The following is a 72,089-nucleotide window of genomic DNA, read 5'->3' on the forward strand; positions in this document are numbered from 1 at the left end:
GGTATGTGCGCTGTATTACCCTGTATGTAAGAGGTATGAGGCGCTGTATTACCCTGTATGTAAGAGGTATGTGCGCTGTATTACCCTGGATGTAAGAGGTATGAGGCGCTGTATGACCCTGGATGTAAGAGGTATGAGGCGCTGTATTACCCTGTATGTAAGCGGTATGAGGCGCTGTATTACCCTGTATGTAAGCGGTATGAGGCGCTGTATGACCCTGGATGTAAGAGGTATGAGGCGCTGTATGACCCTGGATGTAAGAGGTATGAGGCGCTGTATTACCCTGGATGTAAGAGGTATGAGGCGCTGTATGACCCTGGATGTAAGAGGTATGAGGCGCTGTATGACCCTGGATGTAAGAGGTATGGGGCTGTATTACCCTGGATGTAAGCGGTATGAGGTGCTGTATTACCCTGTATGTAAGAGGTATGGGGCGCTGTATGACCCTGGATGTAAGAGGTATGGGGCGCTGTATTACCCTGGATGTAAGAGGTATGAGGCGCTGTATGACCCTGGATGTAAGAGGTATGGGGCGCTGTATTACCCTGGATAGAAGAGGTATGAGGCGCTGTATGACCCTGGATGTAAGAGGTATGGGGCGCTGTATTACCCTGGATAGAAGAGGTATGAGGCGCTGTATTACCCTGGATAGAAGAGGTATGAGGCGCTGTATTACCCTGGATGTAAGAGGTATGAGGCGCTGTATTACCCTGGATGTAAGAGGTATGGGGCGCTGTATTACCCTGGATAGAAGAGGTATGGGGCGCTGTATTACCCTGGATAGAAGAGGTATGGGGTGCTGTATTACCCTGGATAGAAGAGGTATGGGGTGCTGTATTACCCTGGATAGAAGAGGTATGGGGTGCTGTATTACCCTGGATAGAAGAGGTATGGGGCGCTGTATTACCCTGGATAGAAGAGGTATGGGGCGCTGTATTACCCTGGATAGAAGAGGTATGGGGCGCTGTATTACCCTGGATAGAAGAGGTATGGGGCGCTGTATGACCCTGTATGTGAGAGGTATGGGGTGCTGTATTACCCTAGATGTAAGAGGTATGAGGCGCTGTATTACCCTGTATGTAAGAGGTATGAGGCGCTGTATTACCCTGGATGTAAGAGGTATGAGGCGCTGTATTACCCTGGATGTAAGAGGTATGAGGCGCTGTATGACCCTGGATGTAAGAGGTATGGGGCGCTGTATTACCCTGGATGTAAGAGGTATGGGGCGCTGTATTACCCTGGATGTAAGAGGTATGAGGCGCTGTATTACCCTGTATGTAAGAGATATGAGGCGCTGTATGACCCTGGATGTAAGAGATATGAGGCGCTGTATTACCCTGTATGTATGAGGTATGGGGCGCTGTATTACCCTGGATGTAAGAGGTATGAGGCGCTGTATGACCCTGGATGTAAGAGATATGAGGCGCTGTATTACCCTGTATGTATGAGGTATGGGGCGCTGTATTACCCTGTATGTAAGAGGTATGTGCGCTGTATTACCCTGTATGTAAGAGGTATGAGGCGCTGTATTACCCTGTATGTAAGAGGTATGTGCGCTGTATTACCCTGGATGTAAGAGGTATGAGGCGCTGTATGACCCTGGATGTAAGAGGTATGAGGCGCTGTATTACCCTGTATGTAAGCGGTATGAGGCGCTGTATTACCCTGTATGTAAGCGGTATGAGGCGCTGTATGACCCTGGATGTAAGAGGTATGAGGCGCTGTATGACCCTGGATGTAAGAGGTATGAGGCGCTGTATTACCCTGGATGTAAGAGGTATGAGGCGCTGTATGACCCTGGATGTAAGAGGTATGAGGCGCTGTATGACCCTGGATGTAAGCGGTATGAGGTGCTGTATTACCCTGTATGTAAGAGGTATGGGGCGCTGTATGACCCTGGATGTAAGAGGTATGGGGCGCTGTATTACCCTGGATGTAAGAGGTATGAGGCGCTGTATGACCCTGGATGTAAGAGGTATGGGGCGCTGTATTACCCTGGATAGAAGAGGTATGAGGCGCTGTATGACCCTGGATGTAAGAGGTATGGGGCGCTGTATTACCCTGGATAGAAGAGGTATGAGGCGCTGTATTACCCTGGATAGAAGAGGTATGAGGCGCTGTATTACCCTGGATGTAAGAGGTATGAGGCGCTGTATTACCCTGGATGTAAGAGGTATGGGGCGCTGTATTACCCTGGATAGAAGAGGTATGGGGCGCTGTATTACCCTGGATAGAAGAGGTATGGGGTGCTGTATTACCCTGGATAGAAGAGGTATGGGGTGCTGTATTACCCTGGATAGAAGAGGTATGGGGTGCTGTATTACCCTGGATAGAAGAGGTATGGGGCGCTGTATTACCCTGGATAGAAGAGGTATGGGGCGCTGTATTACCCTGGATAGAAGAGGTATGGGGCGCTGTATTACCCTGGATAGAAGAGGTATGGGGCGCTGTATGACCCTGTATGTGAGAGGTATGGGGCGCTGTATGAGGCTCCATCTGCGTCAGTGATCCTGGCGGCTGCTCCAGCTGAGAAGTCCCTGGATCCGGCCCTGCTGGGTGCAGACAGAACGCCCGCCGCCCCAATAACTATAATGGGGTGCGGCAGAGATCCGGGACATAAACCGCTGCACGCTGGGCTTTGTGTCCAGTCCATTCCTTGCATTTTCTGCCGGATCGTACTAAGACCCTTAATGTCACCTGGGGACCCCTATAGAAGCTTGTGTGTTGGCTGAAGCCTTCCCATCTTACTGGTGGCTGGCCCTGCCCCTCAATTGTGCTCCGCCCCTAGACTGCAAGGGGGTGGGGCCTGTTGGGGGTCGTGTGATTGGGCTGATCAGTCAAAAACGCCCGGGCCTATTTTTTGTCCCAGTCCGGCCCTGGAAGTAGCTGCATTCTGTATGTCACCGGGGACACGTGTGGTTCTGGGGAAGGGGCTGTTGCGATAGGTCAGTGACGGGTGGGAAGCGAGGGGAGGTCACCCACCGCGGGTGTCACACCAGTCACCAATCTCACATATGACAAAGTATAAGGTAAAAGATAAAAATATTCACAAAATTGTTGTGGATAGCTCACCACCTTCCTCTGTGTGGCAAAGGTGCTCTAGCCAAAAAACTGATCACCCAATCAGTCAAAGGCAAGATAAAATGAATAAAAAAGTGGCTGGCACTCGCTATATGGTTCACATCAACAGCAATTTATTTGTCTCCCACTCAGTAATGGAGTGTGGACAGCATGGATAAAACAATATAAAATCAACACAATACAATTGAAATAGTAAAAATATAAAATATACAGTACACTGATAAAGAAGTTGTCCTCGAGCCACCTGATAATCAATCTGATACTTGGATATAGTGGCCAGAGTTTAAATCAAGTAATATAGGTATCTCCAACCCAACAGATGTAAATCCAGATCTCTGATTAGAAAATGCTGGCTCTTTATATCAAGCTGAATGTAAGCGTAGGAACCTCCAAATTTCCACGGTGAATGCACGGTGGACTATATGCTTATTCCTGATGGTAAATGATGTAGGTATCCTAACAATACAGCATGTAAGTCCAGATATGTTGTTGGAAGTACTGGCTCTTTAAATGACAATCAGTGTTGTCATAGGGGCCTCTAGCTGCCCATAGATATGAACGCTGGGACTTTTGCTTATGCTGGAAAGTCTCCGGTCCCTCCGGTATTCAGTGCTGTGGGGAATGGGTGTGCTTACCGGTAAAGTTGAAAGTCCCCGGCAGTCCCTTCTCACAGCTTACCGCACCGCTCCGAAATACTTCCGGCGTCCGCGCTGCTTGGTATCTATCACGTGTTTGATCCAAGATATCGCGGGACTTGATTACTTAGTTCCGGGTTCCTGTGAGAGGTACTCACGTTAAGTTAGAAGAAATGGAGCGCTCCAATTTTTGAAAACTTCTTACAAGGTCTTGATCATGTCAATGTCCTTATGGTAACCATAAGGACATTGACATGATCAAGACCTTGTAAGAAGTTTTCAAAAATTGGAGCGCTCCATTTCTTCTAACTTAACGTGAGTACCTCTCACAGGAACCCGGAACTAAGTAATCAAGTCCCGCGATATCTTGGATCAAACACGTGATAGATACCAAGCAGCGCGGACGCCGGAAGTATTTCGGAGCGGTGCGGTAAGCTGTGAGAAGGGACTGCCGGGGACTTTCAACTTTACCGGTAAGCACACCCATTCCCCACAGCACTGAATACCGGAGGGACCGGAGACTTTCCAGCATAAGCAAAAGTCCCAGCGTTCATATCTATGGGCAGCTAGAGGCCCCTATGACAACACTGATTGTCATTTAAAGAGCCAGTACTTCCAACAACATATCTGGACTTACATGCTGTATTGTTAGGATACCTACATCATTTACCATCAGGAATAAGCATATAGTCCACCGTGCATTCACCGTGGAAATTTGGAGGTTCCTACGCTTACATTCAGCTTGATATAAAGAGCCAGCATTTTCTAATCAGAGATCTGGATTTACATCTGTTGGGTTGGAGATACCTATATTACTTGATTTAAACTCTGGCCACTATATCCAAGTATCAGATTGATTATCAGGTGGCTCGAGGACAACTTCTTTATCAGTGTACTGTATATTTTATATTTTTACTATTTCAATTGTATTGTGTTGATTTTATATTGTTTTATCCATGCTGTCCACACTCCATTACTGAGTGGGAGACAAATAAATTGCTGTTGATGTGAACCATATAGCGAGTGCCAGCCACTTTTTTATTCAAAAGATAAAAATAATATAGGTGAAATTATAGAGTGGCGCCATCCACAGGCGCTAGGGACTCGTGGGTGGGACACGGTGGTGAGTGGGTTAAAAAATAATAAATAAGATACCAATCGATGCAACAATAAAATAAAGATGTATAAGAAACAGAATATATTAAGGGTGATAATAACAACAATATTATTAGTAATAATCCTTTCACTTCACAGGGGGGTCGCCGCCAGGACAAACTCAAGACACCCGGGGTGAGTCCCCCCCAGATTGTCAGAGGTCGATGTGACGCCCGGGGTGCAGCCTGGTTGGTCCAGAAGTGCGCAATCAATCCTCTTTAATGTTAAAATATGCGTCACAATACCCCCTTCACCAGGAGCAGAATACGGCTCCTAATACATCGACCTCTGACAATCTGGGGGGGACTCGCCCGGGTGTCTTGAGTTTGTCCTGGCGGCGACCCCCCTGTGAAGTGAGAGGATTATTGTGGCGAAACCAACCTCGCCACTGGGTTTTGGAGAGGCCTGTTTATCCGCCTCTTGCCCCAGGATTATGGCCCATACTAACTTTTAAACCCCTGAACCTATTCAAGTGAATTTTGGATAGGTTTGTCCCCACGTTATACTGTTTGAATTAATGTAAGTTATATGTATGGCCAATATAAACTCACAAAGTTGTAACAATTTATAATAAGTGTAACTTGTCAGCTTGGGAGGAAAATGCTGGGTGTGTTACTATTGTGCCATTGTCCTATTGTGTGTTTAAAGGGTGATGTCTGTCCTATTATATCCACATGTGTATTGGCGATCTCCCTTTGTCCTCAGAGATAATTGGATTGCTCCTCGGTTGTCTCCGGGACAGAGGGGAGGAGACCATGATGCATTGTGGGGATATGTTGTATCTGTCCTGTGACGCAGTCTCCCTTCTGGTCCTCTGGGGGCGTGAACGATTTGTTGCTGTACTTACATTGTATGTGTTGTAAATTACTGATTGGTTGTATTTCAAACCCCTGTGGGCAGTACTATGTTTGTGGTTTATGAATAAAAGAGGCTGTACGTGAAGTACAGTCAGACCACTGCTTGACCCTCAACACGGAGCCTTGTCTCGTTATTGGGGGGATCCGCTGTATGCTGTTAGAGACTGATTGCCAGGAGGGTAAGCTGATTCCTGTTCGTCTGCTAGCAGCTATTCGTGAGGTTCCAGTTTGGAGTGCTACTTTGTATCCAGTTCGGGAGTTTGGTGTTCTGCAGTAGCTGTGCCTGTCTCTCAGAAAAGGGGCATATCGCCTAAACGGATTTTAACCCCTTGTCTGCTGAAACGGTCCGTTAGATTGGTGGCAAGCAGCGGGATCGTTCCTACAGCCAGAAGGACAGCTACAGGAGACACCATTTCTTTGGATTTTACAACTTAAGTGCAACGCATGTCTCAGTACAGCGACCCTAAAAGCACCAGGATGGAACCAGCAGTGGAGTACAGATACTCTGTGGAGGAGTTTGACCGTATGATGTGGTTGCGGCTGAACTTCTTCGGACCCAATCCAGCTGAGAAATACGTGAAGTTCGTGAGGAGTCTAGTGTTCAAGACCCTACTATACCGGGCAGAAGGTGACGGTCAGCTGCCACGTTGGGTGGACCTCCACCGGAAGTTATAGTTGCGGGACAGAGAGAGCTCAGTCTCCTCTCCCCAGCGGCAGAGTGTCCAGCAGGGAATTGGGAGCCCAGTCTCCATTCCCCAGCGGCAGGCTGAGTTACAGGGGGCAGAGGTAGTTGTTCCTGCCCCCCAGCAGCAGCATAATTTTTTGGGAATTGGGAGCCCAGTCTCCATTCCCCAGCGGCCGTGTGATGTACAGGGAATTGGGAGCCCAGTCTCCATTCCCCAGCGGCCGTGTGATTTATTGGGAATTGGGAGCCCAGTCTCCATTCCCCAGGGGCCGGCGGAGTTACAGGGGGCAGAGACAGTCGGTCCTGTCCCCCAGCGGCAGAGTGTCCAGCAGGGAATAGAGAGCCCAGTCTCCTTTCCCCAGCAGCAGGACACTGTATTGGGAGCGGAGACGGTCGGTCGCCCTCCCCAGCGCCTGGAAGTATGTATGGGAGAGGAGCTCGTTACCCCCTCTCCCCAGCGGCAGCTTAACGCACCAGGGGGAGACAGTAAGCCCCACAACAGTGCAGATGGGACCGTGGTCTCTGCACCTATGGCACAGGGGGTAGAGACAGTCGGTCTCCCCCTCCAACAACCAGACTCTAAGCCAGGGAGCAACACAGAGACCGGGAGTACCAGCTTCCAACATAACCTTGGTGGACTCACTGGACAGAGACAGGCTACCAAATGCAACAGGTCCAGTATTGGGTTGTGGGTGGGCTGCCAGACTAACTCAGGTACCGACCGGCGTGAGGTCAGGTATCTGGTTAGTCTTCCCTGGGGGGGGAGATGTGTGGCGAAACCAACCTCGCCACTGGGTTTTGGAGAGGCCTGTTTATCCGCCTCTTGCCCCAGGATTATGGGCCATATACTAACTTTTAAAACCCTGAACCTTTTCAAGTGAATTTTGGATAGGTTTGTCCCCAAGTTATACTGTTTAAATTGATGTTAGTTATATGTATGGCCAATGTAAACTCACAAAGTTGTAACAATTTATAATAAGTGTAACTTGTCAGCTTGGGAGGAATATGCTGGGTGTGTTTCTATTGTGCCATTGTCCCATTGTGTGTTTAAATGGTGATGTCTGTCCTGTTATATCCACATGTGTATTGGTGATTTCTCTTTGTCCTGAGAGATAATTGGATTGCTCCTCGGTTGTCTCCAGGACAGAGAGGAGGGAACCATGATGCATTGTGGGGATATGTTGTATCTGTCCTGTGTCGCAGTCTCCCTTCTGGTCCTCTGGGGGCGTGAACGATTTGTTGCTGTACTTACATTGTATGTGTTGTAAATTACTGATTGGTTATATTTCAAACCCCTGTGGGCAGTACTATGTTTGTGGTTTATGAATAAAAGAGGCTGTACGTGAAGTACAGTCAGACCACTGCTTGAACCTCAACACGGAGCCTTGTCTCGTTATTGGGGGGATCCGCTGTATGCTGTTAGAGACTGATTGCCAGGAGTGTAAGCTGATTCCTGTTCGTCTGCTAGCAGCTATTCGTGAGGTTCCAGTTTGGAGTGCTATTTTGTATCCAGTTTGGGAGGTTGGTGTTCTGCAGTAGCTGGGCCTGTCTCTCAGAAAGGGGCATATCGCCTAAACGGATTTTAACCCCTTGTCTGCTGAAACGGTCCGTTACAATTATTACTAATAATATTGTTGTTATTATCACTCTAATATAGTGAATCTCTTTCAATATCTTCTGTTTCTTATACATCTTTATTTTATTGTTGCATCGATTGGTATCTTATTTATTATTTTTTAACCCACCCACCACCGTGTCCCACCCACGAGTCCCTAGCGCCTGTGGATGGCGCCACTCTATAATTTCACCTATATTATTTTTATCTTTACCTTTTACCTTATACTTTGTCATATGTGAGATTGGCGACTGGTGTGACACCCGGGGTGGGTGACCTCCCCTCGCTTCCCACCTGTTACTGACCTATCAGCACTTCTCTGTGGTGTTTAGCTTTGTTCTACACCAGAGCAGCCTCTCCACCTCACTATCCTCATCCTTACCAATCCCTCCACCTCACTATCCTCATCCTTACCAATCCCTCCACCTCACTATCCTCATCCTCACCAATCCCTCCACTTCACTATTCTCATCCTCACCAATCCCTCCACCTAACTATCCTCATCCTCACCAATCCCTCCACCACACTATCCTCATCCTTACCAATCCCTCCACCTCACTATCCTCATCCTCACCAATCCCTCCACCACACTATCCTCATCCTTACCAATCCCTCCACCTCACTATCCTCATCCTTACCAATCCCTCCACCTCACCATCCTCATCCTCACCAATCCCTCCACCTCACTATCCTCATCCTTACCAATCCCTCCACCACACTATCCTCATCCTTACCAATCCCTCCACCTCACTATCCTCATCCTCACCAATCCCTCCACCTCACTATCCTCATCCTTACCAATCCCTCCACCTCACTATCCTCATCCTCACCAATCCCTCCACCACACTATCCTCATCCTTACCAATCCCTCCACCTCACTATCCTCATCCTTACCAATCCCTCCACCTCACTATCCTCATCCTCACCAATCCCTCCACCTCACTATCCTCATCCTCACCAATCCCTCCACCTCACTATCCTCATCCTCACCAATCCCTCTACCTCACTATCCTCATCCTCACCAATCCCTCCACCTCACTATCCTCATCCTGACCAATCCCTCCACCTCACTATCCTGATCCTCACCAATCCCTCCACCTCACTATCCTCATCCTCACCAATCCCTCCACCTCACTATCCTCATCCTCACCAATCCCTCCACCACACTATCCTCATCCTCACCAATCCCTCCACCACACTATCCTCATCCTTACCAATCCCTCCACCACACTATCCTCATCCTTACCAATCCCTCCACCTCACTATCCTCATCCTTACCAATCCCTCCACCTCACTATCCTCATCCTTACCAATCCCTCCACCTCACTATCCTCATCCTTACCAATCCCTCCACCACACTATCCTCATCCTTACCAATCCCTCCACCTCACTATCCTCATCCATACCAATCCCTCCACCTCACTATCCTCATCCTTACCAATCCCTCCACCTCACTATCCTCATCCTTACCAATCACTCCACCTCACTATCCTCATCCTCACCAATCCCTCCACCACACTATCCTCATCCTTACCAATCCCTCCACCTCACTATCCTCATCCTTACCAATCCCTCCACCTCACTATCCTCATCCTTACCAATCCCTCCACCACACTATCCTCATCCTTACCAATCCCTCCACCTCACTATCCTCATCCTTACCAATCCCTCCACCTCACTATCCTCATCCTTACCAATCCCTCCACCACACTATCCTCATCCTTACCAATCCCTCCACCTCACTATCATCATCCTTACCAATCCCTCCACCACACTATCCTCATCCTTATCAATCCCTCCACCTCACTATCCTCATACTTACCAATCCCTCCACCTCACTATCATCATCCTTACCAATCCCTCCACTTCACTATCCTCATCCTTACCAATCCCTCCACCTCACTATCCTCATCCTTACCAATCCCTCCACCTCTCTATCCTCATCCTTACCAATCCCTCCACCTCACTATCCTCATCATAACCAATCCCTCCACCACATTATCTTCATCCTTACCAATCCCTCCACCACACTATCCACATCCTTTCCAATCCCTCCACCTCACTATCCTCATCCTTACCAATCCCTCCACCTCACTATCCTCATCCTTACCAATCCCTCCACCTCACTATCCTCATCCTTACCAATCCCTCCACCTCACTATCCTCATCCTTACCAATCCCTCCACCTCACTATCCTCATCCTTACCAATCCCTACACCTCACTATCCTCATCCTTACCAATCCCTCCACCTCACTATCCTCATCCTTACCAATCCCTCCACCTCACTATCCTCATCTTTACCAATCCCTCCACCTCACTATCCTCATCCTTACCAATCCCTCCACCTCCCTATCCTCATCCTTACCAATCCCTCCACCACATTATATTCATCCTTACCAATCCCTCCACCACACTATCCTCATCCTTACCAATCCCTACACCTCACTATCCTCATCCTTACCAATCCCTCCACCTCACTATCCTCATCCTTACCAATCCCTCCACCACATTATCCTCATCCTTACCAATCCCTCCACCTCACTATCCTCATCCCTACCAATCCCTCCACCTCACTATCCTCATCCTTACCAATCCCTCCACCTCACTATCCTCATCCTTACCAATCCCTCCACCTCACTATCCTCATCCTCACCAATCCCTCCACCTCACTATCCTCATCCCTACCAATCCCTCCACCTCACTATTCTCATCCTTACCAATCCCTACACCTTACTATCCTCATCCTTACCAATCCCTCCACCTCACTATCCTCATCCTTACCAATCCCTCCACCTCACTATCCTCATCCTTACCAATCCCTCCACCTCACTATCCTCATCCTTACCAATCTCTCCACCTCACTATCCTCATCCTCACCAATCCCTCCACCTCATTATCCTCATCCTCACCAATCCCTTTACCTCACTATCCTTTTCCTTACCAATCCCTCCACCTCACTATCCTCATCCTCACCAATCCCTCCACCTCACTATCCTCATCCCTACCAATCCCTCCACCTCACTATCCTCATCCTCACCAATCCCTCCACCTCACTATCCTCATCCTTACCAATCCCTCCACCTCACTATCCTCATCCTTACCAATCCCTCCACCTCACTATCCTCATCCTTACCAATCCCTCCACCTCACTATCCTCATCCTTACCAATCCCTCCACCTCAATATCCTCATCCTTACCAATCCCTCCACCTCACTATCCTCATCCTTACCAATCCCTCCACCTCACTATCCTCATCCTCACCAATCCCTCCACCTCACTATCCTCATCCCTACCAATCCCTCCACCTTACTATCCTCATCCTCACCAATCCCTCCACCTCACTATCCTCATCCTTACCAATCCCTCCACCTCACTATCCTCCACCTCACTCCACCTCAATATCCTCATCCTTACCAATCCCTCCACCTCACTATCCTCATCCTTACCAATCCCTCCACCTCAATATCCTCATCCTTACCAATCCCTCCACCTCACTATCCTCATCCTCACCAATCCCTCCACCTCACTATCCTCATCCCTACCAATCCCTCCACCTCACTATCCTCATCCTCACCAATCCCTCCACCTCACTATCCTCATCCTTACCAATCCCTCCACCTCACTATCCTCATCCTTACCAATCCCTCCACCTCACTATCCTCATCCTTACCAATCCCTCCACCTCACTATCATCATCCTTACCAATCCCTCCACCTCCCTATCCTCATCCTTACCAATCCCTCCACCACACTATCCTCATCCTTACCAATCCCTCCACCACATTATATTCATCCTTACCAATCCCTCCACCACACTATCCTCATTCTTACCAATCCCTCCACCTCACTATCCTCATCCTTACCAATCCCTCCACCTCACTATCCTCATCCTTACCAATCCCTCCACCACACTATCCTCACCCTTACCAATCCTTCCACCTCACTATCCTCATCCTTACCAATCCCTCCACCTCACTATCCTCATCCTTACCAATCCCTCCACCACACTATCCTCATCCTTACCAATCCCTCCACCTCACTATCCTCATACTTACCAATCCCTCCACCTCACTATCATCATCCTTACCAATCCCTCTGTGGCGAAACCGACCTCGCCACTGGGTTTTGGAGAGGACTGGCTGCTGGCCTCTTGCCCCAGGATTATGGGCCATATACTAACTTTTAAACCCCTGAACCGATTCAAGTGAATTTTGGATAGGTTTGTCCCCACATTATACTGTTTGAATTAATGTAAGTTATATGTATGGCCAATGTAAACTCACAAAGTTGTAACAATCTATAATAATTGTAACTTGTCAGCTTGGGAGGAAAATGCTGGGTGTGTTTCTATTGTGTCATTGTCCCATTGTGTGTTTAAATGGTGATGTCTGTCCTGTTGTATCTACATGTGTATTGGCGATCTCCCTTTGTTCTGAGAGATAATTGGATTGCTCCTCAGGTTGTCTCCAGACAGAGAGGAGGAGACCATGATGCATTGTGGGGATATGTTGTCCTATGTCAGTCTTCATTCTGGTCCTCTAGGGGCGTGAACGATTGGTTGCTGTAGTTACATTGTATGTGTTGTTAATTACTGATTGGTTGCATTTCAAACCCCTGTGGGCAGTACTATGTTTGTGGTTTATGAATAAAAGAGGCTGTACGTGAAGTACAGTCAGACCACTGTTTGACCCTCAACACGGAGCCTTGTCTCGTTATTGGGGGGATTCACTGTATGCTGTTAGAGACTGATTGCCAGAAGTGTAAGCTGATTCCTGTTCGCCTGCTAGCAGCTATTCGTGAGGTTCCAGTTTGGAGTGCTACTTTGTATCCAGTTCGGGAGGTTGGTGCCCTGCAGTAGCTGTGCCTGTCTCTCAGAAAGGGGCATATCGCCTGAACGGATTTTAACCCCTTGTCTGCGGAAACGTGCCGTTACACCCTCCACCACACTATCCTCATCCTTACCAATCCCTCCACCTCACTATCCTCATACTTACCAATCCCTCCACCTCACTATCATCATCCTTACCAATCCCTCCACTTCACTATCCTCATCCTTACCAATCCCTCCACCTCACTATCCTCATCCTTACCAATCCCTCCACCTCACTATCCTCATCCTTACCAATCCCTCAACCTCACTATCCTCATCCTTACCAATCCCTCCACCTCACTATCCTCATCCTTACCAATCCCTCCACCTCACTATCCTCATCATAACCAATCCCTCCACCACATTATCTTCATCCTTACCAATCCCTCCACCACACTATCCTCATCCTTACCAATCCCTCCACCTCACTATCCTCATCCTTACCAATCCCTCCACCTCACTATCCTCATCCTTACCAATTCCTCCACCTCACTATCCTCATCCTTACCAATCCCTCCACCTCACTATCCTCATCCTTACCAATCCCTCCACCTCACTATCCTCATCCTTACCAATCCCTCCACCTCACTATCCTCATCCTTACCAATCCCTCCACCTCACTATCCTCATCCTTACCAATCCCTCCACCTCACTATCCTCATCTTTACCAATCCCTCCACCTCAATATCCTCATCCTTACCAATCCCTCCACCTCCCTATCCTCATCCTTACCAATCCCTCCACCACATTATATTCATCCTTACCAATCCCTCCACCTCACTATCCTCATCCTTACCAATCCCTCCACCTCACTATCCTCATCCTTACCAATCCCTCCACCACATTATCCTCATCCTTACCAATCCCTCCACCTCACTATCCTCATCCCTACCAATCCCTCCACCTCACTATCCTCATCCTTACCAATCCCTCCACCTCACTATCCTCATCCTTACCAATCCCTCCACCTCACTATCCTCATCCTCACCAATCCCTCCACCTCACTATCCTCATCCCTACCAATCCCTCCACCTCACTATTCTCATCCTTACCAATCCCTCCACCTCACTATCCTCATCCTTACCAATCCCTCCACCTCACTATCCTCATCCTTACCAATCCCTCCACCTCACTAACCTCATCCTTACCAATCCCTCCACCTCACTATCCTCATCCTTACCAATCCCTCCACCTCACTATCCTCATCCTTACCAATCCCTCCACCACACTATCCTCATCCTTACCAATCCCTCCACCTCACTATCCTCATCCTCACCAATCCCTCCACCTCACTATCCTCATCCACACCAATCCCTCCACCTCACTATCCTTATCCTTACCAATCCCTCCACCTCACTATCCTCATCCTCACCAATCCCTCCACCTCACTATCCTCATCCCTACCAATCCCTCCACCTCACTATCCTCATCCTCACCAATCCCTCCACCTCACTATCCTCATCCCTACCAATCCCTCCACCTCACTATCCTCATCCTTACCAATCCCTCCACCTCAATATCCTCATCCTTACCAATCCCTCCACCTCACTATCCTCATCCTCACCAATCCCTCCACCTCACTATCCTCATCCCTACCAATCCCTCCACCTCACTATCCTCATCCTTACCAATCCCTCCACCTCACTATCCTCATCCTTACCAATCCCTCCACCTCACTATCCTCATCCTTACCAATCCCTCCACCTCAATATCCTCATCCTTACCAATCCCTCCACCTCACTATCCTCATCCTCACCAATCCCTCCACCACACTATCCTCATCCTTACCAATCCCTCCACCACACTATCCTCATCCTTACCAATCCCTCCACCTTACTATCCTCATCCTTACCAATCCCTCCACCACACTATCCTCATCCTTACCAATCCCTCCACCTCACTATCCTCATCCTTACCAATCCCTCCACCTCACTATCCTCATCCTTACCAATCCCTCCACCACACTATCCTCATCCTTACCAATCCCTCCACCTCACTATCCTCATCCTCACCAATCCCTCCACCTCACTATCCTCATCCACACCAATCCCTCCACCTCACTATCCTTATCCTTACCAATCCCTCCACCTCACTATCCTCATCCCTACCAATCCCTCCACCTCACTATCCTCATCCTCACCAATCCCTCCACCTCACTATCCTCATCCCTACCAATCCCTCCACCTCACTATCCTCATCCTTACCAATCCCTCCACCTCAATATCCTCATCCTTACCAATCCCTCCACCTCACTATCCTCATCCTCACCAATCCCTCCACCTCACTATCCTCATCCCTACCAATCCCTCCACCTCACTATCCTCATCCTTACCAATCCCTCCACCTCACTATCCTCATCCTTACCAATCCCTCCACCTCACTATCCTCATCCTTACCAATCCCTCCACCTCAATATCCTCATCCTTACCAATCCCTCCACCTCACTATCCTCATCCTCACCAATCCCTCCACCACACTATCCTCATCCTTACCAATCCCTCCACCACACTATCCTCATCCTTACCAATCCCTCCACCTTACTATCCTCATCCTTACCAATCCCTCCACCACACTATCCTCATCCTTACCAATCCCTCCACCTTACTATCCTCATACTTACCAATCTCTCCACCTCACTATCATCATCCTTACCAATCCCTCCACTTCACTATCCTCATCCTTACCAATCCCTCCACCTTACTATCCTCATCCTTACCAATCCCTCCACCACACTATCCTCATCCTTACCAATCCCTCCACCTTACTATCCTCATACTTACCAATCTCTCCACCTCACTATCATCATCCTTACCAATCCCTCCACTTCACTATCCTCATCCTTACCAATCCCTCCACCTCACTATCCTCATCCTTACCAATCCCTCCACCACATTATCTTCATCCTTACCAATCCCTCCACCACATTATCTTCATCCTTACCAATCCCTCCACCACACTATCCTCATCCTTACCAATCCCTCCACCTCACTTTCTTCATCCTTACCAATCCCTCCACCTCACTATCCTCATCCTTACCAATCCCTCCACCTCACTATCCTCATCCTTACCAATCCCTCCACCTCACTATCCTCATCCTTACCAATCCCTCCACCTCACTATCCTCATCCTTACCAATCCCTCCACCTCACTATCCTCATCCTTACCAATCCCTCCACCTCACTATCCTCATCCTCACCAATCCCTCCACCACACTATCCTCATCCTTACCAATCCCTCCACCTCACTATCCTCATCCTTACCAATCCCTCCACCTCACTATCCTCATCCTTACCAATCCCTCCACCACATTATATTCATCCTTACCAATCCCTCCACCTCACTATCCTCATCCTTACCAATCCCTCCACCTCACTATCCTCATCCTTACCAATCCCTCCACCTCACTATCCTCATCCTTACCAATCCCTCCACCTCACTATCCTCATCCTTACCAATCCCTCCGTCTTACGGTCCCGCTGGCGCCCCTTTCTGTATCCTTTTTCTTCAAGGACAAAGCTTAGTCCTGTGAAGCTTTTGGATAACCTCCTTGTCTTTTCTATTTGTTTTCACGAAACGCCCCTACTTAGTGGCAGGAAAGGGGGCCCTGGTTAGGGTAGTCAGCTGAATCATTGCCCCAGGTGATGGATATCCTCACTACATGGGATTTAGTGGCTTTAGACATGAATGGAGTAGCTGAGAGGTGTTTGTGCTCCGTCAGTGACACAGGACACTCAATGATAACACAGATTTCTCTTTTACTGTTCTGGAGACATCAGAAATTGTTGGTGTTTATAGGATTGTTTTCCGTCCCCAGATTGGGGGGGGGGGGGCCTCGGGGTCATTGTACTTCTGGACTTGGGTGGAGGTGCAGTGCCATCTTCTTAGTAACCAGGGTATGTGCTGATAGTCACGCGGTCTGTGAGGTTTCAGTAAATCCTAAAAATTAGAAAATAAACATAATAATTCAAGAAAAAGAGCGCTCTTACGAAAACAAGCAAGTCAACGAGGGACCCGTCATCTAGAGGCGACCGTCTGTCTCCATAACAGAGTCCCATCACCTAGAGGTGACCGTCTGTCTCCCATCACCTAGAGGTGACCGTCTGTCTCCCATCACCTAGAGGTGACCGTCTGTCTCCATATCAGAGTCCTATCACCTAGAGGTGACCGTCTGTCTCCATATCAGAGTCCCATCACCTAGAGGTGACCGTCTGTCTCCCATCACCTAGAGGTGACCTTCTGTCTCCCATCACCTAGAGGTGACCGTCTGTCTCCCATCACCTAGAGGTGACCGTCTGTTTCCCATCACCAAGAGGTCACCGTCTGTCTCCCATCACCTAGAGGTCACCGTCTGTCTCCCATCACCTAGAGGTCACTGTCTGTCTCCCATCACCTAGAGGTGACCGTCTGTCTCCCATCACCTAGAGGTGACTGTCTGTCTCCCATCACCTAGAGGTGACCGTCTGTCTCCCATCACCAAGAGGTGACCGTCTGTCTCCCATCACCAAGAGATGACCGTCTGTCTCCCATCACCAAGAGGTGACCGTCGGTCTCCCATCACCTAGAGGTCACCGTCTGTCTCCATACCAGAGTCCCATCACCTAGAGGTGACCTTATGTCTCCCATCACCTAGAGGTGACCTTCTGTCTTCCATCACCTAGAGTTGACCATCTGTCTCCCATCACCTAGAGGTCACCGTCTGTCTCCCATCACCTAGAGGTGACCATCTGTCTCCCATCACCTAGAGGTGACCTTCTGTCTTCCATCACCTAGAGGTGACCGTCTGTCTCCCATCACCTAGACGTCACCGTCTGTCTCCATAACAGAGTCCCATCACCTAGAGGTGACCGTCTGTCTCCCATCACCTAGAGGTGACCGTTTGTCTCCCATCACCTAGAGGTGACCGTCTGTCTCCATAACAGAGTCCCATCACCTAGAGGTGACCGTCTGTCTCCCATAACCTAGAGGTGACCGTCTGTCTCCCATAACCTAGAGGTGACCGTCTGTCTCCCATCACCTAGAGGTGACCGTCTGTCTCCCATCACCTAGAGGTGACCGTCTGTCTCCCATCACCTAGAGGTGACCTTCTGTCTTCCATCACCTAGAGGTGACCGTCTGTCTCCCATCACCTAGAGGTGACCGTCTGTCTCCCATCACCTAGAGGTCACCGTCTGTCTCCCATCACCAAGAGGTCACCGTCTGTCTCCCATCACCTGGAGGTGACCGTCTGTCTCCCATCACCTAGAGGTGACCGTCTGTCTCCCATCACCTAGAGGTGACCGTCTGTCTCCCATCACCTAGAGGTGACGTCTGTCTCCCATCACCTAGAGGTGACCGTCTGTCTCCCATCACCTAGAGGTGACCGTCTGTCTCCCATCACCCAGAGGTCACCGTCTGTCTCCCATCACCTAGAGGTCACCGTCTGTCTCCCATCACCTAGAGGTCACCGTCTGTCTCCCATCACTTAGAGGTCACCGTCTGTCTCCCATCACCTAGAGGTGACCGTCTGTCTCCCATCACCTAGAGGTGACCGTCTGTCTCCCATCACCAAGAGGTGACCATCTGTCTCCCATCACCAAGAGGTGACCGTCTGTCTCCCATCACCAAGAGGTGACCGTCGGTCTCCCATCACCTAGAGGTCACCGTCTGTCTCCATAACAGAGTCCCATCACCTAGAGGTGACCTTCTGTCTCCCATCACCTAGAGGTGACCGTCTGTCTCCCATCACCTAGAGGTGACCTTCTGTCTTCCATCACCTAGAGGTGACCGTCTGTCTCCCATCACCAAGAGGTGACCGTCTGTCTCCCATCACCAAGAGGTGACCGTCGGTCTCCCATCACCTAGAGGTCACCGTCTGTCTCCATAACAGAGTCCCATCACCTAGAGGTGACCTTCTGTCTCCCATCACCTAGAGGTGACCTTCTGTCTCCCATCACCTAGAGGTGACCGTCTGTCTCCCATCACCTAGAGGTGACCTTCTGTCTTCCATCACCTAGAGGTGACCGTCTGTCTCCCATCACCTAGAGGTCACCGTCTGTCTCCATAACAGAGTCCCATCACCTAGAGGTGACCGTCTGTCTCCCATCACCTAGAGGTGACCGTCTGTCTCCCATCACCTAGAGGTGACCGTCTGTCTCCATAACAGAGTCCCATCACCTAGAGGTGACCGTCTGTCTCCCATCACCTAGAGGTGACCGTCTGTCTCCCATCACCTAGAGGTGACCGTCTGTCTCCCATCACCTAGAGGTGACCTTCTGTCTTCCATCACCTAGAGGTGACCGTCTGTCTCCCATCACCTAGAGGTGACCGTCTGTCTCCCATCACCTAGAGGTGACCGTCTGTCTCCCATCACCTAGAGGTGACCGTCTGTCTCCCATCACCAAGAGGTCACCGTCTGTCTCCCATCACCTGGAGGTGACCGTCTGTCTCCCATCACCTAGAGGTCACCATCTGTCTCCCATCACCAAGAGGTCACCGTCTGTCTCCCATCACCTGAAGGTGACCGTCTGTCTCCCATCACCTGGAGGTCACCGTCTGTCTCCCATCACCAAGAGGTCACCGTCTGTCTCCCATCACCTGGAGGTGACCGTCTGTCTCCCATCACCTAGAGGTGACCGTCTGTCTCCCATCACCTAGAGGTGACCGTCTGTCTCCCATCACCTAGAGGTGATGTCTGTCTCCCATCACCTAGAGGTGACCGTCTGTCTCCCATCACCTAGAGGTGATGTCTGTCTCCCATCACCTAGAGGTGACCGTCTGTCTCCCATCACCTAGAGGTGACCATCTGTCTCCCATCACCTAGAGGTGACCTCCCCATGTGTGATCGTGAGGTTAGCAGTGGCCTCTGTACCTTGGTCTCATCGCTGTCAGGTTATGGCGGTGTGAAGGTCACTTACCGGTCGTCTGTTCCTTTCTCACAATACACTCGGATGTAAAAGTCGCCCTCTTGGTTGAGGTCATACGTGGATGGTACAATAACGTATTCTCCCGGGGTAAGAGAGGCCCTCATTGTCACCCCACGGCTGTTTTGTGGTTCTCCTGTGTCGGACACTGGGCGACTCCTTGTGAAGAATCCACGATCAAGACGTGGACGTGGAACCTAAAACATTGATTGTGCTGTGAGATTACCAATGTTAACACCACGAGTCCCCTGGACAAACACAGCGCCCCCAGAGGAAGAGGCTGCCAATACAGCAGAGCAAGGGTGTGACACTATAGGACTGAAGGGACGTGGTCTTCTGACCCCTTTCTCAAGAAGCAAAGGCTCTTTTTGTCTCTTCTGGATATACACATTGAGGGAACAGGATGAGGCGTGGACTCGGCCTCCCTGACGTGTGATGGTCAGGCTGGACCTGGAGACCTGGGTGTCTTCTACTGCCCCTCTTTCCACCTGTGTGTACAATATGGCACCCAATGAGAATGGAGACCCAGTGCAGATTCTCACCAGCTGTTCAGGAACCTGAGGGAGAAAAAGATGAATGGTTAGAGACAGTCCATGAAGAGGTGGAGGCTCGGGGACAGGTTGGAGGCTTGGGGACAGGGTGGAGGCTCGTGGACGGGGTGGAGGCTCGTGGACGGGGTGGAGGCTCGTGGACGGGGTGGAGGCTCGTGGATGGGGTGGAGGCTCAGGGACAGAGTGGAGGCTCGTGGACGGGGTGGAGGCTCGTGGACAGGTTGGAGGCTCGTGGACAGGGTGGAGGCTCGTGGACAGGGTGGAGGCCCAGGGACAGAGTGGAGGCTCGTGGACGGGGTGGAGGCTTGTGGATGGGGTGGACGGGGTGGAGGCTCGGGGACAGGATGGAGGCTCGGGGACGGGGTGGAGGCTGCGGGGATGGGGTGGAGGCTCGGGGACGGGGTGGAGGCTGCGGGCGCTGCATTATCAATGACTTACTGAAGCAGGGCCCTTCAACCCTATAACACAGGGCCCCAGCACAGACGCCCTGATCCCCACACTGGGCTGGATGTAGATCCTGCACATACGTGGCTGCTTTGTGGCCCATGTCACCGTGAGGTAGGTTCTCTCCAGCCAGACTTTATCCTTTCACCCCAAGCTCCATACATAATAGTGGATGAGAGCTACTCACCCGGTACAGGTGACATGCAATGTGGTGTTTGGTGGCTCTTCTATCCGTCTGCATCAGCTCCAGTAGCATCGTCCAGCGCTCCTCAATCCCCGGCTCGGTGACAGACTCCTCCTTCACACCTGAGGCCACACCCACGCGGAGACGGAATTGTGGATTGGTGAAGAAAGATTCTGAGTAAAGTATAAATTTCAGGTACTGAGCGCTGTATACAACCTGCGGAGGAGCAGTCTTATACCAGGTTCCCATACGAAGCCCCCTCCCCCCAGACACATGCATCCTCAGCCGCAGGATGTCTCCCCAGCACCAATCAGCCTCCATCTACAGTAATAACAGGGAGGAGGGGGATGCAGTGCGGCTCTGACCGGTCACTGCCAGCCGGAGGAGGGGGCGCTATAGTTCAGCCATGTCCGTGCTCAGCACTCACTCAGTCTGCGTCCTCCTCCTGCACTGACCCCACGTTCCCAGCGGCCTCGCATTTCAGTGACCTTACACTGGGGGGACTCCATGCCGCATGTGCAAATGACAATCCATGAAAAGAGGCTGCAGAAATCCTCACAGAGCATCCTGCGGAAAGAGACCACGGAGTCAGACACAGCACAGGGAGACCACAGGGTCAGACATAGCACAGGGAGACCACGGGGTCAGACACAGCACAGGGAGACCACGGGGTCAGACACAGCACAGGGAGACCACGGGGTCAGACATAGCACAGGGAGACCACGGGGTCAGACACAGCACAGGGAGACCACGGGGTCAGACACAGCACAGGGAGACCACAGGGTCAGACATAGCACAGGGAGACCACGGGGTCAGACACAGCACAGGGAGACCACGGGGTCAGACACACAACAGAGAGACCACGGCGTCAGACACAGCACAGGGAGACCACGGGGTCAGACACAGCACAGGGAGACCACGGGGTCAGACACAGCACAGGGAGACCACGGGGTCAGACATAGCACAGGGAGACCACGGGGTCAGACACAGCACAGGGAGACCACGGGGTCAGACACACAACAGAGAGACCACGGGGTCAGACACAGTACATGGAGACCACGGGGTCAGACACAGCACAGGGAGACCACGGGGTCAGACACAGCACAGGGAGACCACGGGGTCAGACATAGCACAGGGAGACCACGGGGTCAGACACAGCACAGGGAGACCACGGGGTCAGACATAGCACAGGGAGACCACGGGGTCAGACACAGCACAGGGAGACCACGGGGTCAGACACAGCACAGGGAGACCACAGGGTCAGACATAGCACAGGGAGACCACGGGGTCAGACACAGCACAGGGAGACCACGGGGTCAGACACAGCACAGGGAGACCACAGGGTCAGACATAGCACAGGGAGACCACGGGGTCAGACATAGCACAGGGAGACCACGGGGTCAGACATAGCACAGGGAGACCACGGGGTCAGACACACAACAGAGAGACCACGGGGTCAGACACAGTACATGGAGACCACGGGGTCAGACACAGCACAGGGAGACCACGGGGTCAGACACAGCACAGGGAGACCACGGGGTCAGACACAGCACAGGGAGACCACAGGGTCAGACATAGCACAGGGAGACCACGGGGTCAGACATAGCACAGGGAGACCACGGGGTCAGACACACAACAGAGAGACCACGGCGTCAGACACAGTACATGGAAACCACAGGGTCAGACACAGCACAGGGAGACCACGGGGTCAGACACAGCACAGGGAGACCACGGGGTCAGACACAGCACAGGGAGACCACAGGGTCAGACATAGCACAGGGAGACCACGGGGTCAGACACAGCACAGGGAGACCACGGGGTCAGACACACAACAGAGAGACCACGGCGTCAGACACAGTACATGGAAACCACAGGGTCAGACACAGCACAGGGAGACCACGGGGTCAGACACAGCAAAGAGAGACCACGGGGTCAGACACAGCAAAGAGAGACCACGGGGTCAGAGCAAAGAGAGACCACGGGGTCAGACACAGCAAAGAGAGACCACGGGGTCAGACAACGTACATAGAGACCACGGGGTCAGAGCACAGAGAGACCACGGTGTCAGTGACAGCACAGAGAGACCACGGAGTCAGACACAGCACAGGGAGACCACGGGGTCAGACATAGCACAGGGAGACCACGAGGTCAGACACAGCAAAGAGAGACCACGGGGTCAGACACAGCAAAGAGAGACCACGGGGTCAGACACAGCAAAGAGAGACCACGGGGTCAGAGCAAAGAGAGACCACGGGGTCAGACACAGCAAAGAGAGACCACGGGGTCAGACAACGTACATAGAGACCACGGGGTCAGAGCACAGAGAGACCACGGTGTCAGTCACAGCACAGAGAGACCACAGTGTCAGTCACAGCACAGGGAGACCACAGTGTCAGTCACAGCACAGAGAGACCACAGTGTCAGTCACAGCACAGAGAGACCACAGTGTCAGTCACAGCACAGGGAGACCACGAGGTCAGACACAGCAAAGAGAGACCACGGGGTCAGACAACGTACATAGAGACCACGGGGTCAGAGCACAGAAAGACCACGGTGTCAGTGACAGCACAGAGAGACCACGGAGTCAGACACAGCACAGGGAGACCACGGGGTCAGACATAGCACAGAGAGACCACGAGGTCAGACACAGCAAAGAGAGACCACGGAGTCAGACAACGTACATAGAGACCACGGGGTCAGAGCACAGAGAGACCACGGTGTCAGTGACAGCACAGAGAGACCACGGAGTCAGACACAGCACAGGGAGACCACGGGGTCAGACATAGCACAGAGAGACCACGAGGTCAGACACAGCAAAGAGAGACCACGGGGTCAGACAACGTACATAGAGACCACGGGGTCAGAGCACAGAGAGACCACGGTGTCAGTGACAGCACAGAGAGACCACGGAGTCAGACACAGCACAGGGAGACCACGGGGTCAGACACAGTACAGGGAGACCACGGGGTCAGACACACAACAGAGAGACCACGGGGTCAGACACAGTACATGGAGACCACAGGGTCAGACACAGCACAGGGAGACCACGGGGTCAGACAGCAAAGAGAGACCACGGGGTCAGACACAGCAAAGAGAGACCACGGGGTCAGACACAGCAAAGAGAGACCTCGGGGTCAGACACAGCAAAGAGAGACCACGGGGTCAGAGCAAAGAGAGACCACAGGGTCAGACACAGCAAAGAGAGACCACGGGGTCAGATAACGTACATGGAGACCACGGGGTCAGAGCACAGAGAGACCACGGGGTCAGACACAGCACAGAGAGACCACAGGGTCAGAGCACAGAGAGACCACGGGGTCAGACACAGCACAGAGAGACCACGGGGTCAGACACAGCACAGGGAGACCACGGTGTCAGTCACAGCACAGAGAGACCACGGGGTCAGACACAGCACAGGGAGACCACGGTGTCAGTCACAGCACAGGGAGACCACGGGGTCAGAGCACAGAGAGACCACGGGGTCAGACACAGCACAGAGAGACCACGGTGTCAGTCACAGCACAGAGAGACCACGGTGTCAGTCACAGCACAGAGAGACCACGGGGTCAGACACAGCACAGGGAGACCACGGGGTCAGACACAGCTGTCACTGTCACGCTCATGGGCTCGCTCAGGCCTGCTCCTATGTGTCTTCTGAAGGAGTCATTGACCAGAGAGGCCTGCGGCAGAGGTTTGCTCATGATCCGCCATATCGGCCACATGTGTGGCTGGCTGCAGCTTCCCGTCATCACCTGCCACGGCCGCCAGCCACAATGAGATGAGATCTTACTACAATCCTAATATGGGGGAGGGTGTGAATCCTGAAATACGAGGCAGTGGTGCGGAGGTCGGGCCGCCATTACCAGAAGTCGCCGTCATCTTTCTGGAGATTCAGCGCTCTGCGCTCCGCATCTGACACCGACCTCCACTCTAGGGATCTGCAAGAGAATGACAGCAGTCACATGACTGAGGCTCCGGCTCCTCGGGGGTGTGGCCGTCTTCACTCACTGGTCACTCCAGGGACCGTTATACTCGGTGAAGCCCCAGGGATTCCTCAGCCGGATGAGTGTCAGCTCCTCGGAGCCGCGCGTCACCTGCAGGAAGAATGGGGTAGTTGTGTGATTTGTGGGGTGCAGTGCCCTGTGGCCCCTGTCCTGTCTGCACTTACCTCCTTGGCTCCGAGAACGGAGTATGCGTGTCCCAACACCAAGCCGTCCTCATCCACGCGTCCAATGTCCGCGGCCTCTGAAACCTTCCAGGAGACGAGCGCTTAGATCGGTGCAATCCTCCGGGTGAACAGTGGAGGGCGCCACTCACCTGGATGTAGCACGCCATCAGGGCCTCCCTGCGCTCCGCAGCCAGGACCATCTCCCGGACCTCCTCCGAGGTGTATCTGCTCAGGCTCACGCTCTCCGCCACTCCGCCCGTGAAGTCCTCCAGCGTCTCCGCGATGGTCCCACCCTGCAATGCGGAGTAACCGCCGGACACCCTGCGGGGACACATGAGGGGTGAGGAGTCCGCAGCAATGTGGGGCCGGAGCCGATGGCCACGGATGGACGTACTTGGCGTATGCTTTCTCCAGCAGCGCACTCCACAACTCCGCCTGAGAGTCGCTCCTCGTGTAGACAAGTCGTCCCATCCTGGTGGGGAGTCTGTCGTCAATCACCACGTCCAGCCAACCACCGAACCGCCAGACCTGGACCGACGAGAGAGTCAGCCGAGCACCCTGCTCCAGTCACATCCCAGTCTGCAACCAGTGCTCCAGTCACATCCCAGTCTGTCGTCAATCACCACATCCAGCCAACCGCCGAACCGCCAGACCTGGACCGACGAGAGAGTCAGCCGAGCGCCCTGCTCCAGTCACATCCCAGTCTGCAACCAGTGCTCCAGTCACATCCCAGTCTGTCGTCAATCACCACGTCCAGCCAACCACCGAACCGCCAGACCTGGACCGACGAGAGAGTCAGCCGAGCACCCTGCTCCAGTCACATCCCAGTCTGCAACCAGTGCTCCAGTCACATCCCAGTCTGCACCCAGTGCTCCAGTCACATCCCAGTCTGTCGTCAATCACCACGTCCAGCCAACCACAGAACCGCCAGACCTGGACCGACGAGAGAGTCAGCCGAGCACCCTGCTCCAGTCACATCCCAGTCTGCAACCAGTGCTCCAGTCACATCCCAGTCTGTCGTCAATCACCACGTCCAGCCAACCACCGAACCGCCAGACCTGGACCGACGAGAGAGTCAGCCGAGCGCCCTGCTCCAGTCACATCCCAGTCTGCAACCAGTGCTCCAGTCACATCCCAGTCTGTCGTCAATCACCACATCCAGCCAACCGCCGAACCGCCAGACCTGGACCGACGAGAGAGTCAGCCGAGCACCCTGCTCCAGTCACATCCCAGTCTGCAACCAGTGCTCCAGTCACATCCCAGTCTGCAACCAGTGCTCCAGTCACATCCCAGTCTGCACCCTGCTCCAGTCACATCCCAGTCTGTCGTCAATCACCACGTCCAGCCAACCACCGAACCGCCAGACCTGGACCGACGAGAGAGTCAGCCGAGCACCCTGCTCCAGTCACATCCCAGTCTGCAACCAGTGCTCCAGTCACATCCCAGTCTGTCGTCAATCACCACGTCCAGCCAACCACCGAACCGCCAGACCTGGACCGACGAGAGAGTCAGCCGAGCGCCCTGCTCCAGTAACATCCCAGTCTGCAACCAGTGCTCCAGTCACATCCCAGTCTGCAACAAATGCTCCGGTCACATCCCAGTCTGTCGTCAATCACCACGTCCAGCCAACCACCGAACCGCCAGACCTGGACCGACGAAAGAGTCAGCCGAGCACCCTGCTCCAGTCACATCCCAGTCTGCAACCAGTGCTCCAGTCACATCCCAGTCTGCAACCAGTGCTCCAGTCACCTCCCAGTCTGTCGTCAATCACCACGTCCAGCCAACCACCGAACCGCCAGACCTGGACTGACGAGAGAGTCAGCCAAGCGCCCTGCTCCAGTCACATCCCAGTCTGCAACCAGTGCTCCAGTCACATCCCAGTCTGTCGTCAATCACCACGTCCAGCCAACCACCGAACCGCCAGACCTGGACCGACGAGAGAGTCAGCCGAGCACCCTGCTCCAGTCACATCCCAGTCTGCAACCAGTGCTCCAGTCACATCCCAGTCTGTCGTCAATCACCACGTCCAGCCAACCACTGAACCGCCAGACCTGGACCGACGAGAGAGTCAGCCGAGCACCCTGCTCCAGTCACATCCCAGTCTGCAACCAGTGCTCCAGTCACATCCCTGTCTGCACCCTGCTCCAGTCACATCCCAGTCTGCAACTAGTGCTCCAGTCACATCCCAGTCTGTCGTCAATCACCACGTCCAGACAACCACCGAACCGCCAGACCTGGACCGACGAGAGAGTCAGCCGAGCACCCTGCTCCAGTCACATCCCAGTCTGCAACCAGTGCTCCAGTCACATCCCAGTCTGCACCCTGCTCCAGTCACATCCCAGTCTGCAACCAGTGCTCCAGTCACATCCCAGTCTGCAACCAATGCTCCAGTCACATCCCAGTCTGTCGTCAATCACCACGTCCAGTCAACCACCGAACCGCCAGACCTGGACCGACGAGAGAGTCAGCCGAGCACCTTGCTCCAGTCACATCCCAGTCTGCAACCAGTGCTCCAGTCACATCCCAGTCTGCACCCTGCTCCAGTCACATCCCAGTCTGCAACCAGATCTCCAGTCACATCTCAGTCTGCAACCAATGCTCCAGTCACATCCCAGTCTGTCGTCAATCACCACGTCCAGCCAACCACCGAACCGCCAGACCTGGACCGACGAGAGAGTCAGCCGAGCACCCTGCTCCAGTCCCATCCCAGTCTGCAACCAATGCTCCAGTCACATCTCAGTCTGCAACCAATGCTTCAGTCACATCCCAGTCTGTCGTCAATCACTACGTCCAGCCAATCACCGAACCGCCAGACCTGGACCGACGAGAGAGTCAGCCGAGCACCCTGCTCCAGTCACATCCCAGTCTGCAACCAGTGCTCCAGTCACATCCCAGTCTGTCGTCAATCACCACGTCCAGCCAATCACCGAACCGCCAGACCTGGACCGACGAGAGAGTCAGCCGAGCACCTTGCTCCAGTCACATCCCAGTCTGCAACCAATGCTCCAGTCACATCCCAGTCTGTCGTCAATCACCACGTCCAGCCAACCACCGAACCGCCAGACCTGGTCCGACGAGAGAGTCAGCCGAGCACCCTGCTCCAGTCACATCCCAGTCTGCAACCAGTGCTCCAGTCACATCCCAGTCTGCAACCAGTGCTTCAGTCACATCTCAGTCTGCAACCAATGCTTCAGTCACATCCCAGTCTGTCGTCAATCACCACGTCCAGCCAATCACCGAACCGCCAGACCTGGACCGACGAGAGAGTCAGCCGAGCACCCTGCTCCAGTCACATCCCAGTCTGCAACCAATGCTCCAGTCACATCCCAGTCTGCAACCAATGCTCCAGTCACATCCCAGTCTGTCATCAATCACCACGTCCAGCCAATCACCGAGCCGCCAGACCTGGACCGACGAGAGAGTCAGCCGAGCACCCTGCTCCAGTCACATCCCAGTCTGCAACCAATGCTCCAGTCACATCCCAGTCTGCAACCAATGCTCCAGTCACATCCCAGTCTGTCATCAATCACCACGTCCAGCCAACCACCGAACCGCCAGACCTGGACCGACGAGAGAGTCAGCCGAGCACCCTGCTCCAGTCACATCCCAGTCTGCAACCAGTGCTCCAGTCACATCCCAGTCTGCACCCTGCTCCAGTCACATCCCAGTCTGTCGTCAATCACCACGTCCAGCCAATCACCGAACCGCCAGACCTGGACCGACGAGAGAGTCAGCCGAGCACCCTGCTCCAGTCACATCCCAGTCTGCAACCAATGCTCCAGTCACATCCCAGTCTGCAACCAATGCTCCAGTCACATCTCAGTCTGTCATCAATCACCACGTCCAGCCAATCACCGAACCGCCAGACCTGGACCGACGAGAGAGTCAGCCGAGCACCCTGCTCCAGTCACATCCCAGTCTGCAACCAGTGCTCCAGTCACATCCCAGTCTGCAACCAGTGCTCCAGTCACATCCCAGTCTGCACCCTGCTCCAGTCACATCCCAGTCTGTCGTCAATCACCACGTCCAGCCAATCACCGAACCGCCAGACCTGGACCGACGAGAGAGTCAGCCGAGCACCCTGCTCCAGTCACATCCCAGTCTGCAACCAATGCTCCAGTCACATCCCAGTCTGTCGTCAATCACCACGTCCAGCCAACCACCGAACCGCCAGACCTGGACCGACGAGAGAGTCAGCCGAGCACCCTGCTCCAGTCACATCCCAGTCTGCAACCAATGCTCCAGTCACATCTCAGTCTGCAACCAATGCTTCAGTCACATCCCAGTCTGTCGTCAATCACCACGTCCAGCCAATCACCGAACCGCCAGACCTGGACCGACGAGAGAGTCAGCCGAGCACCCTGCTCCAGTCACATCCCAGTCTGCAACCAGTGCTCCAGTCACATCCCAGTCTGTCGTCAATCACCACGTCCAGCCAACCACCGAACCGCCAGACCTGGACCGACGAGAGAGTCAGCCGAGCACCCTGCTCCAGTCACATCCCAGTCTGCAACCAATGCTCCAGTCACATCCCAGTCTGTCGTCAATCACCACGTCCAGCCAACCACCGAACCGCCAGACCTGGACCGACGAGAGAGTCAGCCGAGCACCCTGCTCCAGTCACATCCCAGTCTGCAACCAATGCTCCAGTCACATCTCAGTCTGCAACCAATGCTTCAGTCACATCCCAGTCTGTCGTCAATTACAACGTCCAGCCAATCACCGAACCGCCAGACCTGGCCTGACGAGAGAGTCAGCCGAGCACCCTGCTCCAGTCACATCCCAGTCTGCAACCAGTGCTCCAGTCACATCCCAGTCTGTCGTCAATCACCACGTCCAGCCAATCACCGAACCGCCAGACCTGGACCGACGAGAGAGTCAGCCGAGCACCTTGCTCCAGTCACACCCCAGTCTGCAACCAATGCTCCAGTCACATCCCAGTCTGTCGTCAATCACCACGTCCAGCCATCCACCGAACCGCCAGACCTGGTCCGACGAGAGAGTCAGCCGAGCACCCTGCTCCAGTCACATCCCAGTCTGCAACCAATGCTCCAGTCACATCCCAGTCTGTCGTCAATCACCACGTCCACCCAATCACCGCACCGCCAGACCTGGACCGACGAGAGAGTTAGCCGAGCACCCTGCTCCAGTCACATCCCAGTCTGCAACCAATGCTCCAGTCACATCCCAGTCTGCAACCAATGCTCCAGTCACATCCCAGTCTGTCGTCAATCACCACGTCCAGCCATCCACCGAACCGCCAGACCTGGTCCGACGAGAGAGTCAGCCGAGCACCCTGCTCCAGTCACATCCCAGTCTGCAACCAATGCTCCAGTCACATCCCAGTCTGTCGTCAATCACCACGTCCAGCCAATCACCGAACCGCCAGACCTGGACCGACGAGAGAGTCAGCCGAGCACCCTGCTCCAGTCACATCCCAGTCTGCAACCAGTGCTCCAGTCACATCCCAGTCTGCAACCAGTGCTCCAGTCACATCCCAGTCTGCACCCTGCTCCAGTCACATCCCAGTCTGTCGTCAATCACCACGTCCAGCCAATCACCGAACCGCCAGACCTGGACCGACGAGAGAGTCAGCCGAGCACCCTGCTCCAGTCACATCCCAGTCTGCAACCAGTGCTCCAGTCACATCCCAGTCTGTCGTCAATCACCACGTCCAGCCAATCACCGAACCGCCAGACCTGGACCGACGAGAGAGTCAGCCGAGCACCTTGCTCCAGTCACACCCCAGTCTGCAACCAATGCTCCAGTCACATCCCAGTCTGTCGTCAATCACCACGTCCAGCCATCCACCGAACCGCCAGACCTGGTCCGACGAGAGAGTCAGCCGAGCACCCTGCTCCAGTCACATCCAAGTCTGCAACCAGTGCTCCAGTCACATCCCAGTCTGCAACCAGTGCTCCAGTCACATCCCAGTCTGCACCCTGCTCCAGTCACATCCCAGTCTGTCGTCAATCACCACGTCCAGCCAATCACCGAACCGCCAGACCTGGACCGACGAGAGAGTTAGCCGAGCACCCTGCTCCAGTCACATCCCAGTCTGCAACCAATGCTCCGGTCACATCCCAGTCTGTCATCAATCACCACGTCCAGCCAATCACCGAACCGCCAGACCTGGACCGACGAGAGAGTCAGCCGAGCACCCTGCTCCAGTCACATCCCAGTCTGCAACCAGTGCTCCAGTCACATCCCAGTCTGCAACCAGTGCTCCAGTCACATCCCAGTCTGCACCCTGCTCCAGTCACATCCCAGTCTGTCGTCAATCACCACGTCCAGCCAATCACCGAACCGCCAGACCTGGACCGACGAGAGAGTCAGCCGAGCACCCTGCTCCAGTCACATCCCAGTCTGCAACCAGTGCTCCAGTCACATCCCAATCTGTCGTCAATCACCACGTCCAGCCAACCACCGAACCGCCAGACCTGGACCGACGAGAGAGTCAGCCGAGCACCCTGCTCCAGTCACATCCCAGTCTGCAACCAATGCTCCAGTCACATCCCAGTCTGTCGTCAATCACCACGTCCAGCCAACCACCGAACCGCCAGACCTGGACCAACGAGAGAGTCAGCCGACCACCCTGCTCCAGTCACATCCCAGTCTGCAACCAATGCTCCAGTCACATCTCAGTCTGCAACCAATGCTTCAGTCACATCCCAGTCTGTCGTCAATCACCACGTCCAGCCAATCACCGAACCGCCAGACCTGGACCGACGAGAGAGTCAGCCGAGCACCCTGCTCCAGTCACATCCCAGTCTGCAACCAGTGCTCCAGTCACATCCCAGTCTGTCGTCAATCACCACGTCCAGCCAATCACCGAACCGCCAGACCTGGACCGACGAGAGAGTCAGCCGAGCACCTTGCTCCAGTCACATCCCAGTCTGCAACCAATGCTCCAGTCACATCCCAGTCTGTCGTCAATCACCACGTCCAGCCAACCACCGAACCGCCAGACCTGGACCGACGAGAGAGTCAGCCGAGCACCCTGCTCCAGTCACATCCCAGTCTGCAACCAGTGCTCCAGTCACATCCCAGTCTGTCGTCAATCACCACGTCCAGCCAATCACCGAACCGCCAGACCTGGACCGACGAGAGAGTCAGCCGAGCACCCTGCTCCAGTCACATCCCAGTCTGCAACCAATGCTCCAGTCACATCCCAGTCTGCAACCAGTGCTCCAGTCACATCCCAGTCTGTCGTCAATCACCACGTCCAGCCAACCTCCGAACCGCCAGACCTGGACCGACGAGAGAGTCAGCCGAGCACCTTGCTCCAGTCACATCCCAGTCTGCAACCAATGCTCCAGTCACATCCCAGTCTGCAACAAATGCTCCAGTCACAGCCCAGTCTGTCGTCAATCACCACGTCCAGCCAATCACCGAACCGCCAGACCTGGACCGACGAGAGAGTCAGCCAAGCACCCTGCTTTAGTCACATCCCAGTCTGCAACCAATGCTCCAGTCACATCCCAGTCTGCAAACAATGCTCCAGTCACATTCCAGTCTGTCGTCAATCACCACGTCCAGCCAATCACCGAACCGCCAGACCTGGACCGACGAGAGAGTCAGCCGAGCACCCTGCTCCAGTCACATCCCAGTCTGCAACCAGTGCTCCAGTCACATCCCAGTCTGCACCCTGCTCCAGTCACATCCCAGTCTGCAACCAGTGCTCCAGTCACATCCCAGTCTGCAACAAATGCTCCAGTCACATCCCAGTCTGTCGTCAATCACCACGTCCAGCCATTCACCAAACCGCCAGACCTGGACCGACGAGAGAGTCAGCCGAGCACCCTGCTCCAGTCACATCCCAGTCTGCAAACAATGCTCCAGTCACATTCCAGTCTGTCGTCAATCACCACGTCCAGCCAATCACCGAACCGCCAGACCTGGACCGACGAGAGAGTCAGCCGAGCACCCTGCTCCAGTCACATCCCAGTCTGCAACCAGTGCTCCAGTCACATCCCAGTCTGCAACCCCTGCTCCAGTCACATCCCAGTCTGCAACCCCTGCTCCAGTCACATCCCAGTCTGCACCCCCTGCTCCAGTCACATCCCAGTCTTCACCCCCTGCTCCAGTCACATCCCAGTCTGCACCCCCTGCTCCAGTCACATCCCAGTCTGCACCCCCTGCTCCAGTCACATCCCAGTCTGCACCCCCTGCTCCAGTCACATCCCAGTCTGCACCCACTGCTCCAGTCACATCCCAGTCTGCACCCCCTGCTCCAGTCACATCCCAGTCTTCACCCCCTGCTCCAGTCACATCCCAGTCTGCACCCCCTGCTCCAGTCACATCCCAGTCTGCACCCCCTGCTCCAGTCACATCCCAGTCTGCACCCACTGCTCCAGTCACATCCCAGTCTGCACCCCCTGCTCCAGTTAAATCCCAGTCTGCACCCCTGCTCCAGTCACATCCCAGTCTGCACCCCCTGCTCTAGTCACATCCCAGTCTGCACCCCCTGCTCCAGTTAAATCCCAGTCTGCACCCCTGCTCCAGTCACATCCCAGTCTGCACCCCCTGCTCCAGTCACATCCTAATCTGCACCCGCTGACAGGTAGAAGCTCTCTTCTTTAGTCTCGTCTGGATAATTCCTCCTCTTCCCACCTTAAAATGGAAGATTCCACAGTAACCGTCTGCGGTGCTGAAGCTCTGGTCGGCAGGGACCACTCGTGAGAAGAGAGAGGGGTGGAGGGTGAGAGACGAGAGCGTGGACAGCAGCCAGCAGTCTCCTATGGGAGGAATGACACAGATGGGAGAGGAGCCAACTACTACTCCAATCATCCCTATGACCTTATCTCAGTGTCCACATCCCTGGGAACCTCTGGCCGACTGGAGGTAATTATACTGACGGCTGCTCTGCTTTCTGACAGCACAGAGTCACTGACTAAGACACAGCCCGGCAGTGCTGGAGGTCAGTGGTGATAGAGCCCAGCAGTGTTAGATGTCAGCGGTGATAGAGCCCAGCAGTGCTGGAGGTCAGTGGTGATAGAGCCCAGCAGTGCAGGAGGTCAGTGGTGATAGAGCCCAGCAGTGCAGGAGGTCAGTGGTGATAGAGCCCAGCAGTGCAGGAGGTCAGTGGTGATAGAGCCCAGCAGTGTTAAATGTCAGTGGTGATAGAGCCCAGCAGTGCTGGATGTCAGTGGTGATAGAGCCCAGCAGTGCAGGAGGTCAGTGGTGATAGAGCCCAGCAGTGTTAAATGTCAGCGGTGATAGAGCCCAGCAGTGCAGGAGATCAGTGGTGATAGAGCCCTGCAGTGCTAGAGGTAAGTGGTGATAGAGCCCTGCAGTGCTGGAGGTCAGTAGTGATAGAGCCAGGCAGAGCTGGAGGTCAGTGGTAATAGAGCCAGGCAGAGCTTGAGGTCAGTGGTGATAGAGCCCAGCAGTGCTGGAGGTCAGCGGTGATAGAGCCTGGCAGTGCTGGAGGTCAGCGGTGATAGAGCCTGGCAGTGCTGGAGGTCATTGGTGATAGAGCCCGGCAGTGCTGGAGGTCAGCGGTGATAGAGCCTGGCAGAGCTGGAGGTCAGTGGTGATAGAGCTCTGCAGTGCTGGAGGTCAGTGGTGATAGAGCCCGGCAGAGCTGGAGGTCAGTGGTGATAGAGCCTGGCAGTGCTGGAGGTCAGTGGTGAAAGAGCCCGGCAGAGCTGGAGGTCAGTGGTGAAAGAGCCCAGCAGTGTTAGAGGTCAGCGGTGATAGAGCCCGACAGAGCTGGAGGTCAGTGGTGATAGAGCCCGGCAGTGCTAGAGGTCAGCGATGATAGAGCCCGGCAGTGCTGGAGGTCAGTGGTGACGGAGCCTGCAGTGCTGGAGCTCCAGCACACGGCACTGGTGAGCCGGAGAACCTACTGGCGCCCGCTGCCTGGACTTACCTAGCTCACCCTGGCAGACGTCGGAGCTGCTGGACCCACTCTCAATGAACTTTGGGTTGGAGCAGAATTCCTGCAGAAGCAGAGGAGACGGCGGCCATTATTCTACTGCAGATTTTGGTGAACGCAATTTTTACACAGAAATTTGCAACTTTTTGTTATTTTTCCCTTTACTTTAAAAAACTGGGTGCGGCTAAATATGCAAATGGGGGGATCAATGTACTTTACAATTGACGATTGTCAAAACCCGTTAAAAATGTTGCCGTCTTCATCTGGAAAAACTGCACTGAAGCCTCGAGTCTGAAATATGCGGCAGATTCATTGCCAATCGGCGGCGAAGACACGGATTCTGTGAATGATCCATAGAAATCTGGAGCTGGGCCGGTGGGGGAAAGACATTGTGTTTGGTGAGATGATGGAGCCGATCGGGCGTACGATTGTGGATTAGATCCATCGAGCATACAACTGTGGATTAGATACATCGAGCATACGATTGTGGATTAGATACATCGAGCATACAACTGTGGATTAGATACATCGAGCATACGATTGTGGATTAGATACATCGAGCATACAATTGTGGATTAGATACATCGAGCATACGATTGTGGATTAGATACATCGAGCATACGATTGTGGATTAGATACATCGAGCATACAATTGTGGATTAGATACATCGAGCATACGATTGTGGATTAGATACATCGAGCATACGATTGTGGATTAGATACATCGAGCATACGATTGTGGATTAGATACATCGAGCATACAACTGTGGATTAGATACATCGAGCATACGATTGTGGATTAGATACATCGAGCATACGATTGTGGATTAGATACATCGAGCATACGATTGTGGATTAGATACATCGAGCATACAACTGTGGATTAGATACATCGAGCATACGATTGTGGATTAGATACATCGAGCATACAACTGTGGATTAGATACATTGAGCATACAACTGTGGATTAGATACATCGAGCATACAATTGTGGATTAGATACATCGAGCATACGATTGTGGATTAGATACATCGAGCATACAACTGTGGATTAGATACATCGAGCATACGATTGTGGATTAGATACATCGAGCATACAACTGTGGATTAGATACATCGAGCATACAACTGTGGATTAGATACATCGAGCATACAATTGTGGATTAGATACATCGAGCATACGATTGTGGATTAGATACATCGAGCATACGATTGTGGATTAGATACATCGAGCATACAACTGTGGATTAGATACATCGAGCATACGATTGTGGATTAGATACATCGAGCATACAACTGTGGATTAGATACATCGAGCATACAACTGTGAATTAGATACATCAAGCATACGATTGTGGATTAGATACATCGAGCATACGATTGTGGATTAGATACATCGAGCATACGATTGTGGATTAGATACATCGAGCATATGATTGTGGATTAGATACATCAAGCATACGATTGTGCATTAGATACATCGAGCATACAACTGTGGATTAGATACATCGAGCATACAACTGTGGATTAGATATATCGAGCATACAACTGTGGATTAGATACATCGAGCATACGATTGGCGATTAGATACATCGAGCATACAACTGTGGATTAGATACATCGAGCATACGATTGTGCATTAGATACATCGAGCATACAACTGTGGATTAGATATATCGAGCATACGATTGGCGATTAGATACATCGAGCATACAACTGTGGATTAGATACATCGAGCATACAACTGTGGATTAGATACATCGAGCATACGATTGTGGATTAGATACATCGAGCATACAACTGTGGATTAGATACATCGAGCATACGATTGTGGATTAGATACATCGAGCATACAACTGTGGATTAGATACATCGAGCATACGATTGTGGATTAGATACATCGAGCATACAACTGTGGATTAGATACATCGAGCATACAACTGTGGATTAGATATATCGAGCATACAACTGTGGATTAGATACATCGAGCATACGATTGGCGATTAGATACATCGAGCATACAACTGTGGATTAGATACATCGAGCATACGATTGTGCATTAGATACATCGAGCATACAACTGTGGATTAGATATATCGAGCATACGATTGGCGATTAGATACATCGAGCATACAACTGTGGATTAGATACATCGAGCATACAACTGTGGATTAGATACATCGAGCATACGATTGTGGATTAGATACATCGAGCATACAACTGTGGATTAGATACATCGAGCATACGATTGTGGATTAGATACATCGAGCATACAACTGTGGATTAGATACATCGAGCATACGATTGTGGATTAGATACATCGAGCATACAACTGTGGATTAGATACATCGAGCATACGATTGTGGATTAGATACATTGAGCATACAACTGTGGATTAGATACATCGAGCATACGATTGTGGATTAGATACATCGAGCAAACAACTGTGGATTAGATACATCGAGCATACGATTGTGGATTAGATACATCGAGCATACAACTGTGGATTAGATACATCGAGCATACGATTGTGGATTAGATACATCGAGCATACGATTGTGGATTAGATACATCGAGCATACAACTGTGGATTAGATACATCGAGCATACGATTGTGGATTAGATACATCGAGCATACAACTGTGAATTAGATACATCAAGTATACGATTGTGGATTAGATACATCGAGCATACGATTGTGGATTAGATACATCGAGCATACAACTGTGGATTAGATACATCGAGCATACGATTGTGGATTAGATACATCGAGCATACGATTGTGGATTAGATACATTGAGCATATGATTGTGGATTAGATACATCAAGCATACGATTGTGGATTAGATTCATCAAGCATACAATTGTGGATTAGATACATCGAGCATACGATTGTGGATTAGATACATCGAGCATACGATTGTGCATTAGATACATCGAGCATACAACTGTGGATTAGATACATCGAGCATACGATTGTGGATTAGATACATCGAGCATACGATTGTGCATTAGATACATCGAGCATACGATTGTGGATTAGATACATCGAGCATACGATTGTGCATTAGATACATCGAGCATACAACTGTGGATTAGATACATCGAGCATACGATTGTGGATTAGATACATCGAGCATACGATTGTGGATTAGATACATCGAGCATACAACTGTGAATTAGATACATCAAGTATACGATTGTGGATTAGATACATCGAGCATACGATTGTGGATTAGATACATCGAGCATACAACTGTGGATTAGATACATCGAGCATACGATTGTGGATTAGATACATCGAGCATACAACTGTGGATTAGATACATCGAGCATACGATTGTGGATTAGATACATCGAGCATACGATTGTGGATTAGATACATTGAGCATATGATTGTGGATTAGATACATCAAGCATACGATTGTGGATTAGATACATCGAGCATACGATTGTGGATTAGATACATCGAGCATACGATTGTGGATTAGATACATCGAGCATACGATTGTGGATTAGATACATCGAGCATACGATGAAATAAATGCTATTAGTAGATGTCCCTATTGGTGCCTCTGGTATTAGCGCTGAAATACCGGCCGCCTGCGCGCTTTGATAAGTGTTGCAGTTTTGATATCCGCAGTATATTGTACGGATAAATGGTCGCTCACCGAGCACTCGCACCACCTGACGGTATGTGATGTTCACACTGACGAGCGTGCGCTCAGGTCTAGGTGTTCAATGCCTGCGTAGCGGTAAGATTTTCTTGCAATTGCCTGGACTGTCTCTGTATTCTGCTCCGCGCACAGTTCTCGCGAGAAGTTGGATTCGAATTCACGGGTGCAGATCGCTTTTTGCCTTCACTTTCCGAATTATTGAAGCGTCGTCTCACCAGATGAAATGATCGAGTTGGAATGGCATGGCCACGCTTCAATTGGTTGTGGGACCTTTCAGAGCCTCGGCATCTAGCAGCAGACGCGTTCCGAGGTCTTGCGGACCTCTTCCTCAGTGGTTCTGCTCCAAATGCCCAGACCCCACTATTTATACTCTACTCGATGAAAAGGTCTGGAGAACGGATCTCAAGGGGAGCTGAATGGTCACAGGTAAGTCCTGGAGTAGCGGATTCCGAGAAGACTCATTCCATCTGATGCGTTTTTGTCACCTTCTCATGTGTCAGATATTCGATTTAGATGCGTTTTTTTGATGCGTTTTTTTCGATGCGTTTTTTATTGATGCGTTTTTTTAGACAGATGTGTTTTTATCTCCTAGACTGCTGAATTGGACATATAATTCATTCTAATATCCCCAAAAATTTAAATTCCTTTTTATTCTTTAAATCTCAGCAATAAACCGTATTCATACAGATTCTTCAGTCCTATCTGTACCAATATTCAAAGTACATGCAAATATCTAAAATGGACACACATATAGGGATATAGAGAGATTGATAACTGAATAATTCAAGAAATAATCGATGAACTTTCGATTCCTGAGATCCTGCAGGTATAATGGGGTGGAGGCCTGCCTCCGAGGGGACCGCAGCATCACCCAAATGTCAACACTGCGGTCTACCGTCAAAAGCAGGCGCCCTCCCCACTCACAGGAAACCAAAGATCTCTGGCTCAGCATTGAGACCTGCTGGTAGCAAACTCCCAAACTCATAAATTCGTCTGGATTCAACCCTAGACATTCGATGGATATGATCACCCCCCCCCCCCCCCCCCCCCCAGTGTGGATCTACCTTCTCCAGTGCCGCAAATGTCAGTTTAGTGGGGTCTTTGTTGTGGAATTCCTTAAAATGTCTCGACAAAGAATGTTTGTCGAACCCATTCTTAATCTTGGTCATATGTTCAGATAACCTTATTTTTAATGGTGGTTTTGTTCGTGCGATATATTGTTTCTGACGGGGGCCCTGGATAATTCAGATGACACCGGAGGAGCTGCAGGACAGTAGATGTTACTTCTAGGGTTCGCCTCCCACACCTAAAGAAGCCGTTCATGTTTGTCCGATATATTGTTTCTAACGGGGCCCTTGATAATGTAGATGACACCGGAGGAGCTGCAGGACAGTCGATGTTACTTCTAGGGTTCGCCTCTCGCACCTAAAGAAGCCGTTCATGTTTGTCCGATATATTGTTTCTGACGGGGGCCCTGGATAATGTAGATGACACCGGAGGAGCTGCAGGACAGTAGATGTTACTTCTAGGGTTCGCCTCCCACACCTAAAGAAGCCGTTCATGTTTGTCCGATATATTGTTTCTGACGGGGGCCCTGGATAATGTAGATGACACCAGAGGAGCTGCAGGACAGTAGATGTTACTTCTAGGGTTCGCCTCCCACACCTAAAGAAGCCGTTCATGTTTGTCCGATATATTGTTTCTGACGGGGGCCCTGGATAATGTAGATGACACCAGAGGAGCTGCAGGACACTAGATGTTACTTCTAGGGTTCGCCTCCCGCTCCTAAAGAAGCCGTTCATGTTTGTCCGATATATTGTTCCTGACGGGGCCCTGGATAATGTAGATGACACCAGAGGAGCTGCAGGACAGTAGATGTTACTTCTAGGGTTCGCCTCCCGCACCTAAAGAAGCCGTTCATGTTTGTCCGATATATTGTTACTGACGGGGGCCCTGGATAATGTAGATGACACCGGAGGAGCTGCAGGACAGTAGATGTTACTTCTAGGGTTCGCCTCCCGCACCTAAAGAAGCCGTTCATGTTTGTCCGATATATTGTTACTGACGGGGCCCTGGATAATGTAGATGACACCGGAGGAGCTGCAGGACAGTAGATGTTACTTCTAGGGTTCGCCTCCCGCACCTAAAGAAGCCGTTCATGTTTGTCCAATTGTGGAAACAGAGACTTTCTTTCCCTTTTGTTGTTTAATAGAAGGGGCTATTTTGAGGCCTAAATTAGGCGCTTTTGTGAAAGATATTAAAGGGGACCCAAATGCCCTATTGTTCTGTCGTCCAGTAAATAACGCTAATGTTGTTTCAAAATATACTGGACTTTCTTATTGATTTTTATTGAATTTTAGTGTTTTAGTGTTCTATGCTATATATTGTGATGTTATTATTGTGATAATACCCTGTGATACCCTGTACTATTAGTATTAAATACTGTATAAATTGTGCCCCTCGCATTGTTTTCACTGTATCTGATGAAGATGGCGGCGCGCCCCCGAAACGCGTTACATGAGTAAAGTCCCTTTGTGGGGTCCTGCACGCCTCAGCGGCTTCTTTCGGAGGTTTTCTGCTATCAGTCGTTTTAGGTGGTTGGGAGGTATTTAGGCCTCACACTCATTTACCAAAACTGAGCCATTTTACTGCTGGGCCACACCCATTTGTCATGTGAGGCTGATGAGTGTCAGCTAATACTCAGCAGGTACTCGGGTACTCCGACATATCAGGGTCTCCCCACCGCCTCCCTGCAAGACTCTCCCTACCGCATACATGCAAGGTCTCCCCACTACATCCTTCTGGGGGTCTCCACACTACCTCCCTCCGGGGGTCTCTCCACTACATCCCTCCGAGGGTCTCCACACTACCTCCCTCTGGTGGTTTCCACACTACCTCCCTCTGGGGGTCTCCACACTACCTCCCTCTGGGGGTCTCCACACTACCTCCCTCCGGGGGTCTCCACACTACCTCCCTCCGGGGGTCTCCACACTACCTCCCTCCGGGGGTCTCTCCACTACATCCCTCCGGGGGTCTCCCACTACCTCCCTCCGGGGGTCTCCCACTACATCCCTCCGGGGGTCTCCCACTACCTCCCTCCGAGGTTCTGCCACTATCTCCCTCCGGGGGTCTCCCACTACCTCCCTCCGAGGTTCTGCCACTATCTCCCTCCGAGGGTCTCCCACTACCTCCCTCTGGGGGTCTCCACACTACCTCCCTCTGGGGGTCTCCACACTACCTCCCTCCGGGGATCTCCACACTACCTCCCTCCGGGGGTCTCTCCACTACATCCCTCCTGGGGTCTCCCACTACCTCCCTCCGAGGTTCTGCCACTATCTCCCTCCGGGGGTCTCTCCACTACATCCCTCCGGGGGTCTCCCACTACATCCCTCCGGGGGTCTACCCACTGAGTTACACCAGGCCCCTCCCGTCACCCTTCAGTTCACCATTAAGGGGCTCAGCTGATTTTCAGGACCCCCTATAAAGAGCCCCCCACCTCTGGAGGACTTAGCACACATGTCAATGCTCCATTTCTCCAGAGGAGGCGCTACTGACTAGAGGTGGAGATAAGGGAGGGTCTGCAGCCACACGGGCCCTCTGCTCCACATGAGGAGTCCACGTGGTAGGGGCCCAGCCACAGATTACTGCCCATTACTGGGGTCACAGTAGTCACACCCTGGGTCAATATTACTGTGTGGCCCCTTCGACAGTCACATGTCCAGACTCACCGGGGGTCTTCTCCACTCAACCGCAGGGTCAGTGACCTCCGGGGGGAACTCCGGGTCCGCAAAGAGACATCCTTTCTCCAAGCAGGAAGCACGAAGAACGCAATACTTCTGACCAGACCACATTCTAGACAGACTGAGGAAGAAACGAGAGAGATGAGAGAGACGAAAAAGAGAGAGAGAGATAAGAGAGAGAGATAAGAGAGAGAGGAAAGAGAGAGACAGAGATATGAGACAGAGATATGAGAGACACGAAAAAGAGAGAGAGATATTAGAGAGACGAAAGAGAGAGATATGAGAGAGACAGATAAGAGAGCGAGATAAGAGAGAGACAGAGATATGAGAGAGACGAAAGAGAGAGACAGAGATATGAGAGAGACGAAAGAGAGAGACAGAGATATGAGAGAGACGAAAGAGAGACAGAGATGAGAGACGAAAGAGAGAGACAGAGATCTGAGAGAGACAGATAAGAAAGAGAGACATATACAGATAGATAGTGTGGCGGAAAAACCTCGCCCCTGGGTTTTGGAGGGGCTGTTTGCCTCGTGCCTCAGGATTGTGGCCCACATACTAAAACTTTGTTACCCCTCAGTGAAGAGGCTTCTTCGTGTCTTTTTACTTTGTGGTTCGGCAAATGGGATTTACCGAAAAAACTACCGAACAAGACGCTTTCAACGAAAGTCTGCACGAGCGGATCCGTTCCTGCAATTTGTACATTCTATGACGGAGAAGACAGACCGGCCGCACAGCCTACATCTGTGGAACTGTTTGGGCAGGAAAGCCATGCTTGTGGTCTTCAATAGAATTCGGGAACCCCTGCTCGGATCTGGGTGATTTCTGCATGATTTCTGGATATGTTGTTCACCCAGATCAGAGCTATCCAGGGATGTATGATTTATGGGGGAAAATGCATTTTCTGCCTGTGAGTGATTAAGTTAGCCCATTGCGTTTGGTAATTGTATCACAGGCAGAGCCCATTGTGTTTGGTAATTGTATCACAGGCAGGGGGGGGGGGTTGTGTACAATTGCTGGGAGTGTTTCCAAACTGTAAATGCATGTGATTGGCTAATGTAAAAACTGTCTCAGTCTTCCACAAGGTCCCCAGGAGGAGTGTCCCTTGCTCGGAGACCTGTAGCCCCATTAAAGAGTCCCTGTTTTGCCCCCAGCATAGAGCCTCGTCTCATGTGTGGGGGGGGGAAGGCTGCATATACACTGGGGAATGCTATATACGCTGTATACTCCCCAGCTATAATCGCTGAGCTCTTTTAGGAGCTTGTTCCTGCATCGCTCTCTGAAGGAAGAGAGGTTCACCCACTGGAGCCTGGAGCCTTGTCGTAGGTCCAGGGTGGGTAGGAGACGGCGAGATCTCAACCAAGATGCGGCGGTTTGTGGGGTCGGCAGTGCGTACGGTGTCAAGTGGAGTGCTTGGTGTCCTCGGAAAGCACTAGGAGCATCTATCAACGGAGGTACCCGGTCGGGGTGCCAGGAGATCCGTTACAGATATATATAGATAGATAGATAGAGTCACACCAATGCAGGATTAGTGGTGGACGAGAGCTATATTTCCTCTCCGACGTGAAGTAGCAGGTGAAAGCCTCTGACCTATGACGTGAAGAATGAAGCAGCACAGAGGGGACGTTATATGTATAGTAAGTGCCAGACAAGGAGCAGCCCTCCATCCGGTAGACAGGGAGCAGCCCTCCAGCCGGTAGACAGGGAGCAGCCCTCCAGCCGGTAGACAGGGAGCAGCCCTCCATCCGGTAGACAGGGAGCAGCCCTCCAGCCGGTAGACAGGGAGCAGCCCTCCATCCGGTAGACAGGGAGCAGCCCTCCAGCCGGTAGACAGGGAGCAGCCCTCCATCCGGTAGACAGGGAGCAGCCCTCCAGCCGGTAGACAGGGAGCAGCCCTCCAGCCAGTAGACAGGAAGCAGCCCTCCATCCGGTAGACAGGGAGCAGCCTTCCATCCAGTAGACAGGGAGCAGCCCTCCAGCCGGTAGACAGGAAGCAGCCCTCCATCCGGTAGACAGGGAGCAGCCCTCCAGCCGGTAGACAGGGAGCAGCCCTCCATCCGGTAGACAGGAAGCAGCCCTCCATCCGGTAGACAGGGAGCAGCCCTCCATCCGGTAGACAGGGAGCAGCCCTCCATCCGGTAGACAGGGAGCAGCCCTCCATCCGGTAGACAGGGAGCAGCCCTCCATCCGGTAGACAGGGAGCAGCCCTCCAGCCGGTAGACAGGAAGCAGCCCTCGATCCGGTAGACAGGGAGCAGCCCTCCATCCGGTAGACAGGGAGCAGTCCTCCATCCGGTAGATAGGGAGCAGCCCTCCATCCGGTAGACAGGGAGCAGCCCTCCATCCGGTAGACAGGGAGCAGCCCTCCATCCGGTAGACAGGGAGCAGCCCTCCAGCCGGTAGACAGGAAGCAGCCCTCGATCCGGTAGACAGGGAGCAGCCCTCGATCCGGTAGACAGGGAGCAGCCCTCGATCCGGTAGACAGGGAGCAGCCCTCCATCCGGTAGACAGGGAGCAGCCCTCCATCTGGTAGACAGGAAGAAGCCCTCCAGCCAGTAGATAGGGACAAGCCCTCCAGCCGGTACAGGGAGCAGACCTCCATCCGGTAGATAGGGACAAGCCCTCCAGCCGGTAGACAGGGAGAAGCCCTCCAGCCGGTAGACAGGGAGCAGCCCTCCATCCGGTAGACAGGGAGCAGCCCTCCAGCCGGTAGACAGGGAGCAGCCCTCCATCTGGTAGACAGGGAGCAGCCCACCAGCCATTAGACAGGGAGCAGCCCTCCAGCCGGTAGACAGGGAGCAGCCCTCCATCTGGTAGACAGGGGGCAGCCCTCCATCTGGTAGACAGGAAGAAGCCCTCCAGCCAGTAGATAGGGACAAGCCCTCGAGCCGGTAGACAGGGAGCAGACCTCCATCTGGTAGACAGGGAGCAGCCCTCCAGCCGGTAGACAGGGAGCAGCCCTCCAGCCGGTAGACAGGGAGCAGACCTCCAGCCGGTAGACAGGGAGCAGACCTCCAGCCGTTAGACAGGGAGCAGCCCCCCAGCCAGTAGACAGGGAGCAGCCTTCCAGCCGGTAGACAGGGAGCAGCCCTCCAGCCGTTAGACAGGGAGCAGCCCCCCAGCCGGTAGACAGGGAGCAGCCCTCCATCCGGTAGACAGGAAGAAGCCCTCTAACCAGTAGACAGGGAGCAGCCTTCCAGCCGGTAGACAGGAAGAAGCCCTCCAGCCAGTAGATAGGTGTAGTGTACGGGAGCTGTAATGCCCATCACTACAGAAGGGTCACTTGTGTGCTGTCGTTTTCCCTTATTTATGGGGAGGTTGGTATAGGTCATCTTCATAATGTAATGCTATGTATTTCCCTGTTACTGTGAAATGTGCATGTACAGGCCTGCTAGGGGTGTCATTCCAGCTCTGAGTCACTAGAGGGAGCTAGGGAGCCCTAGGTTATATAAGGGCCAGTCAGGGAGAGAAAGGCAGATTTAGACTGTGCTAGAGATTAGACTATGTCTGAGTTAAGTCCAGGCCTGGAGCTTGCAGACCAGGAGAGGGTATTGCAGTCCCTGTAATCGGGTTCCAGATCCAAGGAGAAGGTTCCCCTCCTGAGTTCATATACGCAGAAGCAGGAATACTACAGTTAACCAGCCTGAGGACACTGAGAGAGGCAGAGGCAAGTCCAGTAAAGCAAGAGGTACTAAAGACAACAGAGGAGGTACTTGATAATTATAAAACCAAGGATATAAGCCAGAGCTAGGGCATCGGGCCTTGGAGAAGAGTTTCTATGTTCCAGGATCAGTCAGGAATAGAGTGCAAGCCGCCTGTACTGCAAGTCCTGTGTTTAACACTCTGAAGTCACCTTGCTATATATATATTGCCTGCATCAAAGGTACTGCAACCAACTGTCTGCAAAGGAACTGCGCTTCCATCTATGTCCATGCATGATGACTACTAAAGTTGGAGTTCTGTTTTAACATCACGTGGTTCCTCAGTTATTCCTGCTATCAGCAAACGGCGTGCCACCGTTTAATTGGCACTGGCGTCACGAACATTACTTATCATTACCTGCCCTTGCAGAGAGTCAGCCGTCTCAGGTTAGTGTCACGATTGCACTACAACACCCAGGAACACTATTAACCCTAACTTGAGTACGCTGCACCTCTCTTTTGGCGTCACGAACAGGATACGCACGCTTTCTAGTGCAAGAAGCGTGAACTTTGTGCCTTATACAGTTGCCCTGTGACCAAAGTGACAAATTACCTGTTTTATTAAAGTGGACTTTGTGGACTGAAAAACATACCAAAAGTGTACCCAAAACCTCTAAAAAGCGCTGTGCAGTGTTGCGCTATCAAGAGGAAAGAAATCGCCACATCGGAGTGTGGTTTTATGGACTTTTTACCATCCTGCTTGCTGTCAGTGAATAGACAGCGTTTCTTACTAAAAGATGGCCGCTGAGCTTGCTGAATTTACTGCTGCGTCACCTTCGTCCCGAAAATGCGGGAAAAGTTGGCGCCTTTTTACTGAAAAAGCGGGAAAAGGTTCAAGGTCAGGCGCCACCGCCTGTCTGGACATTTGCATGTCTGCCAGCATGGACTCCGCCTTCCACATACTGGAATACCTGGGGGGCGGCCTCCCAGTGCAATGGGAGGATCTGGCTGAACTTATTGGCGCCGCCCTATCGCTCTCCAGAGAAGGATCGAGCATGTTGGAGAGTGAAGACTGCTCTGCTGGGATGTCCGCGCCTGAGTTATTGAACATGACTGATATTGTTGTAGAGCCAGAGGAGGCTCCACCGGCCTACTCTCCGGGACCGGAGAAACCCGCCTGCCCGCCACCGGGGAAAGAACCAGAGCCCTGCTAAGGCTCCTGGAGAGACTTCTTTCAGCCCTCTTTCAAGTGGTCCTCACTAATGGCGGAGATCCGGGAGGCCGCTATAAAGAGGAATACTAAAACTAAAATCTATTATGAAGAACTGACCAAGTCCATTTACGACCGTCATCCTAATACCCAACCCCGCCTGGAAAGGAGGAAGGGGTTGGTGCTGTCATTTGACAAAACCCGTGGCTACGGGTTCATACAGGACTGTGTGACTGGCAGAGACTTATACGTCAACCGGAGATCCGTCAAGAGAGACTACCTCCCTGCGCATCTGCATAATCTCCGCGAGGTAGAGGAAGTGGAGTACACCCCTGCCGAGGGCCTGCGAGGCCCATATGCGACTGCCGTGACCCGTCCCAAGAAGGAACCGGAGGACTGGGAGGCAGATGAGGACTATTCTGGCTGCGAGCGGGCACCTGAACGCTCTCCAGAACAGGCCCACCACACGTTCCAGGAGCGGGGCTCTTTCATTGGTCCTAATGTATTCTGGCAGCCAACCGTGTTGGAGAAATGGGTGAGTCCCTATCCTTCCCCCGAGCTGCCTCACCGGGAGAAGACAATCCAGGACTTGGAAAATCTCAAGGGACTCCGTGTTACCCTGGAGAATATCCGTAAGGGAAGGAGACCCGATGCGCCACCGGAGCCTGCAGCGGCCGCGTCCGACGCATCCTACACTATACCTGCGCCGGCGGCGCCAGCAGAGGACAGTGATTCGGAGACTGAAAGCATCGGTGACCAGATCGTCCGGCTGGAGGAGAAGTTGCGGGAGCTGCGCAAGATTGCCACCGCCAGGATCCAGACGCCGCCTAAGGAGGACGAGGTAAGGGTGCCTGTCACCACCCGTAGACTACCTTCTGCTGCCATTGCTCCGTCAAGGTCCCAAAGAAGACCTGCTAATCCTGTGACTTGCTGCACAGAGCCCACCGGACCGCTTGAGGCGGCGGTATCAAGTCCACCGCAGCCTACAATTATCATGCCGGGACCGGTACGGTCCACAAGAGTCTTTACCCCTAGGCCTATGGGGCCAATACCTATTAGGGGTCCCTTCACGTTGCAGCTGCCCCCTGACACTGTAATGTGGGCACATCCACCTGTAGAGAACTACTACAGCCCTTATTTGCCAGCAGAGCCGGGTAACTATAAGGCGCCCTTGTGAATCAGCCTGCTAGGCCTTTGATTTATTTTTGCCAAGGGATGATTTTGAAAAGTTAACCCTTCCAGGACAGGAGTCCTTTGTTTCTGGTCCTTTGTTGCTGCTGCCAGTTCATCCACGGCTCAGTGGTAGTGGTCACCCACTGAAATAATAAAGTCAACAAAGCCAAGTTTGTTTCCAGGACCTCCTGCCTGCTCCTGCTATCTCACACCAAGTTGTGCCTGTTCCGTTGTTGCACCTTTTCCCCTTAACCCCCTTTTCAGGTTGATCAGGGGTATTACAGCACTTGTTTTCAGCTGTCATTTTTATTGTGCAACTGGATTCCAAGGATACGTGCCCAGAGATGGACTCCACCGCATGAGAGCCTCTGTGATTTATAGGAAAATAACCTGGGTACGGACTCATGTTTGTTCTTTGAGCCTCCAAGAACTTTTATACTGTTTTATCTTTTCTGCTGTTCTATTAAGGACAATTTGCACATATGGACTATCCTGGTATTAATGTCACGCTGTGCCAGGTCAGCGCCCCCGTTCCATTCACTATCCTGAGAGAAGAGAACGACGCCCCTTGTCACCACCCTTCACCTTTGCCAATTGGACCTGATGTAAATGTAAATGCAGATGAATTACATGTATGTATGCCTGCATGTCTCTTCTTCTATTTCAGGTAAAGATTCCAGTTGGGCGAGCCCTGATGGAGTACGAGGTCGTACTCAGCTTAAAGCAGTGGGGTATGTAGTGTACGGGGACTGTAATACCCGTCACTACCAAAGTGTCACTTGGTGTGCTGTCGTCCCTCCTTATTTATGGGGAAGTTGGTATATGTCAGTTTTATAATGTAATGCTATGTACTTCCCTGTTACTGTGAAATGTGCATGTACAGGCCTGCTAGGGGTGTCATTCCAGCTCTGAGTCACTAGAGGGAGCTAGGGAGCCCTAGGTTATATAAGGGCCAGTCAGGGAGAGAAAGGCAGATTTAGACTGTGCTAGAGATTAGACTATGTCTGAGTTAAGTCCAGGCCGGAAGCCTGCAGACCAGGAGAGGGTATTGCAGTCCCTGTAATCGGGTTCCAGATCCAAGGAGAAGGTTCCCCTCCTGAGTTCATATATGCAGAAGCAGGAACACCACGGTTAATCAGCCTGAGGAAACTGAGAGAGAGACAGAGGCAAGTCCAGAAAAGCAAGAGGTACTAAAGACAACAGAGGAGGTACTTGATCATTATAAAACCAAGGATATACGCCAGAGCTAGGGCATCGGGCCTTGGAGGAGAGTTTCTATGTTCCAGGATCAGTCAGGAATAGAGTGCAAGCTCCTGTACTGCAAGTCCTGTGTTTAACACTCTGTAGTCACCTTGCTATATATTGCCTGCATCAAATGTATTGAAACCAACTGTCTTCAAAGGAACTGCGCTTCCATCTATGTCCATGTATGATGACTACTAAAGTTTGAGTTCTGTTTTAACATCACGTGGTTCCTCAGTTATTCCTGCTATCAGCAAACGGCGTGCCACCGTTTAATTGGCACTGGCGTCACGAACATTACTTATCATTACCTGCCTTGCAGAGAGTCAGCTGTCTCAGGTTAGTGTCACAATTGCACTACAACACCCAGAAACACTATTAACCCTAACTTGAGTATGCTGCATAGGGAGCAGCCCTCCATCCGGTAGACAGAGAGCAGCCCTCCATCCGGTAGACAGGGAGCAGCCCTCCATACGGTAGACAGGAAGAAGCCCTCTAACCGGTAGACAGGGAGCAGCCCTCCATCCAGTAGATAGGGAGCAGCCCTCCAGCCAGTAGACAGGAAGAAGCCCTCCAGCCAGTAGAAAGGGAGCAGCCCTCCAGCCAGTAGATAGGAAGCAGCCCTCCAGCCGGTAGATAGGGAGCAGCCCTCCAGCCGGTAGATAGGGAGCAGCCCTCTAGCCGGTAGATAGGGAGCAGCCCTCCAGCCGGTAGACAGGGGGCAGCCCTCCAGCCGGTAGACAGAGAGCAGCCCTCCAGCCGGTAGACAGGGAGCAGCCCCCCAGCCGGTAGACAGGAAGAAGCCCTCCAGCCGGTAGACAGAGAGCAGCCCTCCAGCCAGTAGACAGGGAGCAGCCCCCCAGCCGGTAGATAGGGAGCAGCCCTCCAGCCGGTAGACAGAGAGCAGCCCTCCAGCCGGTAGACAGGAAGCAGCCCCCCAGCCGGTAGACAGGGAGCAGCCCTCCAGCCTGTAGAAAGGGAGCAGCCCTCCAGCCAGTAGACAGGGAGCAGCCCCCCAGCCGGTAGAAAGGGAGCAGCCCTCCATCCGGTAGATAGGGAGCAGCCCTCCAGCCGGTAGAAAGGGAGCAGCCCCCCAGACGGTAGAAAGGGAGCAGCCCTCCATCCGGTAGATAGGGAGCAGCCCTCCATCCGGTAGATAGGAAGAAGCCCTCCATCTGGTAGATAGGGAGCAGCCCTCCATCCGGTAGACAGGGAGCAGCCCTCCAGCCGGTAGACAGAGAGCAGCCCCCCAGCCGGTAGACAGAGAGCAGCCCCCCAGCCGGTAGACAGAGAGCAGCCCTCCAGCCGGTAGACAGGGAGCAGCCTTCCAGACGGTAGACAGGGGGCAGCCTTCCAGCCGGTAGACAGGGAGCAGCCCTCCAGCCGGTAGACAGGGAGCAGCCCTCCATCCGGTAGACAGGGAGCAGCCCTCCAGCCGGTAGACAGGGAGCAGCCCTCCATCTGGTAGACAGGGAGCAGCCCTCCAGCCTGTAGACAAGGAGCAGCCCTCCATCTGGTAGACAGGGGGCAGCCTTCCAGACAGTAGACAGGGGGCAGCCTTCCAGCCGGTAGACAGGGAGCAGCCCTCCATCTGGTAGACAGGGAGCAGCCCCCCAGCCTGTAGACAGGGAGCAGCCCTCCATCCGGTAGACAGGGAGCAGCCCTCCAGCCGGTAGACAGGGAGCAGCCCTCCAGCCTGTAGACAAGGAGCAGCCCTCCATCTGGTAGACAGGGAGCAGCCCTCCAGCCGGTAGACAGGGAGCAGCCCTCCAGCCGGTAGACAGGGAGCAGCCCTCCAGCCGGTAGACAGGGAGCAGCCCTCCATCCGGTAGACAGGGAGCAGCCCTCCAGCCGGTAGACAGGGAGCAGCCCTCCATCTGGTAGACAGGGAGCAGCCCTCCAGCCTGTAGACAAGGAGCAGCCCTCCATCTGGTAGACAGGGGGCAGCCTTCCAGCCTGTAGACAGAGAGCAGCCCTCCAGCCTGTAGACAGGGAGCAGCCCTCCATCCGGTAGACAGGGAGCAGCCCTCCAGCCTGTAGACAGGGAGCAGCCCTCCATCCGGTAGACAGGGAGCAGCCCTCCATCCGGTAGACAGGGAGCAGCCCTCCAGCCTGTAGACAGGGAGCAGCCCTCCAGCCGGTAGACAGGGAGCAGCCCTCCATCTGGTAGACAGGGAGCAGCCCTCCAGCCGGTAGACAGGGAGCAGCCCTCCATCTGGTAGACAGGGAGCAGCCCTCCAGCCGGTAGACAGGGAGCAGCCCTCCATCTGGTAGACAGGGAGCAGCCCTCCAGCCTGTAGACAGGGGGCAGCCTTCCAGCCTGTAGACAGGGAGCAGCCCTCCAGCCGGTAGACAGGGAGCAGCCCTCCATCCTGTAGACAGGGGGCAGCCTTCCAGCCTGTAGACAGGGAGCAGCCCTCCATCTGGTAGACAGGGAGCAGCCCTCCAGCCTGTAGACAGGGAGCAGCCCTCCAGCCTGTAGACAGAGAGCAGCCCTCCAGCCTGTAGACAGGGAGCAGCCCTCCAGCCAGTAGACAGGGAGCAGCCCTCCATCTGGTAGACAGGGAGCAGCCCTCCAGTCGGTAGACAGAGAGCAGCCCTCCAGCCTGTAGACAGGGAGCAGCCCTCCAGCCGGTAGACAGAGAGCAGCCCTCCAGCCGGTAGACAGGGAGCAGCCCTGCATCTGGTAGACAGGGAGCAGCCCTCCAGTCGGTAGACAGAGAGCAGCCCTCCAGCCTGTAGACAGGGAGCAGCCCTCCAGCCGGTAGACAGAGAGCAGCCCTACAGCCAGTAGACAGAGAGCAGCCCTCCAGCCTGTAGACAGGGAGCAGCCCTCCAGCCGGTAGACAGGGAGCAGCCCTCCAGCCGGTAGACAGGGAGCAGCCCTCCAGCCGGTAGACAGGGAGCAGCCCTCCAGCCGGTAGACAGGGAGCAGCCCTCCAGCCGGTAGACAGAGAGCAGCCCTCCAGCCGGTAGATAGGGACAATATATATATAGTAAAGGCCGGAAAGGCGAGGTTTTCTTTTGCTGTTTTGTTATCAATAGACCCGGCTTCAAATGTATTCCTCAGTGTTTGGTCTGAATTGGATGGAACAGACAAGTGTCCTTTGACCCCAGCAAAGGCGATCCCAAGCATAACCCCTCACAATAGATACATAGATAGAGATAGATAGATAGATAGATAGATAGATAGATAGATAGATAGATAGATAGACACTACTATGAGGAGCACAAAGATGGGCAAAACTACTGTGAGGAGCCCATATCTGGACATAACTAATGTGGGGGGGGGGTATATATCTGGGCATAACTACTGTGAGGGACACATATCTGGGTATAAATGCTGTGAGGGGGCACATATCTGGGCATAACTACTGTGAGGAGGCACATATCTGGGTATAACTACTGTGAGGGGGCACATATCTGGGCATAACTACTGTGAGGGGGCACATATCTGGGCATAACTACTGTGAGGAGGCACATATCTGGGTATAACTACTGTGAGGGGGCACATATCTGGGCATAACTACTGTGAGGAGCCACATATCTGGGCATAACTACTGTGAGGAGGCACATATCTGGGTATAACTACTGTGAGGGGGCACATATCTGGACATAACTACTGTGAGGGGGCACATATCTGGACATAACTACTGTGAGGGGGCACATATCTGGACATAACTACTGTGAGGGGGCACATATCTGGTATAACTACTGTGAGGGGGCACATATCTGGTATAACTACTGTGAGGGGGCACATATCTGGTATAACTACTGTGAGGGGCACATATCTGGTATAACTACTGTGAGGGGCACATATCTGGTATAACTACTGTGAGGGGCACCCTCGACGAGGTAGAACCAGAGGACATCACGCCGATGCCAGAGACAACCTGGACGAGGTAGGACCAGTTGTGTCTTTCGTTTATTGGTACTGCCCTACCCTATGATAGATTGTATTGGGTAAGACTGGGGGAGTATAGTTATGCATTGGGCAGAGTTAGAGGAGCGGCTTAGTGTAAAAATAATGTGGCACACTGCGCACGACGCTTAACTGCCCTCTTTTTATGTAAATTTCACTGGCAAGTGGGTGCGAGGAAGGGGTTTGGGTAAATCTGAATCCTTGTCCCGGGTGCAGGAAAGCCTAGCTACACCTCTGTAGATAGATAGAAGATAGACAGACAACAAAGAGGAGTACATCAGCGTCTGGAGCCTGCAGAGGGAGGACAAAGTGGCCCCATATCTGGAGAGAATCCCTAACCCCAGAGACCGGCAGATCCTGAGCCGGTGAACACTGAGCGCCCACAGTCTGCTCATCGAATCCGGGCACCACCAACTAAACTACAATCCCAGGAAGAGCCGACGGTGCCAACAGTGCAACCAGAAGGCTGTGAAGGATGAGACCCAGCTCCTGCTACAGGGTCCCAAATACTCAGCACTGATGGACACCCACTTCAGGAGACTGTCTGATCTCTGCCCAGACTTCACCTCCACGGATGAGGAAGAAATAATATCCATACTGCTGGAGGAAGAGAAGAACTATCCATACTGCTGGAGGAAGAGAAGAACTATTCATACTACTGGGGGAAAAGAAGAACTATTCATACTGCTGGGGGAAGAGGAATGAGACTATCTATCCTGCTGGAGGGAGAAGAGAAACTATCCATGCTGCTGGTGGAAGAGGAATGAGACTAGCCATACTGCTGGAGGAAGAGAAGAACTATCCATACTGCTGGAGGAAGAGAAGAACTATCCATACTGCTGGAGGAAGAGAAGAACTATTCATACTACTGGGGGAAGAGGAATGAGACTATCTATCCTGCTGGAGGGAGAAGAGAAACTATCCATGCTGCTGGTGGAAGAGGAATGAGACTAGCCATACTGCTGGAGGAAGAGAAGAACTATCCATACTGCTGGGGGAAGAGGAATGAGACTATCCATACTGCTGGGGGAAGAGGAAGAGAGACTATCTATACTGCTGGGGGAAGAGGCAGAGAGACTATCTATACTGCTGGGGGAGGAGGCAGAGAGACTATCTATACTGCTGGGGGAAGAGGCAGAGAGACTATCCATGCTGCTGGAGGAAGAGGAAGAAAGAATATCCATACTGCTGCTGGGGGAAGAGAACTATCCATACTGCTGGGGGAAAAGGAAGAGACTATCCATACTGCTGGGGGAAGCGAGAAATGAGACTATCCATACTGCTGGAGGAAGAGAAGAACTATCCATACTTCTGGGGGGAGAGGAAAAGAGACTATCCATACTGCTGGGGGAAGAGGCAGAGAGACTATCCATACTGCTGGGGGAAGAGGCAGAGAGACTATCCATACTGCTGGGGGAAGAGGAAGAGATACTATCCATACTGCTGGGGGAAGAGGCAGAGAGACTATCTATACTGATGGGGGAAGAGGAAGAGAGACTATCTATACTGCTGGGGGAAGAGGCAGAGAGACTATCTATACTGCTGGGGGAGGAGGCAGAGAGACTATCTATACTGCTGGGGGAGGAGGCAGAGAGACTATCTATACTGCTGGGGGAAGAGGAAGAGAAACTATACATACAGCTGAGGGAAGAGGCAGAGAGACTATCCATACTGCTGGGGGAAGAGGAAGAGATACTATCCATACTGCTGGGGGAAGAGGCAGAGAGACTATCTATACTGATGGGGGAAGAGGAAGAGAGACTATCTATACTGCTGGGGGAAGAGGAAGAGAGACTATCTATACTGCTGGGGGAGGAGGCAGAGAGACTATCTATACTGCTGGGGGAAGAGGCAGAGAGACTATCTATACTGCTGGGGGAAGAGGAAGAGAAACTATACATACAGCTGAGGGAAGAGGCAGAGAGACTATCCATACTGCTGGGGGAAGAGGCAGAGAGACTATCTATACTGCTGGGGGAAGAGGAAGAGAGACCATTCATACTGCTCAGGGAAGAGGCAGAGAGACTATCCATACTGCTGGGGGAAGAGGCAGATAGACTATCTATACTGCTGGGGGAAGAGGAAGAGAAACTATACATACAGCTGAGGGAAGAGGCAGAGAGACTATCTATACTGCTGGGGGCAGAGGAAGAGAAACTATACAAACAGCTGAGGGAAGAGGAAGAGAGACTATCCATACTGCTGGGAAAAGTGGAAGAGAAATTATCCATACTGCTGGGGGAAGAGGAAGAGAGACTATCCATACTTCTGGAGGGAGAAGAACAGACTCTATCCATACACCTGAGGGAAGAGGAAGACACTATCTATACTGCTGGGGGAAGTGGAAGAGAAATTATCCATACTGCTGGGGAAAGAGGAAAAGAGACTATCCATACTGCTGGAAGAAGAGGAAGAAAGACAATCCATTCTTCCTAGGGGAGAAGTAAGAGAGACTATCCATACTTCTGGGGAAGAGAATAAGAGTCCATCCATACTGCTAGAGAAAGAGAGCTAACCATACTGCAAGGGGAAGAAGAAGAGAGGCTATCCATACTTCTGGGGAAGAAGAAGAGAGGCTATCCATACTGCTGGGAGAAGAGGAAAAAAGACTATCCATACTGCTAGGGAAAGAGGATGAGAGTCCTTCCATACTGCAGGAGGAAGAGGAATGCACTGCAAAGCACTGAAAGTGTTAATATCACTGTATTTTATGCATGTACTACAAATCCCAGAAGGTTGTATAGGGAGTGGGAGGCCCCATAAGGCTAGAAAGGGCCGGCTCCACCCGTCTTCTCTAGGAGGAAGGTTCTGGAGTTAATGGCTGCCTGCAGAGGAGTGAACACCTCAGAGCAGCTCCTGGAGCCTCCATCCCCTACAGCACAAGCATCTTATGTGCCGCCCTCTGAAGGAGAAGATCTACTCAGAAGGTTTAGCCGACAGAACGGGATTGTGGTAAGGAAGGTAATGGCCGATAATCTGGCTACAGCCTCCTCTGCGTGTGGTGGAAACACCAAGCTACAAGCTGCCCACCATAACCAAAGGACAGGAGGCCACTGTGCAGAGACCGTACTCCTCTGAGGAGCCTGTGGATATCATATACTTATATATCTAATGATAGAGAAAGTGCATCCCTTCAGGCCGGAAAAAGGAGAGACTGACCTGTCTTATAGAGAGAAGCTAGCCTCCATACACCCAGTCTGATAGAGAGAGGAGCTAGCCTCCATATACCCAGTCTGATAGAGAGAAGCTAGCCTCCATATACCCAGTCTGATAGAGAAAGAAGCTAGCCTCCATATACCCAGTCTGATAGAGAAAGAAGCTAGCCTCCATATACCCAGTCTGATAGAGAGAGGAGCTAGCCTCCATATACCCAGTCTGATAGAGAGAAGCTAGCCTCCATATACCCAGTCTGATAGAGAAAGAAGCTAGCCTCCATATACCCAGTCTGATAGAGAAAGAAGCTAGCCTCCATATACCCAGTCTTATAGAAAAAGAGAAGCTAGCCTCCATATACCCAGTCTGATAGAGAAAGAAGCTAGCCTCCATATACCCAGTCTGATAGAGAAAGAAGCTAGCCTCCATATACCCAGTCTGATAGAGAGAAGCTAGCATCCATATACCCAGTCTGATAGAGAGAAGCTAGCATCCATATACCCAGTCTGATAGAGAGAAGCTAGCCTCCATGCACTCAGTATGATAAAGAAAGAAGCTAGCCTCCATATACCCAATCTGATAGAGAGAAAAGCTAGCCTCCATATACCCAGTCTGATAGAGAAGCTAGCCTTTATAAACCCAGTCTGATAGAGAGAGAAGCTAGCCTCCATATACACAGTCTGATAGAGAGAAACGCTAGCCTCCATATACCCTATCTGATAGAGAAAGAGAAGCCTCCATATGCCCAGTCTCATAGAGAGAGAAGCTAGCCTCCATATACCCAGTCAGATAGAGAAAGAAACTAGCCTCCATATACCCTGCTGATAGAGAGAGAAGATAGCCTCCATATACCCAATCTGATAGAGAGAAGCTAGACTCCATATACCCAGTCTGATAGAGAGAAGCTAGCCTCCATGTTCCCAGTATGATAGAGAGAGAAGCTAGCCTCCATATACCCAGTCTGATAGAGAGAGAATTTAGCCTCCATATATAAAGTTTGATAGAGAAAATTGCTTCCAGATTCCCAGTCTGATAGAGAGAAAAGCTAGCCCCCATATACCCAGTCTGCTCGGGGAAGAGGAAGAGAGACTATCCATACTGCTGGGGGAAGAGGAAGAGAGACTATCCATACTGCTGGGGGAAGAGGAAGAGAGACTATCCATACTGCTGGAGAATGAGAGACCATTCATACTGCTTGGGGAAGAGGAAGAGAGACTATCCATACTGCTCGGGGAAGAGGAATAAAGCCTATCCATACTGCTGGGGGAAGAGGAAGAGAGACTATCCATACTGCTGGGGGAAGAGGAGGAGAGACTATCCATACTGCTGAAGAATGAGAGACCATTCATACTGCTTGGGGAAGAGGAAGAGAGCCTATCCATACTGCTCGGGGAAGAGGAAGAGAGCCTATCCATACTGCTGGGGGAAGAGGAAGAGAGACTATCCAAACTGCTGGAGAATGAGAGACCATTCATACTGCTTGGGGAAGAGGAAGAGAGACTATCCATACTGCTCGGGGAAGAGGAAGAGAGCTTATCTATACTGCTGGGGGAAGAGGAAGAGAGCCTATCATACTGCTCAGGGAAGAGGAAGAGAGCCTATCCATACTGCTGGGGGAAGAGGAAGAGAGACTATCCAAACTGCAGGAGAATGAGAGACCATTCATACTGCTTGGGGAAGAGGAAGAGAGACTATCCATACTGCTCGGGGAAGAGGAAGAGAGCTTATCTATACTGCTGGGGGAAGAGGAAGAGAGCCTATCCATACTGCTCAGGGAAGAGGAAGAGAGCCTATCCATACTGCTCGGGGAAGAGGGAGAGAGACTATCCATACTGCTTGGGGAAGAGGAAAAGAGACTATCCATATAGCCTGGGGAAGAGGAAGAGAGACTATCCATACTGCTCGGGGAAGAGGAAGAGAGATTATCCATACTGCCCGGGGAAGAGGAAGAGAGACTATCCATACTGCTCGGGGAAGAGGAAGAGAGACTATCCATACTGCTCGGGGAAGAGGAAGAGAGACTATCCATACTGCCCGGGGAAGAGGAAGAGAGATTATCCATACGGCCCGGGGAAGAGGAAGAGAGACTATCCATACTGCTTGGGGAAGAGGAAAAGAGACTATCCATACTGCTCGGGGAAGAGGAAGAGAGACTATCCATACTGTTCGGGGAAGAGATAATACATACATATGAGAGATAGATTATTGAATGATATGAAAGAGATAGATATTACATAGATATGAGAAAGATTAAACAGGTAGATGATAGACTGATTGATACATTGATTGATTGATTGATTGATACATATGAGATATCAGACAGATAGATATAAGATAGATAGATATGAGATAGATAGAGATGAGAAAGATAGATGCATAGACAGACATATACAGTATATAGATAGATAAATAATAGATATGATATAGATAGATAGATGATAGACTGATATGAAACAGATGGATAGATAATTGATAGATAGATAGATAGATAGATAGATAGATAGATAGATAGATAGATAGATAGATATATAATTCTCTATACCTCTCTTGGTGTCGGCTCCTTCTGCCGTTGGGTCTGTTGTCAGTCTTTATCCTGCTGGTTTTGTGTCTACGCCCGGTTTCTGTGTATCTAGAGATAAGGTGACCCGGATATCCGCCCGGCGGTGCCCGCTCCTCTCTGTTTAGAAGGATTATGCTGTGGTTTTTGGAGCCCTGACAGTGAGACATTTCCCATCCCCTGGAGCTGCGATCGGGGGTCAGGGCCAGAGGCCTCTTGTAATGAGAGGGTTACCAAGAAGATGGCGGAGCTCGTCAGGTCCCTTCATATAGGGCAGGGATGTCCTGGAGATACCACAGAATGATCCTTTCTTATCTTTCTGCTGCCATAAAATTCTGCACCTGACCATGGGACTATCAAAGTGGTCAGCCATCTCAACAGTCATCTCATCAACCATCTCATCAACCATCACATCAGTCATCTCATCAACCATCTCATCAACCATCACATCAGTCATCTCATCAACCATCACATCAGTCATCTCATCAACCATCACATCAGTCATCTCATCAACCATATCAATCATCTCATCAACCATATCAATCATCTCATCAACCAACACATCAGTCATCTCATCAACCATCTCATCAACCATCTCATCAACCATCACATCAGTCATCTCATCAACCATCTCATCAACCATCACATCAGTCATCTCATCAACCATCTTATCAACCATCTCATGAACCATCTCATGAACCATCACACCCACCATCACATCAACCATCTCATGAACCATCTCATGAACCATCACACCCACCATCACATCAACCATCTCATCAACCATCACATCAGTCATCTCATCAACCATCTCATCAACCATCTCATCAACCATCTCATCAACCATCTCATCAACCATCTCATCAACCATCACATCAGTCATCTCATCAACCATCTCATCAGTCATGTGCATATAATAGGGCTGTGGAGGATCAGGATCATTTCCTGCTGCGGTGCCCCAAATACTCAGCAGTGAGGGAGACTAACTTCAGGAGACTGTCTGATCTCTGCCCAGACTTCACCTCCATGGAGGAGGAGGAGAGACTCTCCATACTATGGGGGAAGAGGAGAACACAGAGGTCACAGCAGCACAATATATTACTGCCTGCCCTAGACTGAGAGGAGCCGGATATATCATGGACTCCTATACCCCCACCCTGTATATGTCCCCATCCCCCAATTATACCCAATTATTTCCCACTTGCTTTGGCAAAGCTAAAATGTATTTTGTCCTGCCAATAAAGCTTATTAGATTTGATATGAGATAGATAGAAAGATACGAGATAGATACGAGATAGATATATAGATAATAGACCAACCAAATAATATTGGCTTGACAAAGGCTCCATTTAGATGAGCTGAAACGTTCCATTTGGTGTAATAAAGGATCCACTTTTCTTCACCTAAGTCCGGAGTGCTTCACTGTGCTTACTTATACTAGATAGATAGATAGATAGATAGATAGATAGATAGATAGATAGATATGAGATAGATAGATAGATAATAGATAGATAATAGATAGATAATAGATAGATATGAGATAGATATGAGATAGATAGATAGATGATAGATAGATGATAGATATGAGATAGATAATAGATAGAAGATAGATAGATATGAGATAGATAGATAGATAGATAGATATGAGATAGATAATAGATAGATAGATAGATATGAGATAGATAATAGATAGAAGATAGATAGATATGAGATCGATAGATAGATAGATAGATAGATAGATAGATAGATAGATAGACAGCCTCGTCTCGGGGACAGGACTCGTCTCAGGGACAGGACTCGTCTCAGGGACAGGACTCGTCTCAGGGACAGGATGCCTCTCAGGGACAGGAGTCGTCTCGGGGACAGGACTCGTCTCGGGGAAAGGACTCGTCTCGGGGACAGGACTCGTCTCGGGGACAGGACTCGTCTCGGGGACAGGACTCGTCTCGGGGACAGGACTCGTCTCGGGGACAGGACTCATCTCGGGGACAGGACTCCTCTCGGGGACAGGACTCGTCTCAGGGACAGGACTCGTCTCAGGGACAGGACTCGTCTCAGGGACAGGACGCCTCTCAGGGACAGGAGTCGTCTCGGGGACAGGACTCGTCTCGGGGAAAGGACTCGTCTCAGGGACAGGACTCGTCTCGGGGACAGGACTCGTCTCGGGGACAGGACTCGTCTCAGGGACAGGACTCGTCTCAGGGACAGGACTCGTCTCAGGGACAGGACGCCTCTCGGGGACAGGACTCGTCTCGGGGACAGGACTCGTCTCGGGGAAAGGACTCGTCTCGGGGACAGGACTCGTCTCGGGGACAGTACTCGTCTCAGGGACAGGACTCGTCTCGGGGACAGGACTCGTCTCGGGGACAGGACTCATCTCGGGGACAGGACTCATCTCGGGGACAGGACTCATCTCGGGGACAGGACTCATCTCACGTACAGAACTCATCTCAGGGACAGGACTCATCTCAGGGACAGGACTCGTCTCACGTACAGGACTCATCTCGGGGACAGGACTCATCTCGGGGACAGGACTCATCTCGGGGACAGGACTCATCTCGGGGACAGGACTCGTCTCAGGGACAGGACTCGTCTAAGGGACAGGACTTGTCTAAGGGACAGGACTCATCTCACGTACAGGACTCATCTCACGTACAGGACTCATCTCAGGGACAGGACTCGTCTCAGGGACAGGACTCGTCTCAGGGACAGGACTCGTCTCAGGGACAGGACTCATCTCACGTACAGAACTCGTCTCAGGGACAGGACTCGTCTCAGGGACAGGACTCGTCTCAGGGACAGGACTCGTCTCAGGGACAGGACTCATCTCACGTACAGAACTCGTCTCAAGGACAGGACTCGTCTCAGGGACAGGACTCGTCTCAGGGACAGGACTCATCTCAGGGACAGGACTCATCTCACGTACAGAACTCGTCTCAGGGACAGGACTCGTCTTAGGGACAGGACGCCTCTCAGGGACAGGACTCTTCTCAGGGACAGAACTCATCTCGGGGACAAGACTCATCTCGGGGACAGGACTCGTCTCGGGGACAGGACTCGTCTCAGGGACAGGACTCGTCTCAGGGACAGGACTCATCTCAGGGACAGGACTTACCTCAGGGACAGGACTCATCTCAGGGACAGGACTCATCTCGGGGACAGGACTCATCTCGGGGACAGGACTCATCTCGGGGACAGGACTCGTCTCAGGGACAGGACTCGTCTAAGGGACAGGACTCGTCTAAGGGACAGGACTCATCTCACGTACAGGACTCATCTCACGTACTGGACTCATCTCAGGGACAGGACTCGTCTCAGGGACAGGACTCGTCTCAGGGACAGGACTCGTCTCAGGGACAGGACTCATCTCACGTACAGAACTCGTCTCAGGGACAGGACTCGTCTCAGGGACAGGACTCATCTCACGTACAGGACTCGTCTCAGGGACAGGACTCATCTCACGTACAGAACTCGTCTCAGGGACAGGACTCGTCTCAATTTAATTTGCATATGTATCAAATAGTTTTTTTTACACAATAAAAGCACACAGAGCTATGGGGACTGGGTATGGCGGATGTTCTAGCGGCCATCTAGCAGCCCATGTCCTCAGCTCTATACACAGAATCCCGGTGACAGGTTCCCTTTAACTCCTTAAGGACCGGGCTCATTTTCACCTTAAGGACCAGGCCATTTTTTGCAAATCTGACCAGTGTTACTTTTTGTGGTGATAACTTTAAAACGCTTTGACTTATCCCGGCCGTTCTGAGATTGTTTTTTCGTCACATATTGTACTTCATGGCACTGGTAAAATGGAGTTAAAAAAAATCATTTTTATTTATAAAAAAATACCAAATTTGCGAAAAATTTAATTTCTCTACTCCTATAATACATAGTAATACCTACAAAAATAGTTATTACTTTACATTCCCCATATGTCTACTTTATGTTTGGATCATTTTGGGAATGATATTTTATTTTTTGGGGATGTTACAAGGCTTAGAAGTTTAGAGGCAAATCTTGAAATTTCTCAGACATTTTCAAAACCCACTTTTTAGGGACCAGTTCAGGTCTGAAGTCACTTTGTGAGGCTTACATAATAGAAACCACCCAAAAATGACCCTATTCTAGAAACTACACCCCTCAAGGTATTCAAAACTGATTTTACAAACTATGTTAACCCTTTAGGTGTTCCACAAAAATTAATGGAAAATAGAGATACAATTTCAAAATGTCACACTTTTTGTGAGGCAAGGTAACAAAAAATAGCTGTTTTGGCACCGTTTTTATTTTTTATTTACAACATTCATCTGACAGGTTAGATCATGTGGTATTTTTATAGAGCAGGTTGTCACGGACGCGGAGATACCTAATATGTATACTTTTTATTTATTTATGTAAGTTTTACACAATGATTTCATTTTTGAAACAAAAATGTTTTAGTGTTTCCATAGTCTGAGAGCCATAGTTTTTTCAGTTTTTGGGCGATTATCTTAGGTAGGGTCTCATTTTTGCAGGATGAGATGACGGTTTGATTGCCACTATTTTGGGGTGCGTGTGACTTTTTGATCGCTTGCTATTCAACTTTGTGTGATGTAAGGTGACAAAAAAATGGCTTTTTTTACACCAATTTCTTTTTTTTTACGGTATTCACCTAAAGGGTTGGGCCTTGTGATATTTTTATAGAGCAAGTTATTTCGAACGCGGCGATACCTAATATGTATACTTTTTTATTTATGTAGGTTTTACACAATAATATCATTTTTGAAACAAAAAAGAAATCATGTTTTAGTGTCTCCATATTCTGAGAGCCATAGTTTTTTTTAGTTTTTGGGCGAATATCTTAAGTAGGGTCTCATTTTTTGTGGGATGAAATGACGGTTTGATTGGCACTCTTTTGGGGTGCATATGACTTTTTGATCGCTTGCTGTTACACTTTTTGTGATGTAAGGTGACAAAAAATGGTTTATTTAGCACAGTTTTTATTTTTTATTTTTTAGGGTGTTCATCTGAGGGGTTAGGTCATGTGATATTTTTATAGAGCCGGTCGATACGGACGCGGCGATACCTAATATGTATACTGTTTTTTTATTTATGTAAGTTTTACACAATAACAGCTTTTTTAAAACAAAAAAAAATGCTGTTTTAGTGTCTCCATATTCTGAGCCATAGTTTTTTTATTTTTTGGGCGATTGTCTCAGGTAGGGGCTCATTTTTTGCAGGATGAGGTGACGGTTAGATTGGTACTATTTTGGTGAGCATACGCCTTTTTGATCGCTTGCTGTTGTACTTTTTGTGATGTAAGGTGACAAAAAAATGGTTTATTTAGCACAGTTTTTTTTTTTTTACGGTGTTCATCTGAGTGGTTAGGTCATGTGATATGTTTATAGAACTGGTCGATACGGACGCGGCAATACCTAATATGTATACTTTTTTCCCTCCCCTATTTTTTACCATTTTTTTTTTACTTTATTTGGGGAAAATGATGTTTTTGTTTATTTTTACTTAAAACTTTTCATTTTTGAGGCGGGAAACTTTATTTTTTCAACTTTTTTTCACTTTATTTTTTGTCCCACTTTGGGACTTGAACTTTTGGGGGTCTAATCCTTTACAATGCCTTCCAATACTTCTGTATTGGAATGCATTGGCTGTATGAGTAATACTGTGTGTATTACTCATACAGCTTCCGGGGGGCTGGATCTCACAGGCTCGTCACCGGAAGGCAGCGCGATGCCTTCCATGCCATCGGGTCCCCCCACAGCCCCATGGGGACCCGATGGCACCGCCGCTGCACCAGGTAGAAGCCGCAAATCGCAGGTCTGAAGTGACCGATCACAGGACCCCCCCCCCCCGCGCATTGACCCAAGGCGCCTGTTCGATGATTTAAGGAAGGCACCTTGTTCCGATCACTGCCTGGTGGTGATCGGACATACACAGGACATACCGGTACACCCTGTGTCCGAAAGAGGTTAAAGGACAAAACAAGATGTTAGCTTAGAGGACAGACTACAAACAACAAGCCCCATCATCCTCCGGAGTCCAGAGAACTGAGCACCCACAGCTCCGGAGTCCAGAGAACTGAGCACCCACAGCTCCGGAGTCCAGAGAACTGAGCACCCACAGCTCAGGAGTCCAGAGAACTGAGCACCCACAGCTCCGGAGTCCAGAGAACTGAGCACCCACAGCTCCGGAGTCCAGAGAACTGAGCACCCACAGCTCCGGAGTCCAGAGAACTGAGCACCCACAGCTCAGGAGTCCAGAGAACTGAGCACCCACAGCTCCGGAGTCCAGAGAACTGAGCACCCACAGCTCCGGAGTCCAGAGAACTGAGCACCCACAGCTCCGGAGTCCAGAGAACTGAGCACCCACAGCTCCGGAGTCCAGAGAACTGAGCACCCACAGCTCCGGAGTCCAGAGAACTGAGAACCCACAGCTCCGGAGTCCAGAGAACTGAGCACCCACAGCTCCGGAGTCCAGAGAACTGAGCACCCACAGCTCCGGAGTCCAGAGAACTGAGCACCCACAGCTCCGGAGTCCAGAGAACTGAGCACCCACAGCTCCGGAGTCCAGAGAACTGAGCACCCACAGCTCCGGAGTCCAGAGAACTGAGCACCCACAGCTCCGGAGTCCAGAGAACTGAGCACCCACAGCTCCGGAGTCCAGAGAACTGAGCACCCACAGCTCCGGAGTCCAGAGAACTGAGCACCCACAGCTCCGGAGTCCAGAGAACTGAGCACCCACAGCTCCGGAGTCCAGAGAACTGAGCACCCACAGGCAGGAGCTCTTGCTCCAACACCAAACCCCCCACAACCTCACTAGAAACTGCTAGAGACCAAACGCCATAGAAATAAGGATATCATATATAGTGGTGAACGCGAATATTCGAAAAGCGAATTTTTATCTCGAATATCGCAACTTCGAGAATTTGCGAATACTTTGAATATAGTGCTATATATTAGATTTTTAGAATATTCTTTTTTTTGAACACTAAACACTGTTCACTTCAGTCGGAAAAAAATGACGAATATTTTAAAAATGAATATATAGCACTAGATTCTATGGCGCTATATCGTTTTTGACCCACGCCTGTTTGATCGCGTAATATTTGCATATTACCCAATCATTACTTTGACGATTTTTGAGTAAAAAAAAAGAATGTAGAATATAACGAATATTTGAATTTGCGAATATTCGATGAATATTCTACAAAATATTTGCGAAATATAGCGAATTTGAATATGACCCCTGCCGCTCATCACTAATCATATGAGAAATGGAAAACCACAATTTGGACCAAGGAATGTCCAGCAATGTAGATGAGGGAGGCCAGGAGGCTCAGCCGGCTCCGACATCCCTGAGGGAACAGACTCAGAAGGGCCGAGGAAAGCTGTAAAAGATGCCGCCATTAGAGTCCAGAGACCCTAAGGAGCCACAGAGGAGGAAGACGGAGGCAGTGTTCTTCACGGAGACGCCGTCTGCCGGCACACAGCCTTCTGCAGACATTATATACATTATATTAACGGAGGACACTGCACTCACCATAAATCTATACCGGCACCATCACGATACAAGGCAATGAGGACAACTTAACACTGTTTGAAGGAACCTTCCCTCATATCAAAAACCGGCCCAAAAAGCAGAGACAACCCCCAAAGAGGACGCCCCCCACCCAGCACCCGGCATTCTCAGAGACTGTTTATCTCAATTAGAAAGAGTCTTGGTTCAATTCAAGGAAGAACTTCCAAGAAACCAAAGTGACAAAAATGCAAATGACAAAGCACGGAATGAAATAAACAAAGTGAAAGGTGAATCGACAGCAGCTCCGGGAGAAAAGCAATGGAAAGTGCCGGCCCCACAGGACGAGGTGATCCAGAATCAGGAAGGGGTCAGGGAAGAGCAGACACAAGGACAGCCAGCGTCCAGGACTCTATGAAGGTCTGTAACACATGAACAACACGTGTATTATACCCATACATGATCCCAGGACAATACTGCCACAGGTCGCCTCCTCATGTTACTCCTACTGGCGGAAGTGCAATATGTATAAATCTATGCTCAATAGCGATAATATTACTGCACGATCCCCAATACCCTGAAAAGACTCGGATCCATGGATTGCCTGTGCAGGTCACAATTGACTCATTTTACTTTACTATAGTCAAAGCTAAAAATGTACAATCCAATATCTGGAGTCATCAAGACTTCAATCACACAGGAGCTCAGTACATGGTGACATCACGGCCTCTACGATGTGTGGGCTGCATGGGCAGTGACCAGGAACGGGGACGCTGACGCCACTTATGCAGAGGGTCAGATACGGGTGGATGATATTCTGTATTTGTCGTGACGCCAATTACTGCGTGCGAAGGGTACTATCCCAGGGCCCTTCCAAGGTGTTATAACGCACGTCCCAGATTAGGAATGCCAGAGTGGTGTAATGGCCTATAATGTATCTGTAGGATGGTGATAGTGGGTACCTGGGTACGGCTGGACTCCTGGCTCCTGGCTCACTTGCAATAAATTTGAGTGTAGTGATAGTAGGAGTAATAGAGGGATTTTGCAGCAGAAATGATGTCCAGACCTTTAGATGAAGTTCAAACGTTTCTTTACTGAAGATAACTGGTATCCAAGCAGTATACAGCTTTGGTCTTTGGTCCCAGCAGGTTTTGGCAATGGTTGGCAGGAATAAATACTTCTGCACTTCAAATGTGAGCTTGCAGGATAATTTGTCTGCTTGGTAGCTCTGTAACTGTGGCAGGAACTAATCTTCTGCACCTTTCTGTACTTCTGCTGTATGGGGACAGGCTAGCTGAGGAGGAATGGCTTCTCCTAGGTCTCTGGACTTTACTCACAGATATATTCTCAGGGGATGCTTTCTTCCTGGAACTCTGGAGGTTGTCTGCTTTCTTCTCATCCAGCTGAGGCTGCAGGGCTCAGACTGGGAATGTGATCAGGTCTCAGCCGAGACAAGATCCTGACTTTCTTCCCTATACTGGGGATCTCCTACACACACACCCTACCCCTAGCAGGGGGAGGCTACACTCTGCCTCTAACTTCCTTCTCCACTTAAGCTGCAGGATGTGGGAACAGTCCACACCTCCACAGAGGGGGAGCTAAGCTGGAATGATCCATTCCAGCCTAGATATACTAAACTATAACTAGTACCTGGCCAATGCATTGCTGCCACCTGCTGGTGAACATGGAAAATTACAAAACAATTGAATTTAACATGGTTTTACATGCACAGTTGTGGAGACATAATATAAATGACATCTGATGACAATGTAAAAGCTCTTAGAAGATAGTAGCGGGGTAGAGGCGTGTAGTAACACAACTCTGGGGAAATAGTCCTTTCTTGTCATGTATTACTGCAAGAGTGAACTACAAATAAAGCTCCACCAGAGGCACGGATGTTACATAATATAACCATCCATGCACAAGGGACACAGGAGCCATGATTTAAACACAAAGATGTAACACGTACATAACACAGGATGGTGTGTACCAGGAGTGATGGGAGGTGACCGACCCCGACCCCCTCTGCTTCCTCTTGGGGGCGCATCCCTCTCATATAACCAACACCCCATATACACCCTCCTTAATCCAATCAGCTTGGGCGATTACGCAGCGCACCTGTAGCCTGTGGCTAGATTGCCATTCACTCCATCCTAACCCATAAGTATGGATGCCTGCATCTCGCGGGATTTCCAGGCTCAAGCCCCCCCGAACCTCACCCCATATAAGTATACTAGTGATTGCCATAATTACTATGTAAATAAGTTATACTACTATCTTAATGCATGATGATATAAAATCCTTTACATTAGTGGCTATCGAAAAACCACATAAAAATATGACAATATATACCAGTACAAAAAGCATCTATAATCAATAGGATGCACATATTCCATAAGAGCGCAATATAGTGACTGGTGAAGTGTGAAAAGAAAAAAGAAAGAAAAAAATATATAACTGTGACAAAGTGCGAAGTGCAGCGTGACATGCTATGAACCTACATGGGAGGGTCCAATAAAAGCATATATCCAAATACATATATATATTTCTACATTCTAAAACTACAAGCAGCGTTCTTCTCGACAGTCCCTGGTAGCGTCGCAGCGCCTTCCTCCATCGATGGATGCTCCTAGTGCTTCCCGAGGACTCCAAGCACTCCACTTGACACCGTCAGCACTGCAGACCCCACGAACCGCAGAAGCTTGGTGGAGGTCTCGCCGTCTTCTACCCACCCTGGACCTACGACAAGGCTCCAGGCTCCAGTGGGTGAACCTCTCCTACATCCAGAGAGCAGGAACAGCTCTTACAAGAGCTAGGAGTTATAGCCAGGGGAGTATACAGCGTATAGCAATCCCCACACACATGAGACGAGGCTCTATGGGGAATGTAAAACAGGAACTCTTTATTGAAGACCAACTCAGTATATATACAGTTGAAGAAGTCTAACAACATAACGCAATCAACCATGAACAACATGCAAACAGACATCTTCACACCCCCCCCCCCCCATAATGAATGAATAGGAAGAGAGGAGACACATGTGATGGGATTATCTCCTGAGTGTATCATAGGGTGATCTACTCCTCTACACCGGAGTCGGCTGCTCCTAGAGTCAGCTATCTTAATCCCATCACTAACACCATCAGTGGGAGTCTCAGTGCAGAGTTAACCCTTTTTGTGTTGCTGAATCCACACCATGCTTTTATAATGGGCAATAGAAAATATGTGGCATATAAATTACACACATAGATCGGGGTTCATAGTTCCTTGTAACCCCAAAAGGTCTTAGGGGGTCTCCATAGTTCTTGGTCCATAGTCTGTAGGAAGGAGGCTGGCCCTCAGGCTTCTCCAGCAGCCCCAGTGACGGTTCAGTCCGTCACAAAGAGAAAAGCCCAAACGGAGAGGATATGAAGGAGGGACCCCCCCAATGGTCACAGCTGAGGGATTAAGGATCTAACGTCCTTTCATCTTGACATCTCCGGACATAGCAAGACATCTGTTGCTCCTGCTATTATAGGTATCGGATAATGTTGGTGTCGGGATTCGAACCCGTGACCAGCCACATCCCAGGCGGTAGCCCTGCTTACTAGGCTACCGTCCTCTCTGGACATTCCTCCCTGAAGCCTATTAGTTAACCTCAGTCTTGCCAAGCCTTGCTCATCACCCTTGATTCCCCACACCTGGTACTTCCCTATATAAGTCCAGCCCCTTGCACTCCAGTTTGCTGATTATTGAGCTCCTGAGCCTTGATCAAGCTTCTCCTCATCTGTTGCTCCTGCTACTGCTGGAAGTCCACTGCTGACCAGGAATTGCCTACCGACTACTCTTCTGCCTTATCCCTACCTACTGAACTGCCTCCACCGTTGCCATCCGGATTGTCTGACCACGCTTACTGCTGCCTGCCCTGACCCACCGCCTGCCTACCGACTACGCCTCTGCCAGACTTTCTGCATCTACTACCTGCCTGCGGTCCTTGCCACTGGGCTCCACTCCTACCTCCAGCAAGCGGTCCTCTGACTCAGGTGAGCCTGTAGGACTGTTACAGTTGGCTCGAAGGATGCATAAATAAGAACAGTTAAAAACGATATCATGTATATATTGAAAATCAAAAATTAAAAACACAACTGTTAAAATGCCGGGCCATGACCCGGGAGGGGCGACCACACCAAGAGCCGAGCACGGCCACTGTCTGCAGCTGTGTGGAGTCCTCCTCATCCTTTGCTGCTTCTGATGCGACTACATGTTCCCTGATCCTTCTCCTAAACTGTCTAGATGTCAGGCCAACATAGATGAGGCTACATGAGCAGATCGCCCAGTAGATCATCCCAATTGTAGTGCAGGTAATAGGGTGCGTAATCTTCAATTCTCTGTCGTGAGTAGAATTCCAAAAATTTCTAGCCCTCTCCATGTTGGCACAAGTCACGCATTTGCCGCACTCTTTGTTTCCCCAGGGAATTCCCTTGGTACCAAAGAGGCCGGGTTCTTTCCGAACATAGTGGCTCTGAACCAATTGGTCACGGAGGTTCCTAGCTCACCGATATGTGATGGATTCTGTGGTAGGAATTGTTGCAACTGCGGGTCGATCACAAGGATCTCCCAGTATTTGTTAATGGCAGAACGTACCTCCTTCCACTTTTTATTAAATCCGGTAATCAATCGTATGTCTTGACTTCTTTATTTCTTGTGAAGGAGATTAGATCTCTCGGAGGATCGTGCTCTCTGGTAGGCTCGTTCTATGCATCGTGCCCCGTATCCCCTCTGCTGGAACCTATCTCGAAGGTCCTCAGCCTGAAATTCAAAAGATTCCTCAGCAGAGCAGATTCTTCGAGCTCTCAGGAACTGTCCCACAGGTATGTTCTTAATCAAGTTACCTGGGTGTGCCGACTGTGCATGTAGTAATGGGTTTACCAAAGTCTGCTTTCTGTATAGACCAGTTCCAATTCTTCCTTGAGAATCCACCCGGAAGACCACATCCAGGAACTCCATGTCAGTGTGACCCACCTTAAAAGTAAGTTTTATACTTTTGTCATTTTTATTCAATTCATGTATAATCCTACCCAATTCTTCCTCAGTGCCCTGCCAAATGATTAGAACGTCGTCTATGTAGTGTCCTCACTACTGGACCCTACTCGCCATTGGCAGGGGATCTGTCTGGAGGATCTCCCTCTCCCACAGAGGGCGCACATGACGCCCCCATTGCAGTCCCCTGGAGCTGCAAGTAGAAGGACCCACCAAACATAAC

The 72,089-nt window shown here is 51.1% G+C and overlaps 1 protein-coding gene across 3 annotated transcripts; it reads right to left on the reverse strand.

The window, feature by feature from the left end:
- Positions 1 to 16,479: 16,479 nt before the first annotated feature.
- LOC121009330 (calpain-1 catalytic subunit-like) lies at positions 16,480 to 59,793 on the reverse strand. 3 transcript variants are annotated; one of them, XM_040442374.1, is made up of 14 exons: positions 59,321 to 59,793; positions 42,430 to 42,553; positions 35,019 to 35,088; positions 33,758 to 33,882; positions 25,539 to 25,672; positions 25,294 to 25,465; positions 25,145 to 25,228; positions 24,985 to 25,070; positions 24,840 to 24,914; positions 21,404 to 21,543; positions 20,980 to 21,149; positions 20,340 to 20,354; positions 19,792 to 19,994; positions 16,480 to 16,834 (listed from the first exon to the last, which is right to left on the reverse strand). In XM_040442374.1, the coding sequence occupies exons 1-14, from the start codon at positions 59,503 to 59,505 to the stop codon at positions 16,825 to 16,827; spliced, it is 1,593 nt and encodes a 530-aa protein (XP_040298308.1). In that variant the 5' UTR covers positions 59,506 to 59,793; the 3' UTR covers positions 16,480 to 16,824. The 3 variants fall into 3 exon arrangements, 1 of the variants encoding a protein (XP_040298308.1); XR_005780739.1 differs by lacking the exon at positions 16,480 to 16,834 and having other exon boundaries at positions 19,868 to 19,994; positions 20,980 to 21,174; XR_005780740.1 differs by lacking the exons at positions 16,480 to 16,834; positions 19,792 to 19,994; positions 20,340 to 20,354 and adding an exon at positions 20,161 to 20,285 and having other exon boundaries at positions 20,980 to 21,174.
- Positions 59,794 to 72,089: the final 12,296 nt, after the last annotated feature.

Source organism: Bufo bufo, chromosome 8, assembly GCF_905171765.1.
Source record: "Bufo bufo chromosome 8, aBufBuf1.1, whole genome shotgun sequence".
Classification (NCBI taxonomy): Eukaryota; Metazoa; Chordata; class Amphibia; order Anura; family Bufonidae; genus Bufo; species Bufo bufo.

Coding starts and splice junctions, on each gene's coding strand:
- LOC121009330 (XM_040442374.1), bottom strand. CDS start 59,505: ATGTCTCACTGTCAGGGCTCCAAAAACCACAGCATAATCCTTCTAAAC. Junction 24,915..24,984: donor AACGGTCCCTGGAGTGACCA/GTGAGTGAAGAC, acceptor ATTCTCTTGCAG/ATCCCTAGAGTGGAGGTCGG. Junction 21,544..24,839: donor AAAGATGACGGCGACTTCTG/GTAATGGCGGCC, acceptor CTCTTTCCGCAG/GATGCTCTGTGAGGATTTCT.